Raw genomic sequence first — 70,643 nt, forward strand, 5'->3', positions numbered from 1 at the left:
TGAAATATAAGGGTAATAATTTTATATATATAAACTCCTCTCCTTTGGAGCAATTACATCAATATACAAGCCTTAAAATCCAAAGAACACCAAAATACTTGATAAGGTGTTATAAAAAACTTATATATCCTTGTGATGAATTTTTCCCGAAGTTCAACAGCTCATAACTTACGATCTAACCGTCTAAACAACTCCAAATTTTACATGGAGTACAAATATATCTTTAGCAACTACCACACCAAAATTCAACCGTAAATTCGTCTTGGATCTTGTGATATCTTGAAAACCCTAACTGTAGCTTCAAACCCTAGTTTTTTTACACCCGTGTACAACTTTTCATACCTCACAAAGTAATTATTCAAATACTATGAAACTTTGATCTAAAGCTTTTTAACCCAATTACACACACTTGTGGAAATTTTTAGCCAAAAATTCGTCCAAAAACTCAAGATATGGCTTCACCCATAACTAGCAACAAAACGATATACTTACTGCCTTCAAATTACAAGTGCTGTCTTCAACGCCTCATAACTCCTTTACTCAATCTTAGAATTCACTATACAGTAAGTAGAATGTATAGCCGAGAAAATGCTCCCTCCAAATTCAGTCGCCGATCTTCCGTTGCTCTCCGTATTCGTATGTGATGCCCAAAAGAAGTGACAGTAGGTACGAAATTGACAGCTTATCTTTGAACATTCATATCTTTTCCATAAAAACTCGAAATCACACAAAATCTTCACCCAAATTATACCCAAAACCCTAAACCTTCTGACCCTAGCCTCAAAAGCTCGAATGGCCTCGAAAGAGGAACCCTAATTCCTAATATGGCCTCGGGCAGCCTCCTCAAAGCCCATTGGGCATGGTATTCGACCAATAGGGATGAAGTTCTTCACCCCTTGCCTTCATCCAACCATGCCTTACTTTCATCCTTTCCAATAAGCCTCCTTCTAGTTATATTTTCATCTTTTAACTCCTCCCTTCCCTTAATCTTTATACTAACTATCTAAATCCTATATAATATAAACTCTATGATCAAACTAGATTAACTTCCAAATAATTTTTCTTATTTCAATTCATTTTAAATTAACATACTAACTATTCTAACTCACATTAAGACTTATAAACATATTACATGTTTTCACTAATTTTTACATACTGTAAGTAATTACAGTACGACATCCACCCCCTCCAAACCTGGACATCTTCTGGTATGTGCCACATACTACTCTTCTTCATCCTCTTGAGACTTCTTGGAATCACTCATAGAGTCTTTTTTTTCATGTTCTTAGTCTAAATATTGAAGTAAGAATTCTTCAAGATCTTCTATTTGAAACCGCCCATCTCTTCTTTTGAAAGCCTTCACCCTCTTCCCTGCTATTGGAATTCTAATGATAGCTCCATCTAACTCACGTAAGGTATATGTGGCATTATCATGGACTATAACCACCACATATGGTCCAAACTATTTTTTTGCAAATTTCTTTACAGTACTATGTTGATGCTCAAGGCTGCTATCATAAACTAGAATCCAATATCCAATCTCTATAGGTTTAGGCCTTAACCTATGAGATTTATCAAACCTCTCTTTATTTTTCAATCTTGCTTCCTTTAACCTCTCAGCTGCAATTTGTAGGTCCTCAGGTAATCTTCTTAACTATTGGATTCGAAGCTCTAATAACCTTTCTCTATTAATGTTATCTTCCCAAGACAAAAACATCCATGTAGGATAGGTTGCTTTAGCAGGCATTATAAGTTTTTGTCCTAGCATTAATTCCATAGGCATATAACCAGTGACAGTACTATGAGTAGTTCTATCAGCCTATAAAGCAAATAGAAGCAGTTTAGGCCATTGAATTGATTTACCCTTATATGCCTTAACCAATGCATAAATGATTGGAGGATGACCTCTTTCACTCTTTCCATTGGCTTCAGGATTATAAGAAGTAGTCAACTTCAATTGAACTCCATACTTTTTGAAAAAATCTCTTGCTTCTATGGCATCCAATTCTCCTCTATCAGCTCTCATCCTCCCAATATAGCCATATCTGCTGAAGATGTCTTCTAATATAAACCTTCATATTGCTTCCGTGGTCTTGGTTCTCAAAGCCCTTCCTTCAACATAGTTTGATAACTCTTCTCTTGCTAAAACCAAATATTTCATACCCCATAATCCTGAAGGCATAGCTACCAAATCAATTACCCATTGAAAATGTATAGAAGGTAGATAAGTAGGATGTAATCCATCTCTATACCTAACCTTAGATTGTAGTTGGCACTCTGTGCATGAATTCACAAAGTCTTCTACATCTTTGTATAAACCCTTCCACCAATACCTTTCTTTGATCTTAGTATATGTGGCCCAAACTCCTCTATGTCCTGCCCAAAGTGTATCATGATATTCTCTTAACATCTTAATTTTAGTTTCAAGATCTCCTATAACTCTCAATGGGATTTTGTCACCTCTTTTTGGCCTCTTCCATAGAAATCCATCCCTAAATATATAACCATAGGATTGGTGTCTAATATCTTTGAAGGTTTTGTCCATCCACCCTTCTTGTTTTTTCATTGTGCTTAAATAAATTCCAATATCCTTCAACTTGCCTTCATACGTACCTTCATAGAAATTTTGAACCTTGTCACCAAAATCCATTCCACCAGTAGCAAATGAACTTCCATAATTCTTCTCTTCTTCATCTTCACCTCTTTTATATGCCATCATCTCTTCTTCAAATGTATATCTAGCTCTGGACAACATATCTGCCACCAAGTTCTCTTTACTAGTAATATGTACCAAAACAGGGTTTAATGTCCTTATATAGGCTATCCATCTTAGCATGGCAATATCTGGAGTAGTATAGTTAATTATCATTTCAAGTAATGGCAAACAATCTGTTTCCAAAACCATATTTGCTCCAATCAAATAATTCCTCTCAGCCTTTAATGCTGTAAGCGCTCCTCAAAGCTCTTTTTTAACTTGTGGATAAGCCCTTTGTCTCTTTGTAAGAACCCTAGCTCCAAACCTTATAGCAAATCTTCTTCCCTCTACATCATTTTGTCCAATAGCCCATCCAATTGCTATAGGGCTTGTATCCACTGTTACAACTACTGGTCTTTCACATTGATAATCCACTTGTTTAAGCACAGGTGGTGAACTCAACATTTTTTTTAGATTTTCCATAGCTGTTTCTTGTTCTTCTTTCCATACAAATTTCTTACCCTTCCTTAATAACTTATATAGTGGCTCTGAGATATGGGTAAAGTGTGGCACCCAAATGTGATAGAATACACATGCTCCTAAAAACCTTCTGGCTTCTGTAACATTTTTACAAGCCTTAATTCTAGATATAGCATCAATCTTATCAGGATTTGGTTTCCTACCATACTTGCCACACATGTGCTCCACCACTAGAATCTCATCAACTCCAAAGCTTGATTTTTCCAAAGATAACGTGAGATTAACTCACTCCAATCTCTCCAATATCTGAGCTACATCTTCAATATGTTTCTTCATAAACTTTCTACAACCTTCAACCTCCATAGTTTCATCCTTGTCTTCTTCTTTATCTCCTGTTATAGGTATATCATCTAGAAATGGAATGGTTTTCTCAGGTACAAATTCTTTTAATATTTGGTTCATAGCATTTTGCATATGAGCCACTGAGTTGGTTGCACCTTGAGGTAGCGTACACATCCTCATTAAACCCAAAGGAGTCTTCATGGTAGTTAAATCTCTACTTTCTTTAGCCAATTGAAATTGGTCATATCCAGAATATAAGTCTCCAATAGAATAAATGGCATGACCTGTAAATTGTTCAGCCACTTCATCTACTATGAGACCTGATCCCATATTTCGAATAGTCACCCTGTTTGCAAGTTGCATATCCTGAATAAACCTTAATGCCCCTGACTTCTTGGGTACTGTGAACCATCTATTACAATAGGGAGCAATTGAAGGTTCCAAAATATCCATCTTCACCTTCTCTTTTAATAATTCTATCAATTTTGGAAGTAAAGCTCTAGGCACAGGTATAGGCTTTAAATCCCATGGAACATGTGGCACTGTAAAGATTACCATAGGTACTATAATACTAGGATCCACACATTCGATTTCATCAGGAGTTAAGGCAAATGCCTTACCATGTCTAATAAGCATTTCTTGAAACATATCTTCCTCCGTTGATGTTAAGAAGTCACCCCCTCCAATCTTCAACTTAGCTAATGATTCTTGTATAAATTGATGTCCAATTCGACGCCTCTCTCTTAGACTTGGCTCCATAACTGCTTGTTTAATATGCTCCATATTATCAACTAGTAATTGTGTAGCTACAGGCTTTACCTTTCTTGCCACAGTTTTATATTTAGTTTGTACTCTAGCCTCATGCTTCAATCCATAGTTTGTAGCAAGTCCACCATTTGCTACCATCCTTTCTAATCCTTCATAAGTCCTTCTTGAATATATTTCTACTATAGCATCTCCATCTATGTTTATAGCCAGATTCTCCAAAACCTTTACCAAATCATCTTCCAAACCTATTTCTTCTATTACTCCAACTATGGCTTCATCACTTGAAACTAAACCCACTCTTTTTAAGTTCTTCTCTTGTTTCTTTACCTTTTTTTTATTTATAGAATCTAAATCTTTAACCTTTTGAACACTCACAAATCCATTACTAGATAAGTTCAAAAATCCAAAACTCATACTATCTACACTGGGGTTTGTAGATGAATCATTTGCACCCATGTGCCCCCATCTTACAAAGGTGCTTTTTAGAAATCCACAAAGTTATTTCCTGGCTCCAAGGGCATCCCTCTTAATTGTTCTCTGTGTCTCTCATGGATAGGTTTCACAGTAATAAATTGATTAGCTTTTCTCCCATCCCAACTCCAAATTCTGGCATAATGTGAACCATCATTCAAGACTCTAGTCTCCATTCTAGCAGCTGTAATATAAGGTTGACCAAGTATTACCAGATATGTAGTAGACTTTTGCACAAAGAAATTTTGCTCCACTTCTACATCTCCAATTCTAGTCTTTATAGCTGGACAAGCTCCATGTAAATCACCTTGTTGATTGTTTGCAGCTCTGATTACCCAACCATGGTTGATATCAATTGGCCACTTATTCTTCTCATATATCTTCCTTGACATGATGTTGATTTCAGATCCATGATCAACCAGGGCCAAAATTGGATCTTTAAAGTCCCCCAATCTCACTTATGTTTCTGTAGTAGCTCTAGCCCAATAAGAAACTGAATAACTACTACTCTCTATTCCCTCATTTTCACATTTGGAGCAAATATTAACACTTGCTTTTTGTGCATCCTTCCTTATCCCTGTAAATCCCAAACGTGTACATTCCACTTGATGCTTTCTTTTACCTTCAACATGTTTAAATGAAACCTTGTTTTCCATATCAACCTTATTTCTAGTTTCATGCATTGCAAATTGTACAAATACCTGTCCTATCTCTTCTTCTTCATCCACAGTTACCCGAGTATCCAATGCATCTACCATAATAGCTTCTGCTGTCATTTGCCTCTTCCTCTTTATCACATTGATGATTAATTCATGAAAATCCTTCTTGGCTATGCCTAGAGCCTCTCTTAGAGTGAATTCAATTTTTGCATCCAAGATCTTCTCCTCTAAAATACTCTTTATATCTGTAGATGATTCAATCTCAGATTGAAGTTTATAAGCAGGAGTTTTACCTTTAGGTTTGCTTCTATCTTCTTTCTCCTTTTCTTTGCCCTTCTCCCACCACTCTTTTGGTAATGGTGCACTACCAGGATGAGTAGAAGAAGATACCTTCTCAGTTTTTTGCTCCTTAGAAGCTTCTTTATTTCTTGGAGACCTCCTCTTGTTTTCAGGCTCAATAACATCCTCTTCATGAATAGTTCTACCTCTTTTTTCCTCAACCATAGCATCATGCATATCATCATCATGCTTGTCTCCACACAAATATGCTTTAATGCTAATAGCATCAACTAGATCATTCCACCCAGTTTTCTTTCTGATAACTTCAGCTCCCCTCATCATGACTCCTTTAGTTGACAAAGAAACAGCCTTAACTCCCTTTTGTTCAACTGTAATAGAATAAGACTCAGCTCCTTCCCCTTTTATGGCACTATTCTTTGATGTTTGCTCCTCTACTAATTTTTTCATGCCACCCTTCCCAAAATTAGTCTTTAGAGGCTCATCTGACCCTGTGAGTCTTATCCTGCCCTCTTTGAAATACACAATACCATCCTTGATTGCAGCCTTATAGCTATCACACTCACCACGCTTATGGTTTGGATTGTCACACCACATACATCATTCTATAAATCCCTTTGAGCCTTCAATTGTCTTTGATGAGCTTGCCATCTGGGATTTCTTCAATTCAGTCATTTCCACCTTCAAGTCTTGTATGCCCTTAATTAGTTCTTCAAGAGTACCATCCTTAACAGTCTTGATTCCGTTTTGAGGTGGCATTAGATTTTGAAATGCAGGCATTGGCTCCAACCTTGGTAATAATCCACGAGTCTTAATCTTTTGTTGCCTAGCCAAAAGCCCCACTGTCTCTTTTACTAGCTTCCAATCATTAGTAAAACCACTCTCAGATGTCTTGTCTGCTAGATAAAAGAGTAGCTTATCCTCCAAATGTTCATCAGCTGCTTGTAAAAACAATCCAATCTTCCTTGTTTCCAAAAGTTGCCTCTCTTGTCGTGGTAACTGTCCAAACTTAGCCTCAAATTCCCTAATTAATTCATTGGGAGCCATTTGATTCCCTGGCCTTTGCTCAATCCAATCCAAAAAAGTTTGTTTTGTCATTCTTTCTGAATCCTCCTCAAAAAACTCATCTTTCAAGAGTTCTTCAAATTTCTTCCATGATATAGTCTCAGTATGCAACTCTTGCACCCTCTCTCTGATTTCTGGTACCACTGCCAAATCAAAGGTAGAAATCATCTTTACTTCTGAAACCTGATGCACTTCCATTTCACATGTATAAACCCTGAAGAACTTAGTGATGTTCCTCCCATCAAACCTCCCAACCTTATCCACCACTACTTGTAAAGCTTTGGTGGTATTCTTATCCTCCCCATGCACCTGTTGCCTTTCTTCTATAAATTGAGCAAATGCCCTGAATAAATCATGAGTACCTACTCCACTTGGTAATCCAAACCCTGGAACTTGATCCCCCATTCTAACTTATTGAGAATTTTAGTGCCTTAAGGCTCTCTCAGTGGAAGCACCAAATATGTCGGGGTAGAGAGAGTTTGCCTCAAGAAAGCGCTGGGCTTCTGGCTGTCACTAAATACTCAATCAAGTTTGAAATATAAGGGTAATAATTTTATATATATAAACTCCTCTCCTTTGGAGCAATTACATCAATATACAAGCCTTAAAATCCAAAGAACACCAAAATACTTGATAAGGTGTTATAAAAAACTTATATATCCTTGTGATGAATTTTTCCCGAAGTTCAACAGCTCATAACTTACGATCTAACCGTCTAAACAACTCCAAATTTTACATGGAGTACAAATATATCTTTAGCAACTACCACACCAAAATTCAACCGTAAATTCGTCTTGGATCTTGTGATATCTTGAAAACCCTAACTGTAGCTTCAAACCCTAGTTTTTTTACACCCGTGTACAACTTTTCATACCTCACAAAGTAATTATTCAAATACTATGAAACTTTGATCTAAAGCTTTTTAACCCAATTACACACACTTGTGGAAATTTTTAGCCAAAAATTCGTCCAAAAACTCAAGATATGGCTTCACCCATAACTAGCAACAAAACGATATACTTACTGCCTTCAAATTACAAGTGCTGTCTTCAACGCCTCATAACTCCTTTACTCAATCTTAGAATTCACTATACAGTAAGTAGAATGTATAGCCGAGAAAATGCTCCCTCCAAATTCAGTCGCCGATCTTCCGTTGCTCTCCGTATTCGTATGTGATGCCCAAAAGAAGTGACAGTAGGTACGAAATTGACAGCTTATCTTTGAACATTCATATCTTTTCCATAAAAACTCGAAATCACACAAAATCTTCACCCAAATTATACCCAAAACCCTAAACCTTCTGACCCTAGCCTCAAAAGCTCGAATGGCCTCGAAAGAGGAACCCTAATTCCTAATATGGCCTCGGGCAGCCTCCTCAAAGCCCATTGGGCATGGTATTCGACCAATAGGGATGAAGTTCTTCACCCCTTGCCTTCATCCAACCATGCCTTACTTTCATCCTTTCCAATAAGCCTCCTTCTAGTTATATTTTCATCTTTTAACTCCTCCCTTCCCTTAATCTTTATACTAACTATCTAAATCCTATATAATATAAACTCTATGATCAAACTAGATTAACTTCCAAATAATTTTTCTTATTTCAATTCATTTTAAATTAACATACTAACTATTCTAACTCACATTAAGACTTATAAACATATTACATGTTTTCACTAATTTTTACATATTGTAAGTAATTACAGTACGACAACGTCACTTCTATAGGTTCTGATTCATGGGTGATACTACCAAATAATAAAGGTCGTCCATCTATGACCTCAATGTGAACAGGTTTGGATTTTTGTACTAAAGGGATCTTATGATGCTTTGTAAATTCTTCGTCTAAGAAACAAGCAGATGCTCTTGAATCTAATAATGCTAAGGTTCTTAGTTTTTGAGGGCCAATAAGCAAAGGGATTGTAAAACAAAGGGCAGGTTTAGCGGAAAGAAAAGAACCTCGTTGTTGTTGTGATATTTCACTGTCCAGCCGCACGGTTCCTATTGTGGCTGGGCATCCTCGTTTTCCTGAATAAACGCGTCCTTAGTCTTGATATTACGTCGATTTTGCTTCTTAAGGTAGTTTCCAATTTTGTGGCCTTCTTCACCGCAATACAAGCATAGACCTTCCTCCATACGCCGCTTTTTTTCTTGTAGAGTAAGAAATTTGACACGTACCACATCAATTTGCATGTCTTCTACTTCTGAATGTGAATTCACGCTGCTTGCCGATATAGTTGGGGTGTGGCGAACCGTATGTTGTCTTGAACGTTGATCTTGGTGACGTTAGAATAGGGGGTTATCGCACTTCACAGCTTGGCTAATAGCTTCGTTGAGCGTTTATGGATCAGGAAGAGTTAACAGCAAATCTTTCACATCGTCCCTCAAATCCCAATAGAATTGACTCATCAACGCTTCTTTGTCCCAATTGATGTCGCATGCTAATTGCCTGAAGTCTGATGCATAGACTGATGTAGAACGCATCCCTTGTCGTAGTGGCCGGATCTTTGTTGTAGCCCATCGAACCTTGTCGTGTTCACCAAATACTTCCGCAAATGCCTCCAAAAAGGTTTCAAAGTTGTTTAGTATGGACGATCGTTTCTCAAACAAAGGAGCAAACCATAATAGAGCTTGTCCTATAAGTAAGGTTCCAACAAGCCCAATACGTGACTCCTCCGTTGGATAGCGTTCGGGCTGTAAAACTGTTATCAACCTGATTTGGTTGACGAATCCTCGAAACTTGGAACGTGTACCATCGAACTTGTTCGGAAGGCTAACTTGGGGTTCTTTATGTTGTAGAACCAGTGGTGCTTATCGAACCTAAGGTAAAGTTGCTTCTCCAAGTGTAGAAGTTTGAGGCTGGTGCAACCTAGATTGTGCCATCCCAGATGCTCCATCATTATGAAGCCTTGCCACGACTCCTTCAATCTCTGCAGTTCTTTGTGATAACGTAGCGAGGGCATTCATGATAGCATCTAACTTGGACTCTGAACTTTTTGTCATACTAATGTCTTGGCCCCCGACCATTCTAAGAAAAGGATAGAAATGACTCTACAAAAATACAATATTGGTTTAGAAGAGGGTACTCCGCAACCTCTAAAATGCCTTAAGAGCTTCAAGAAAAGGGGTAATCTACTCTCTCCAAGAAGAATAAGACTCCAATATTGTAACAAAAGAAGTATCAGTTTAGAGGAGTGTAATCCGCAACCTCTAAAGTGTTAGTACACTTCCAAGCAGAGGGGTAATCCACACTCTAACAAAGAAGAAACTAGCTTTGATATCTGAGGTGAGTGAAGTTTCGACAAACTGTCACGGACTTTGAATACAGACTTGATATCTACCACGAAGTTCAAGAAGAACTAGCAAGAACTAGATTAATCATATGAATACAAGAACAACACCAGAGACGTGAGCTAGAGCTCCAAGAGATGTGTTGTCGAGACTGAAGAACTCTTCAGCCTCGATTCTAATATATACTCCTATTTAGGAAGCTTCTCAAGCAACTTCTATCAACTAAGAAGCTTCTAGAAGGTTCCAGAGACTTGCTTCTAGAAGGTTCTAGAAAATTATCTCTAGAAGGTTCTAAAGACTATGTCCCTAACATCTTCTACTAACTAAGAAGCTTCTAGAAGATTCCAGAGACTTGCTTCTAGAAGGTTCTAGAAGCTTGTCTCTAGAAGGTTCTAGAAACTTGGCTCTAGAAGGTTCTAAGGACTATGTCCCTAACAAAATGTGGCAAATTATATTTGTCACATAATCCAATCTTTGTTCTCTTTGATGATGGTTGATAGGTTCTCTTAGCCATCAATAGTATTACATACCAAGGTAAGAAGACCACCTTATTATTTGGTCATTGTTGAGGTCTTTGTAACTTTCTTTAAATAAAATATTTGTAACACTATCATGAATTGTTCTTACTTCTAATAAAATTACCAAACAATAAGAGACTCTTTTAAGGTCGTGATACCAAACACATTGTATCTCGCCATCTATTGAAGAAAAGACATGTCATTTTTGAAGATCTTCATCTTGATTTTACCATATTGAAGGTTGTGACAATCATAATGTCTTATTTGGTAAGTTTGCAAATGAAAGCACTTGAATTGAATTTGCTCATTATTGGTTCTTCACTTCCTTTATATCACAAATACATAAAAGCTACAAAGAAGAATAGAAGGTAGAGTATTATCTTTCTTTGATCTTGATTCTTTTATATCAAAGATTTATTATTCTTCATCTTGATTTTGATCGATATTGTCTATGAAAAGCTTTAACTTTCTTTGTTTTATTTGTAAGATTCTTTGTTGGCTCCCATGTACATTTATTAATATCATATCCATGCCAATGAATAAGTTATTCCAACCTATTTTGGTATCGCCTTCAATCTAAGACTTATTCTACCTCAAACTCTTGATTATTATATATTTCTATAAAGAGAGGTAGCATTTGTCTTCTTCTCGAGATACTCACTATCTTATATGGCTCAAGAAAGGACACATGAAATATAGGATAGATCTTCATAGACTCTAGTAGTTATAATCAATAGGCAATAAGATTGACTTGTTCACTAATAGAAAAAAGTCCAAGCCTATAATAGTCCAACTTGTCACAATGACGAGTAGTCTTGATATTATAATAAAATAACCATATCTTGTCACCTACATTGAATTTTAGTTGTTCCTTGTGATAAGCATTTGCATTAACTTTTTTTGTTATTCTTGAGCTCTCTTTAACTATGCCTTTATTATTGCATGTAGCTCTCATAAATGATTTGTCAAATCTTCTGCCGCAGGATTATCAACTTTTAAAAAGTCAAAAGTATCAAGTTGTGGATGATTATCATAGTTGGCAAAGATAGATATTTTTTGAATAGAAAAAAGTACCAAATTATTTTATGCAAACTCTTTCAACGGTAAAAGAGTTATCCAATCATCTTCATGATAGTCCATGATATACCTCAAGTACTATTCCAAAACTTGATTCACCTTTTTTGTTTACCTATCAATTTGAGGATGAAAAGCCAAAGAAAGCTTTATTTCTATCTTTAAAATCATAAAAAGAGTTTTCTAAAATCTTGATATAAATTGAGTCCCCATATCCAATATAATATCTTTAGAAAATCCGTCATAGCAATAGATGTTATTAAAAAAAAACTTAACTGCTTCTTCACTTGTGATAGATTTTATACATGGTACAAAATATACCATCTTAGTGAAATGATCTATTAATACAAATATAGAATTATACAAACTAGAAAATAGAAGATCCATGATAAAATCCATTGAAACAGAAGACCATCATTGTTCTAAAATAAGTAATGGTTGAAGAAGTCCATAAGGTCGATGGCAAGGAGTTTTAGATCTTGAAAAAATATCACATAATTGTACAAAGACTTTGATTGCCTTTTACATTTGAAGCCACCAAAAATCTCTCAATATTAGCTCCAAAATCTTATTGTATTCAAAATATCTAGTATTAAGGTAGAAAGAATTTGCCTCAAGAAAACATTGGACTCTTGGCTATCACTAATTACTCAATGAAGTCTTGAGATAAGAAAGATCAAATTGATATATATATATATATATATATATATATATATATATATATCACTTTTAGGATTAATTATAATAATCATATAAGTCTTAAATTTCCAAAAACATACAAAATATGATTAAAATAAAAACTCTAAATCCTTATATATCCTTATAAGGTATTATTTCTAAACTTCAATAACTCATATCTTCCAATAAAATTGTTAAAACATACTCAAATTTTACATGAAGTACTAATATACTTCTAACAACTACCATAACAAATTTCAACTACATATTTATTGTAAATCTTAAGATATTGCCAAAATCCTAACAATAGCTTGAATCCCTAGTTTTTATACACCTATATGTAATTTTCTTCATATCTCACAAACTAATTAGTCAAATGCCACAAAATTTATATAAATATAGCTTTTTAATATATTAATATATCTTGTCTAAAAGGTTTAAGCTAAAAATTCATCTAAAAATTCAAGATATGGCTTCAATACTATAAACAAAATTACTCACTTAGTGCCTTTGATTTGGATGTACTAACTCCAACTCTCTATAATTTCTTTATCAAAACTCTAAATATAAAAATTATTTTATTAAAGATATAAGTTATAAAATTTTCATTCCAATTACGCCTTCCAATTTCCAAAAACTTTCGTAAAACTCCTTGTATCCTCAAAAGAACAATAGTATGTCTTAAAATGATACCTTAACTTCAAATGGCTAAAATTTCTTCACCCTAACTCCAAACTCACTAATTTTTGCATCCAAATTGTAGCCCAAAGTCTAAAACTTATAATTCTAGCTTTTAATTCTCAAATGATCCTTTTAAAGTCATCAAAATGCTTGTTATGGACAGAGACAACCTATTGAATGCCTATTGGACATGGCCTTTGACCGATAGGAATAAAGATCTTTACTTTTTGCCTTCATCTGACCATGCCTTAATTTCATCCCTCTCCATAAGCCTCCTAATAGTTTAGATTTTCATCCTTAGGCTTCTACCTTCTCTTAAAGCTCTATACTAAACATCTAAATCTTATATAATTTAAATAGTATAGTAAAAATAGATAAATTCAAAATAAAGTTTCTTATATCTACTCTCTTTAAATTAATTATTAACCATTCTAACATACATTAAGACTTATAAATATAAAATATGTTTTAATTAATTTTTATATATTATAAGCATTTACAATACAACATCGGCTGTTGGAAAGTTATAATAAGTTTGAAGAATATATAATCATGCCTTATCTTTTAAAATGTATAATCATCCCTCAAAATAAAATAGATTGTTTTTGAATTCAAACTTGAAAGTATCATGAGACTTAAAAGAATTATTCTTGATATCATAAACAAGAGGATCACAAGATATATTTGATTGAATTTACTTGACAAACATTGAATCAACAATCAATGTTGATTTTATTGCTCAAAAGTGAAAATATTTTGATTTCAAGAGAATTTTTCTTTGTTGATCTAAAGATGCATCTTCTTCTTTTGGTGCAAGATAAGAACGTCTAAAAAGGATATTTAACAAACTTTATTATTTTTTAGGTCCTTAAGTGATTTTGAAATCAAATATTGATAAAAATATGCTCCAATGACCTTAGCAACAATTCAAAACATGTACTCACATGAAATACTCAAGGTTCTTGTGATTTGTATATTTAATGACTAAACTCAAGGCATTATCATACTATAATTACTTATAGTATGTAAAAATTAGTTAGAACATATAATATTTTGATAAGTCTTGGTGTATGCTAGAATGGTTAATAGATTAATTTAAAGAGAGTGGATATAAAAAAATTTATTTTGAGTTTTATCTATTTTGATTATAGCATTTAAAAAAATTATAGGACCTCAATATTTAGTATGAAGCCTTGAGAAGAGATTAGAGCCTAAAGATGAAAATCTTAACTAATAGGAGGCTTATTAGGAGGGATGAAAGCAAGACATGGATAGATGAAGGCAAGAAATGGGGATCTTCATTCCTATTGGTCGAAGGCCATGTCTAATGGGCTTCAAAGAGGTTGTCCGAGGCCTTATTAGAAATTAGGATTTTTTTTTTGATGTCATTTGAACTTTGGAGGCTAGAATCAGTAAGTTTGGGTTTTTGGATATGGATTGGGTATAAATTTTGTATAATTTGAAATTTTTATGAAGGAGTTATTTGCACTCAAAATTAAGGTATCAATTTCATATCTACTATCACTCTTTAGAGAGAACATACATTAACAAAAAATAACGAAGGATTGGCAACTAGAGTTGGAGAGAACACTTTTTTGACTAGACTTTTTATGTACTATTTCATGAATTTGGATTTTGGATGAAGAATTTATAGAGAGTTAAAGCCAGCACATCCAATCAAAGGTAGTAAGTAAGTGATTTTATTCATAGTAATGGTTGGAGCCATATCTTGAGTTTTTGAACAAATTTTTGGCTCAAACTTTTTGGAGAACATAGATTATTGTGTTAAAAAGCTATACATATAAATTTTGTGGCATTTGAGTATTTAGTTTGTAAGATATGAAGAAAATTATTTGTAGGTGTGTAAAAATTAGGGTTTAAAGCTAATATTAGGATTATGATGATATCTTAAGATCTACGACAAATTTGGAGTTAAAATTTTTTTTAGTAGTTTTTAGAAATACATCAATACTCTATATAAAATTTTAGTATGTTTGAATGGTCCGATTAAAAGATATGAATTTCTAAAGTTCAGAAATAATATCCACAAGGATATTTAAGGATTTAGAGGTTTTATCATATTTTGGGTGTTTTTCAGAACTTAAGACTTATGTATTTGGTGTAATAGCACCTAAAAGTATATATATATATATATATATATATATATATATATATATATAATTACAAACTTGTTCTTTCTCATATCAAGACTTGATTGAGCAATTAGTAACTGCTAAAAGCCTAGTACTTTCTTCAGGCAAACTCTCTCTACCTCGATAGTGTCTTCTACATAATAACACCATTCTTGAAATAAATCCATTGTTACAAAAAAATCTTTATCATGAATCTCATAATTAATCTTGATTTCTAAAAATATTTTGAAATAAAAAGCTATTAGATGGAATTTGTCATCTGCTCCCATTTGTGATAATATTATACCTAAGGCAAAGTTTGATATATTTGTTTCCATAAAAAATGACTTGAAGAAGTCAACACAATATAAAATTAGTACAAAAATAAACTCTTTTTTTGAAGTATCAAACAATGCTTCAGCTTCTTTACTCTACTAAAGTTTGTCTTTATAAGTCAAACATGTAAGTAGAGGTACAACTTGAGAAAAAAATTTGATGAAGATCCAATAGTGATTGAAAAAGCCCAAAAAGTATTGCATATTCCTTATTGTTCTTGAAATCTTCCAATCCATGATAGTCTAGATCTTCTTTGGATCCATCATTAGTTCTTCATTGGAAATGATGTATCTTAAGAAGTTAACTTGAATAGTATGGAATATATACTTTTTTAACTTGGCATATAATCTTATATTTCTACATTTTTGTAATACACAACGAACATAAATTTAATGTTCTTTTACATTCTTAGAATAGATTAAGATGTCATCTAAATAATAGATGACAAAATCATCAAGAAACTCACAAAAGACATCATTCATTAGATGTTGAAAAACAATTGGTATATTTGTGAATTCAAAAGGCATGACATTATATTCAAAATTTCCATACGTGGATTGAAATACAATTTTTCATTCATCTCCTTCTTTAATGCGTACTAGATTATATCCTCTTTGTAGATCTATTTTTGTATAAATCTTTGTTTGATTCATCATTAAGAATTTAGATATAATAGACTTATGTATTTTTATTTGATTTTTGGAATTTTGGATTAAATTATCAAAAAAATTAAATTTATAAGAAATCCAATCTATTTAAAGATTATACTTTTTTAACCAAGAAAATTCTAAAATAATTAGATTAGATGGAGATTTTTTACATAAAATATTGTTATGCTATTATAATCTTTAATTGCTACATCTAAAGAAAGAATCTCATGCGCAATATGTCTAAAAGATAGCAAACAACCATCTATGACTTCTACATATACAAGTTTAGTTTTTTGATTAATAATATCTCTTGTTTTTTGACAAAATCTTTGTCTATAAAACAAGGTGATGCTCTTGAATCTAACAAAGTAAAAACTTTGTGATTTTTTGGTCCTAAATAAACTTTTATTGTAAAATAAGGTGGAGGATCTAAGAAGAGAATGTGACCTTTATTTGGAGTTACATAAGATTCCAGCTGCACAATGCCCATTGAAATTGGAGAATTTTTTTTTTCAACACATTGTCTTCTTTAGCAACTATATTTCTCATTTTATTTTTACGTTGTTTTTTTAGACAATGTTGAGTAGTGTGTTTGACTTTTCCACAATATAAGCATAAGCTCTTTTAATGTCATCAAGTCTTTTCTTACTCCATGAGGGATTTAAAATGTATTGTATCAATTTGCATTGATTTTCACCTTAATGAATGTGTGTTTGAAAACTTGGAAGCTACCATCATTATTTGATTTATTTTTTTCTAACCAAGTCTTTGTTATTAATATCTTTCAAATAATTAATTATCACATGTAATGGCTTGAGTAATAAATTGTTTTAAAGATTCTACCTTTGACATTGTCAATAACAAATCTTTGACATTATCTTTCAACCCATATTGAAATTGATTGATAAAGGCTTTCTCATTCTAGTCCACGTTCCAAGCAAGGTTTTGGAATTGAACAACATATATGATGGATGATTATAATTCTTACCACAAAGATAAGAACTTGATCTTTATTATTCTTTTTCAATCATTTTTTCCAAATATGGCCATAAACACTTCTAAGAATAAATTCAAATTGTAAAGGAGTCTCAAATCTTTTTTCATTAAAGGAGCAAACCAAGATAAAGCACTTTGTGATAGAAGTGTGCCTATGAATCCAACTTGAATAAATCCATTGAGATATTGGAAGAGATGCAATTTTAGATAGAACTTGACTTATTACAAAAATCCTCAAAATTTTGATCTTGTTCCATTAAACTTCTCAGGCATACTAATCCTTGTTTCCATCATACTTGTAGAAGCAAAACTCCCTAGATTTGGTTGTGAGGTCAATCTATTTACTTCTTTCAATTGCACAACTTCTTGCCGTAGACTCTAAACTTCTTCTAAAGGTATAGGAATAGTATCTTCATGATTTATGTTAAAAATACATAAAATTTCTATTCTTAAAATGTTGATAAGCTCATGAAGATTTGTAATAGTTGCAAATCTATTTTCACTTCCATTGAGAATAGCATCCATAATCTTTCTTTCCATAGACAACTCAAACAAATTCAAAAAGTTAAATTAGTAGAAGGTAATCCACAACCTCTACTATCAAATGAAATTTTCTATAAAGAGGAGTAATCTACTCTCTTTAAAAAAAAGATTATTATTAGAAAAAAAGATTGTTTGTTTAAAAGTGGGTAGTCCACAACCTTCAAAACACAACAATAGAAGTGGAATAATTCACTCACTTCTAAAACAAGACAAAAACAATAAGTTAACATTCTTGTCAAAATATCAAAGATACAAATCTCGAAGAAAGAAATACTCAATACACTCTTGTGATATTGAAAAGAACTAAAAAGTCACTCAAAGATGATATATTATTGAACTAGAATATCTGTTGCCAAAAATAAAGAGACTAGAAAGTCTTGAAATAAGACTAAGGACTAGAAAGGCATTGAAAAGAGTGAAAAAGGCTTCATTCTTGCCTCTATATATACTCTTAATTAGGAACTATATGGTAATCTCCTATAAAACCTCCAAAACATTTTAACTTTGCAAGATATGTATCTTAACTTACAAGGCAAGTTTTCTATATGTATGCCACATTGTTAACTTGTTCCACAAGCTAATAATACGTGGTTAACTTGTTGACCAAGTTTCTAGCCTATCAATCAACTAAAAATACATATTAAGTCAAAGCAGCCTCTATGAAGCTTTTAAGAAGCTTCTCTAGAAGATATTATTAAATTAACATATTTTTATCTACTTTTATCTACTTCTATCTAATCATATAGATATTTATTAGAGTACGTATGTATATCCATGACAATAATAAGCTTAAGGCTCCTACAATTTGTTGCATAATTTTGAAAAACTCACTTGGAATTCCATATGGGACAATCTATGTTGGAATCCTAAGTCCTCAAGATTGATTTGCATCAAAATTTGGTATTCAAGTTTGCATGATGCATGTCTCCCACCTTGATTGATAGAGGATCAACATCAACAACTTTTGTATTATGGTCGCATGTTAATAGATCATTTAGAAAAAATCCCTCTCAAGGTCTCTACCTAACTTTATCAACTCACCAATTTGTTCCTTAAGGGTAGCTAACTATTTTGATAGGATATGGTTGGATTACTTACTTCCAACTAAGTATGCTACAATACCATGCTTTTGAAGGTGTAGGATCTCTTGCTTGATTAATTCATAGTCAACATTTATTGTCCAAACCTTTCTATATAACAAGAAGCTTTTGCTGTTTTTTGCATATCCTATTGGTAACAATTCGCCTTCTTTAGGAATGGTGGAATGAATTGATGCATGCTTGTATATATATATATGTATATATATGTATTACAGCCATGACCAATTTGGCTTCAATTGTATTTGCGTTGCAAATGCCTCTAAATCTCTCTCAGTTGTCTTTTGATTATATAAAGTTGATGGGAGCATAAATAAGCTTTGTGCCTGCAACTTCAAAAAACCAAGATGGCCAAAATATTAAAGAAAATACAAAGGAGGTGTGGGAATTGAAACTTAGTATTATTTTGTGATTCACCCAAGGATATAAATGGCAACAGAAACATATGAGATTAGAATGGAGACCAAGAAGGGCCACACATAAATTGTGAATCCCTCTAGTAGTATAAGAAACTAAAGTAAATAAAGGTGTGTGAGATTTGAAGGCCCCGTCCACACAAGTCTCCATTGAGCCCCCCCCCAAGGTACGCTCTGGCCTCGCTCTTGTACGCAGCAAGAAATCCTCGTCCAGCTTCGAGCCAGACACACACTCACACACACACAGACAGAGAGACAGATAGAAAGAAAGAAAGAAAGAGAGAAGAAGAAGAAGAAGAAGAAGAAATGGGTCTCCTGGTCCCGTGGCAGCTTTAAAGGTCACCTCCCTGTGGACCGGAGCCGAGTCGGAGCAGCGATCGACGACCATTAAATGCGATGGCAAAGCCTTCTCCAGGTTGGATGTGTAAACTGTCTTCTATTCTTCGCTACATTGAATGGTGTCGCCACTGATGACACTAGTAGTCTATTGCTAGCTAGGCTGCTGCTGCAGCTGATGTGAACTCCCTTCACACTCTTCCTTGTCACCGCCAGGCGTCTCGTCTCGTCTCGTTTCCTCCCTCACCGTCGCCGCTTCAGCTTCATTTCCTCGGTTCGCAGATGCTGAGAGGCGCTGGTTGTGGTGTCGCTCCTGCGCACGCACTTCCATGATCGATTGAGCAGTAGACATGGTGGACTGAGTAGAAATGGGCTCTCTTGGTAGTGACGCCGACTTTGCTCTCAAGCCGCGGCAGTAGTACCGTAGTCCCAGTGGGAGTAGTGGTGGTAGTGATAGTCGCAGTGGAGTTGCTGTGTCTTAGGAGGTGTGGTGTTGTGTGAAGATTAGCTCTGGCTTTTGAATCCGTCCGGGGGTTTGCGCTGTGCGTGAAAGAAAGTCACGGCGGGAAGGGGAAGAGAGCGAGGAAGCAAGAGCAGTTGGAGGTTCATTGTGGTACTTGCGGCAGTGTGAGATGGTGTTTGTTTAGTGGAGGTGTGTGTGTGTGTGAGAGAGAGAGAGAGAGAGAGAGAGGGATGGGATCCACGGTGGGTGCACAGGTTTCGAATGTGCAGACGAGGGTGAAGCGGGGGAAGATTGTAGACATCTCTGACTGCGGCCATGGGGAGGACGAGGAGGGGTGTAGAGGTGGGGAATGATGGGCCGCGCTCTAGCATGGATCGTCCGTACGTGGTGGTCGACCAGTTCAAATGTGCGTAGAAGCTAGTGAAGACTTGGGTATTGTTGCGCGATTCATTCTTGGTGAGGGACGAGGAGGAGGAGGAGGAAGGCCTGTGAGACGTGTGCCTGTGGGAGGAGGAGGAAGAGGAGTATTGTGGGAGGAGGAGGAAGAGGAGTATTGTGGGAGGAGGAGGAAGAGGAGTATTGTGGGGGCGATTGCTTGATTTTGGTATCGTGGGTAGAAATCCTCCGTGTTGAAGGCGAGAGATATGAATGTAAGTTTCGGTGGCGACGATTCTGCGAGGGTGGAGAGAGCTTCTTGCAGGAAGTGGTTGTGGTGGGGTTTCGTTAGGGGCGTTTCATTTGGAAGGGAAGGGCGAGGGATGAATGCAGAAGGTGAGAGTGCCAAGAATGGGCTGCTGTAGAAGTGGTAGTAAGTAGTCGAGCTGCGGAGGAGAGAGGAGCGGAGCAATTGTGAAGGACGGGGGAATTTATGGCCAGTCACGAGGACCAGGATTTGTCGACCAAGGCGCTGCACAAGCGCTATGAGGGGCTCGTGACTGTGCGCAGCAAGGCTGTCAAGGGGAAAGGGGCGTGGTACTGGACGCACTTGCTGCCTCTGTTGGTGCAGCACCCGGACACGGGATTACCAAAGGCAGTCAAGCTGCGATGCTCCTTGTGCAATGCGATGTTTTCTGCGTCCAATCCCTCCCGCACCGCTTCAGAGCATCTCAAGCGGGGTACTTGCCCCAATTTCAACGGCATGGTGCCCAAGCCGCTCCAGACACAGCAGCTCGGACCTCCCAAACCTGCTGTAACAGCTGCGACCCCTTCTCCGCCTGCGGTGACGCCGCGAAAAAGGACTGCTGCAACGTCGCTGGGGTCGCAATCAATCTCGACTGGCGATGCTACGGGTATGGAGCTCGCGCGGACGGGTGCGCCGGGGACACCCTTGCTATTATCGGGAGGCAAAGAGGATCTGGACGCGTTGGCATTGCTCGAGGACAGCGTCAAGAAGCTCAAGAGTCCGGGAATGAGGATTGGGGATTTCCAGGGCAGCGCTGGGCCGGACAAAGCGCAGGCGGAGGCGGCTCTCAACCTCCTGGCAGAATGGTTGTATGAGTCCTGTGGGAGCATCTCCTTCTCGTGTGTCGAGCATCCCAAGTTCAAAGCATTCCTGAGCGAACTGGGACTTCCCCCGGTTAGCCGGCGCTATCTCGCAGGCGCAAAGCTGGATGCTAAATTCGAAGAGGTAAAGCAAGCGTCTGAACTGAAGCTTCGAGAAGCCTTGTTTTTTCAGCTCGCTTCCGATGGATGGAAGAAGAAAACCACTGGAATGGGTGAGACGCTCATAAACATTACGCTCAATTTGCCGAACGGCAACTCCCTGTTTCGTAGCGTAGTCAACGTAAACACGGGCGCTGTTTCTGTGAAGCTCGTTGAGGAGACTCTTGCCGAGGCCATTACGTCAATTTGTGGACCGTCGCCGGAGCGCTGCGTTGGCATTGTCGCTGATGCCGACAGGTACAGTTTGAGCGCGTTGGAAGGATTGGAGTACCGGTTTCCACGAATGGTGAACCTGTGCTGTCAGGCTCAGGGCTTCAGCAATTTATTGAAAGACTTCACCAAGCATCTCCTGCTGTTTAGGTCGGTAGGAGCCGAATGCAGTAAGATCTCGGCATTCTTCAATAACCAACCTCAAGCCCGCACGTATTTGCACAAGTATCAGCGCGAGGTATATAAGCCCTCGAATTCTGAACGTCTGTTTCTCATACACCTTGATGATCTGTTTTGAAATGATTAAACTGATGTTACTACTCTGGTTTGCTACAGGAGTATAACAGCGTAAAACTTCTCCGAACTCCACCCGATTCCCAGTTTGCGGAGCCACATTATTCCCACGTGTTGGTAATGCTCGATGACATTACCGCATCTGCGCGCGCATTGCAACACACTGTGCTTGACGAGTCGTTCAATCCCCAATTCTCTGATGATCAGCTGGGGCGCGAAGTGGCGGACCTGGTTGGCAGCGTGCGGTTTTGGTCAGACTTGGAAGCCGTGCAAGACTTGGTGAAGATAATCAAGGAGATTGTTAACGACATCGAAGTTGACAGGCCCCTGGTGAGCCAATGTTTACCTCTCTGGGACGAGCTTCGAGCGAAGGTGAAGGACTGGTGTGCTCGTCACGATAAGGACGAAAGTTCTGTCTATCAGCTCATTGAGTCCCGGTTTGGCAAGAATTATCACCCCGCTTGGGCCGCAGCGCTCATCCTCGACCCCCTCTACCTCCTTCGTGACTCGAGCGGCAAGTACCTTCCCCCTTTCCGATGCCTGACGACAGAGCAGGAGAAGGACGTGGACCGCTTGATCACCAGACTGGTTGCACGAGAGGAAGCCCACATTGCTTTGATGGAACTCATGAAATGGCGCGCCGAGGGGCTGGATCCTCTCTACGCGCAAGCTGTGCAGGTGAAAGTGCGGGACATGCTAACCGGACGCATGAAAGCTGTGAATCCACAGAGTCGGCGCCTCGTGTGGGAGACTTGCCTGAGTGAGTACAAATCCTTGGGTAAAGTTGCCGTGAGATTGCTATTCTTGCACGCCACCAGCTGTGGGCTCAAGTGCAACTGGTCGATGTGGCGATGGGCGTATAGAAATGGCAATTCCCGGCTGGCCATTGAGAAAGCCGAGAAGATGATATTTATTGCCTCCCATGCGAAGTTGGAGCGCAGGGACTACACCAACGAAGAAGAGAAGGATGCAGAGCTTTTTATGAATGGCGACGGTGGCGAGGAGATCACTGTCGACGAGGTTTTCCTGAATACAACTTTGTAACATTTGTTGCTGGCCTCCCATTTAACATGTAGAAATAGACGATCAGTAGAGTAGGCTGAGAGTAGCCGATTTTTCAATCAACAATCTTCATGCTGCTGTGCTTATGTGTACATTTTGGCTCATGTTTTGATCTTTCAGTCTTCTGAATTGGGAGGGGAGGTTAGTATAAGCGTAGTGGGTAGCAAGAAAGGCTCTTCAGAAAGGTTTTAAAAGGCTTAGAATGACGCTGGACCCCGTGTAAGTGGGTCGAACCACTGTTGATTTTGGAAGGCAGAGGATACCAGGTGTGGTGCATGGAAACTTTCATCAACCTTTCTCGTAGTTCCTTTAGTGTTTTATTTTATTTTATTTTATTTTTTTGGTCCTCTTTAGTGGGGGTGGGCGGGGGACTCTGGTCATACGGCTCAGTAGAGGAATATTATTACCTGGTATAGGGCTCAGTTCAGGGAGAAGATTGACCCACCCCTTAGAAGATTGGCAATTTTGGTTCCGTGGAACGACCAATGTCAGGTACAGTAACAACACTTTCCCATTGCTAGTGGGGTGGGGTGGTTGCAAGCTATCAGGTGCTTGTTGTGCATATTACAGACGATTCATCAATCATAGACACGCATTCTTGTCACTGATTTACCATGGATCAGTTGTCATTCTCCATAACGTCACTGTTTAGCATGATGATTTTCAACCCACTAGTCTACCATTTCTGACCAATCACTCCCTATACTGAACAGTGCAGAGAAACTCCTCATGTTCAACATGTTCCGTCCGCACCACTTATCAGTTGTCATCAGTTCTCTTGAATAATGTAACGTAAATCAGATTGTTTGAATATGACAACTTAAAACCTATTTTCTTCTTCTTTTTTTGATTATAGTTTTTAATTACAATTGGTATTGAGCACCGAAACGAGAATCAGTGCATGTACAAAATTTCAGAGCTCTTCAGCTCAGAATCTAGATCCAAAGTATCTTATCTGCTCAGGAGTTTATCTTTTGTAGCAGCAACATTGCAGCAACTCTGGGGTTCCCTGCGGAAATCCTGACGAATGCATTCAGACTCCCGAGTTGTTGATCAATAATCCGTTACTGGAGCAGTTGAGATGGTCGGTCAACTCAGGGGGCGCATTGATGCAAACATTCTGGACTGCGAGAATGAATTCAATGCTGAATTGTCCGCTTCTGCTTTGCAATGATCATGAAAGCACTAGCGACGTTCCAGCTGCCTATAATGCAAGTCTATTTCGTAAAGATGAGGCTATGTCAGAGTAGGTACTGTATAATTTTCTGGTTGACAAGATAGCTACGTCGTCACAATTAGGGACTTTACGTGCAGAGTACGACAGTCCTGGGATGATGCTTTTCGGTTTGAACTTCTAAACATCCATGGCATAACGGATTAAGTGAAATTTATGCGAATTAAACTTTACCAGACGGTGCAAGGCAAGCTGATTGCAATAAGAGACTGCTGCTAGTCGCGCAGATTCAAGGGGAGATTCTCAAGTGTGGGAGGTTTCATGGTTCGGTCAGATTCTGACTGATGACGTACTAGGGAAGCAGGGCAACAACTGGGTAGCAACTTATGGAGAAGGACAACCTGGGACTGAACTGATCTGGGGCAGATGAAACGACTGACGCAGTGATGACATTAAAAAGTCAAGTCAAATCTTCAAGTTCCTGAATCAGTTCCCCGCTTAAGGCAGACGCAGAGGCTTTAATAAGTGAGCCAGCAGGGAGTCGGGGTACGAAAGATTGCAAAGTGATTCATTTGCCTTGCAATTTGTGTGTACATCTGCAAGCTAAGGTCCTTCATCCAGCTAGTCTTGACTCCTGCCCATGGTTGCCCTGTCCTTGCATTTAGATTCCAGACTTCAAATTAAAGATTTGTTTTTCCTCTGGCCTTCTTCCAGAACAACCCCCCCACCCCTCCCACCCCCTCCCAGAGCAACGGTCAGACATTGGGGGTGCCCTTAACCCTTCTATCATTTGGTTCCTCTCTGCTGGTGCGTTGTTCTTGACTGAGGACGGTCAATTTCTAGACCAGGTCAGTCGCCCGAATGGCACTAAATTGCACATCATTATTCATGTCAGCCTAGTTTCAATTTGCGCTTTTTCCCTGGTATTATGTTTTGAACCCAATATATTGAATTACTCATGATATAATATTAACTAACCAACGCGGTTCACGCCCGAATCACTATTTCACCCACTCACGGATTAAACCCGGACAGAGGGGTATCTCTAACTCCTGCTTAAGAGGAGCAAGTGACATCATCGTGTCCAGTGCTTCCCCTCGTTCGCTGATCCACGCGCGTTTTTTTGTGGTTTGACTGAATAAAATGGGGTTGTGGACTTTGATTCTCGGTTACTTGTTCTGGTTAATAAGCTCACAGCGATCATTCACAATGTAATACCTTTACATTATTGAGTAAAAAAAGGTTTCAAATTACCAGGACTACCACATTAGCACATAGAGGGTTTACTATTCAATTTAAATAAATAAACTAAACTGAATCCAGAATCCAGAATCCAATGGAAGATATGTTGCCCTGACTTGTCTAGATTCCCAATCCTAGAACAAGCAAAACGGTACCCACATAAGTTAGTAAGTAGTGTGCAAGGTTGGAACCCTATTAATAATAGATGCGGCAATTCTTCAAAAAGGTCTCAGTATTTCTTTACGATTTCTTCGACATTGGAACTATCGCAAAATAATGTGGTTGGTTTTTGTGTTGGGGTGGATTTTTTTAGAGTGCTCTAGTAAAAACGTGGGTTAGTGGCATATTCTAAAGTTGAGAATATATAGACGTTTTAGGCCTGTCTATTTATCATTCACATGGAATCAAGGACATCTAAATGTTTTTTTAAAATTGATTCTGAAGTTTTGTGCATTTTTTTAGCTTCAAAAGTGTAAGATTGTTATCAAAAGTTTTTTTTTTTTAAAACGAGGTTTTTTAATTTCGTTTTCTTAAAGTTGTTCAATCATTATCATAAATACTTTGTGTTTCTCATGTTGACGTTTCTTAGAGCTAGTTATTGCATATTTTTGTAAAATTTCATTCTAATGTATTTCTTAAAATAACAAAAGAATATTTTTCTTCATCTAGAAAGTGATCAAATTTAGCAACTTTATGAACTATATAGTTATGCTTTTCAATAATTCATGGTCTTTCTAAATAATCAAAATTATTGACACGAAAATATAAAAAATGTGACATTCAATATTTTGACATTTATACATAATCATTGCTAGCCTGTATGCTTCACAACTATGTGATTATACACTTTTTCTACATCTTAAGACTCAATAAACATTAAATCATTGTTCATTTTATGTTTTTAAAAAAAATACCGACATTTCTTTTCAACCTTACTGAAAAAAACAGTAACATTTTTATGTATATATTGCACCTTAATGATAAAATGACCATTAAAAAACCAACTCAATATATATATTTTTTATCTCAAATTAATTGATGTTAATTGTTTTTTTTATCAACTTTGGATTTTGGAAAAATATATATTGTCATATTCACTTCCACAGGTGTTACTTTTGTATAACTTTTCTTTTAACAATGTAATATCATTAACTATTATATACAAAGATGTGCATAATATCAAACATTTATTAAGTCATGCAATACAAGGTTATATTATTTTAAAAACAACAAGGACTGATTGCTTCGAATTCCAACATTAAATGATTGCATTCTTGAAGTCTATTAAAATTGATAAATCCTTGTAGCATCTTAAAAGAATTACAAAGCAAACTATAATGTGGGTATATATATATATATATATATATATATATATTTGAATTTTTTAATAGATTTTTTTTTCTCTTTTTTCATATAGAAATTAATCATTTCCAATTGTTATTAATTCATTATTATTAAAACAAATAATGCAATAAAGAAGAGGTAAAAGCTATCACATTAAAAAAAAAACCAAAAAACCAAAAAACCAAAAAACCAAAAAAAACCAAAAAAACCAAAAAAAAACCAAAAAAACCCAAAAAACCATAGTTTGTCAAAAGTGACAATCAATTCAATTAATACATTGATTTCATGAAGTTTGATCCAATTCTTTACTTTCAGTTAGCAAATTTTTAGAATTAGATTTTTTTAACCCTCTCAATATTATTCTAAACTACAATGTAATTGAGCAGATTTCATACTTATTATACATCATATTAATTTTAATGATAAAATCTAAGCAACAATCTCACACATCTTTGCTCAAAAAAATGAAAAAAATGAAAAAATCAGTCCTCAAAGTCTAAATGCGACTTTAAAAAACTTCACAATTTTCAAATAAATGTATGTTAAAGGACTAAAATAAAAAATAAAACAAATAAAATCCCCAAGAGTAATAAAAAAAAAAAAAAAAAAAAAAAATAGAAAGAAACAATAACAAGAATAATAATGATAATAATATCCTACATTATTTGTCAAGTATGAGCACCAAAAACATTGATCTCATTTAAGACAGCACGTTGGGTGAAACCACATCAATCAAATAAACAAAGCAACCCTAAACCTAGACTTACTAAATCTTCAAAGAACGAAGTACACGTGGCATCCAAGCTGGCATGGTCTACGGCGTCGGCGGCGAATGAAGTCACGCTGCGATGCTGCAGCGCAGCCCAGCCCCAGCCCAGAACCAGGCAGCGTGAAATCCACAAGGTCAATCAACATGCCTCCTCCTCCGCCTCCTCCTCATGCACACAACTTTGCAACGTGCCCACCACAATCGCAACGGAGCCATGCATGCATGCAAGCGCACGCAAAGCATAGCAAAGGAACGCAAAGCAAGCTCGCGCTCATGCATCGTCATGCGCAGTTTGTATGTCAGCCCTTCCGCAGCTTATTTCTTGGTGCTCTCATTGTTACTCTGAGGTGCATCGTAATGCATGCGCTCGCATTTGTTGGCGTTGACGGACGATCCGTCCCACACCCAGAAAGCCCCAATTTCGAGTCACTGGTGGTGTCTCTCCACCCAACAAGAAAGAAATTACTTTGTTGCTCCTTTGTTTGATAATTCAGAGGTGACATTCATTCACGGGGAGTTTTTCTGGTGAACCCCATTTGTGGAGGTGATTGACAGTACTCGCCTGCTCGGGTGGTAAATGATTCCTCCTCGACCTTGAAGGCAGGGGGGGGTAACACGATGCTGAATCCCCATGTCAGCAGAGATGAATCAGTTTTACCCGCAGCTGATGGAGCCAGGTCGCAGCAGAAGCCATTGTCGGCGCATGCGTATGATGGATGGTGCTGGGTTCCGTTTGCCTGGTTCGCACAATAATTGGTGCTGGCTTTCCCCAGATGAATGAATTGCTGCTGGAGGTGTCAGAGGGACCTCCAGCTGGTAAGATTCGTGATTAAGACAGTGTGAACAGGTTTCTTATACCATGGGAATCGTGATCGGAGTCGGCTTGAAGCGGCTGTGGATGTTTCATATGGATTAGCGCAAGCATCCTGCTGTCAGACGTGCCTTTGAATCAAATGGAGATTCACTTGCCCCTCTCTAGACTTCGTCTCGCAGTAGGGTTTCGAGTCCACTTTTCATGAATTTATATAATTGATCGCGAGCTACGCCGGTAATAGGTGGCGAGCTGCCTGGAGCGGCAAAGAATGTGTACAGTGCATGAGTAGGGCGTACGAGAGGCTTTAGGCGAATAGCTTTGCGTTGATTCATTCTGCCGCCTGGGTGGTTATAAGAACGCCACTAAGAGACAGTTTCCACACTTCGTGGCAAGCGATGTCGCTGAAAGACTGTTCCTGACACAGCTTCTTGTTCCAAATCACTCTATCCCAATTATGCATTTTTGAGGTAGATTAGCAGAAATAGGTAAAGGGCTTCAATATACCTGCCACATACATTTATACTTAGAAAACAAAAAAATAATAATGTTTTGAAATCTTATTGCTATGTCGTACTTGCGGTGAAAGATTGTGCCAAGGATCATCATAAAATTGATTGTTCTAGCAGTGGTGCGGGATCACAAGGGAGGGCCTTGTTTTTTAACTTAACAACCACTCATCGTGAGTCAAGATGGTCGCTTATGGACATTGTTGGTAAGTTAGAAATAAGGCACTTCCCTGAAGTGGGTAGGCTCATCAGGTTAGGGAGACTATTTTGCTGTCAATTTCCCGTTACCAAATGCAGGGAAAAGCGCAATTAGATGGAACTCTTCATCAACAACCGAAAAGAAAACAAACCACCACGTCTACCGAGCATGCCTGCTAGCTGACGCCACTGATGGAATACCTAGTAAACCAACACCTCAGTAGAACGGAAGCTAGGGACAGTGGAAAACGAATGACGTAGTACTGAAATCCAATTGTCTTTTCGAAACCAAAGTTTCTGTAAGACTATTTGTTTTTTGTTTTTTGTTTTCTTCCTAATAACTCGATCAGAAGTTCATCTTAAAAGAGCAGGGAAGCATAAGAAAACCTGTACAGCAACTGTGTGGTGCCCATAGACCCATTGTAGATAGGCAATGTAGTACCATCTGCTCACAGCAGGTCAGACTACCGGTACTCCCAGCAGAACGTTATCAAGAACAAATTCTCTCAACATAGGACTACTACAGAGTGACTCCGCAGAGGGCATTCAATATGCAGTTCCAAACATTGCCCAATCACGTTATCTGTACCTGCATACATGTTCATGATCTTACACATTTCATTTCGTATTCTGAATGCTCTGCTGGGAGACTTCAACCTGTTATGTCGGCGACTACAGCGCATAAAGAATGCAAAATGAAAAAAGTATGATATCACGGCAGGATGCCAAATGGATTCACAGATCCACATACCATGGTGGATAAATGGAGACATGATAACCAAGGTAAGTATCCCTAATTTCGGTGAACATTAAAATATTCTTTACAACGATGAGTGGTTTCTGTACTCCTTTAACGGACGATGGAGGGAGTGAGGCTATTAAAAAGCACTCTCCAGCAACGAAAGAAAGCCACAAAACTTGACTTAAAGCATCTTAATTGGAGTGGAAAAGTTCATCTGCACGTTGTCTACCTTCAACCAACTTACAAGGAAGAATGGACGTATCCCAGTTTACGTTCTTGACTAAAGCAACAAACGTACTGAAAAAGAGAAAAATCAGATCATGACACATTATTAAACTTTTGCAGCATTTGCTTCATCTTTGCTTGGTTATCAAATGCAAATCCCGAAAATTCGGCAATCCCACTATAGCATTCGACGCCCCAAGTCCATTCACTTTACCTGTGACTGAGCTGATGCTGTGTAAAGCGTTTTCAAGTTCCGTGCGAAATTGTGGGCCTCCCATAATCACTCCAAGATCCAGGATTTTTAGAGCTTCTATGGGCCGGTTAGCATTGTGATGGCAAGACGCCAAGGACAAGCAGGAGAGAGAGAAGGCATCACGCCACACCAGAGACACACTCTGCCAAGGTGCTCCATGTAACTCCTCCCACGCCAATTCATATGCAGCTTCTGCGGCCCTCTCGTCGGCGCCACCCCAGGCCTTCTCTGCCAGCCCCGCAAACATCACGCCTCCTTCATTGTGCACCTGCAACAAGTAATCAACACACGCTGTGTAAGCACCTCCATGTCGTCCATCCCAAAACATCCTCTAAACAGCATCCTTGCACAGTTCTAGTCACGCTGACTAATTATGGTGTTTCAAGCGAGTGCACGCGCGCTTCAAAACTGTGAACATTCCACTGATGTTAGACTTGCTAATTTGTACGATCAAACAATACACCGGATCTATAAAGTGGGTTTATGCGTTAAGGAATTATCTACCATTTAAACCATGAGTGCTCCACAAGTATTGCAGAACCGCAACTCCAATATAAGAATACAGTTGAAAGATCCGAAAATTTTGCATAATTTTTATCCTAAATGCAAATTATTCCCCCACATAAGCACGACCTTGCTCACAACATCGACGAAGTTGAAACAAACAACCAGAAACTGCATCGGTATAATTACTCGAAAACTAAACATCACAAAATCACGCAAAACCACAAACCACCAGCCATAACCGGGAGGCTCCCAGGCAATGACTATTAGCTCATCGCCAACGCACCTGGTTCAGAAACTCGATCATCTGCGACCTCGCAATTGATGGCATGGACAATAACTTGACGAAGCTCGCCCCACGTCCCAGTCAACAATCACCGATTCTATCCCCTAAATGCAGCTTTTACGAATGCAGTATCCCCGTCGCAGGCATTCATGCCAAACCGCACAAAGAAGGGGCACCGACATAGCATGAGCAAATCAACGAAGTACCCAAAGCTAGTGCCTCTCCCTACAATTGGCTCAACACAATCCCGATCGACTGACTGACTACTGCTGCTGCTGCTACTACTTCAAGAGAACAAAGTCGCCCCAGTGGTACCTGCGATTTGCCCAAGTGGAGGGGAAAAGCTGAAGTGAGACAAAGTGTGACGCCAGTGAATGGTGGATTCCGCCATCTCAGAGATATAAATCTGGAAAATAGAAACGCGTGGTCTCCCCGCTCCATCAGAAGTTGAAATCGCTCCCAGATCGCATTAATATCTTCGCTGCCTAGAAAGGATATCAAGTGGGCTATCAACTGCAAGTTGCGTGCAGACGCGATCTCTTTTTCCAGCATCCGAAGTGGACAACCCCCCCCACCCTGCATATTTGCATCCGAGAACCGTCATCCTGGCGGAGTAGAGCAGGAGCAGGAATTTCACCCTCCCTCGCTCTACTGCCCATGCATGCGATCTCGCTTTCTCTCTCTCGCTCGCTCGCAGATGAGCAGCGCGGCCAAGCTGCGACGCTGGCGCGGGGACAGGGTTGGGATGGGGTCGCAGCGGCGCTGGAAGGGAGTGGAATCCTCCCCGAAGTCGCGACGTCGCGACTTCCTTGCCATGCCTTTCCTTTCCTCTCCTTCGGCGTCCGTTGTTTCCAGAAGATCTTATGCAATAGTGAAGATTATGTTCACGATTCTTTTGTATTTGTGTGTGGTTGAAGATCCTGTTTTAATTATTTTTTATTTTTTATTCTTGGCAAAGAATAATACCAATAGATATTGTTTGCATAACATTGCAACATTAACATAGTAAAAAAAGTTTTTGGAAAAAATAAGAAGAGATGTTAATTAATTATTAAACATTGTAAATATAATATTTAATATAAATAGTAATATAAATTTTTAATTAAAATCAATAAACTAGTTTTAAAAAAACATATAGAAATAAAAAAATATTTACTTTTAGAATAAGTTTTAATTTAATAAATGCATAAGAGTAATGATAAAGACTTCTTGATTTAATACAGGCGTGATATATTGAAAATTGTTAAATTGACCCGAGTTTTTCCAAAATTTATCCATCTATCCTAATCATTGTCGAAAAATTCTCCAATGCTAGATCTGCATTGCTCAAAAACCAATAAAAAAAAAGGTTGGATCCTTAAAATGATTGGATCAAATTAACAATTTATTATATATGCACACAGACACACACACACACACACACACATATATATATATATATATATATTTTTTCTTTTAAAAAATTTAAGAAGTGTTTATTTTTAAAAATTCAAAGAAGAAAAGATATTTTAAAATTGATTTTGAATCTAAATTTTTTATTAAAAAAATTGATGTCATATTTGTATAACCATAAAACATATTGGCTCCTAAAAAAGATTTATTTAAAATATAATCAAATATGGTAACTTATTTTTTATATGTTAACTAATTTATAGGTACTTGAAAGTTAGCATAAATAAGTTACCATATTTGATTATATGTTAGAACTATATATATTTAGATATATATATATATATACATACCATAAATAAGTTACCCTATTTAAAAGTTGAATTTATAGGCACTTGAAAGTTGTAGAATATTGTTAGGGACATAATCCTTAGAACCTTCTAGAGACAAGTTTCTAGAACCTTCTAGAAGCTTCTTAGTTGGTAGAAGATGTTAGGGACATAGTCCTTAGAACCTTCTAGAAGCAAGTCTCTGGAACCTTCTAGAAGCTTCTTAGTTGATAGAAGTTGCTTGAAAAGCTTCCTAAATAGGAGTATATATTAGAATCGAGGCTGAAGAGTTCTTCAGTCTCGACAACACATCTCTTGGAGCTTTAGCTCACCTCTCTAGTGTTGTTCTCATCTAATTAATCTAATTCTTGCCAGTTCTTCTTGAACTTCTTGTTAGATCTCGAGCCTGTATTTCTGTGTCCGTGACAGTTTGTCGAGACTTCACTCACCTCAGATATCAGAGTTAGTTTCTTCTTTGTTAGAGTGTGGATTATCCCTCTGCTTGGAAGTGTACTAACACTTTAGAGGTTGCGGATTACCCTCCTCTAAACTGATACTTCTTTTGTTACAATATTGGAGTCTTATTCTTCTTGGAGAGAGTGGATTACCCCTTTTCTTGAAGCTCTTAAGGCATTTTAGAGGTTGCGGAGTACCCTCCTCTAAACCAATATTGTCTTCTTGTAGATTCATTTCTGTCCTTCTCTTAGAATGGCCGGGGGCCAAGACATTAGTATGACGAAAAGTTCGGAGTCCAAGTTGGATGCTATCATAAATGCCCTCGCTACGTTATCACAAAGAACTGCAGAGATTGAAGGAGTCGTGGCAAGGCTTCATAATGATGGAGCATCTGGGATGGCACAATCTAGGTTGCACCAGCCTCAAACTTCTGCACTTGGAGAAGCAACTTTTCCTCAGGTTCGATAAGCACCGCTGGTTCTACAACATAAAGAGCCCCGAGTTAGTCTTCCGGACAAGTTCGATGGTACACGTTCCAAGTTTCGAGGATTCGTCAACCAAATCAGGTTGATAACAGTTTTACAGCCCGAACGCTATCCAAAGGAGGAGTCATGTGTTGGACTTGTTGGAACCTTACTTACAGAACAAGCTCTATCATGGTTTGCTCCTTTGTTTGAGAAACGATCATCCATACTAAACAACTTTGAAACCTTTTTGGAGGCGTTTGCGGAAGCATTTGGTGAACACAACAAGGTTCGATGGGCTACAATAAAGATCCGGTCACTACGACAAGGGATGCACTCTACATCAGTCTATGCATCGAACTTCAGGCAATTAGCATGCCATATCAATTGGGACGAAGAAGCATTGATGAGTCAATTCTATTGGGGTTTAAGGAACGATGTGAAGGATTTGCTGTTAACTCTTCTTGATCAGTAAACGCTCAACGAAGCTATTAGCCAAGCTGTGAAGTACGATAACCGCCTATTTCAACGCCGCCAAGACCAACGTTCAAGACAACATACGGTTTGTCACGCCCCAACTATATCGACAAGCAACATGAATTCACATTTATATGTAGAAGACATGCAAATTGATGCGATACGTGTCAAATCTCTTACTCTAGAAGAAAAAAAGCGACGTATGGAGGAAGGTCTATGTTTGTATTGCGGTGAAGAAGGCCACAAAGTTGGAAACTGCCCCAAGAAGCAAAATCGACGTATTGTCAAGACTAGGGGCACGTTTATTCAGGAAAACGAGGATGCCCAGCTACAATAGGAACCGTGCGGCTGGACAGTGAAATATCGCAACAACAACCAGGTTCCTTTCTTTCTGCTCAATCTGCCCTTTGTTTTACAATCCCTTTGCTTATTGGCCCTCAAAAACTGAGAACCTTAGCATTATTAGATTCAGGAGCATCTGCTTATTTCTTAGACGAACAATTTGCGAAGCATCATAAGATCCCTTTAGTACAAAAATCCAAACCTATTCACGTTGAGGTCATAGATGGGCGACTTTTATTGTCTGGTAGTGTCACCGATGAATCAAAACATGTAGAAGTGACGTTTAAGGGCCATAGTAGTCATATTATTTTCAATATTATTAGAACACCATCAAATCCTGTTATTCTTGGTCTTTCTTGGTTGAAAAAGCATAACCCATTCATAGATTGGAAGTTGTGGAAGATGACCTTTTCCACAAAACCACCCAAGAGCAAGCCTAGTAGAAAACCCCGAATAGAGAAATCCTTATTTATTAGAGCAAGAGCATTTATAAGATCGTTCAAGAAAGGCACACCGTTTGTTATTTATGCGGCTCCAACTACCGGGAAGAAGATCTCGACAGCAAGTATACCGGAGCAATATAAGGATTTTAAAGACGTGTTTCAAAAGAAAAATGCCGACATGCTACCAGAATACAGACCATATGATTGCGCCATAGACTTACAAGAAGGAGCACAACCACCTTTTGGCCCAATCTACAATCTATCGCAGACGGAGTTGGCAGAGTTGCGAAAGTACATCGATGAGAATCTATCTAAGAACTTCATCTATCATTCAAAATCATCAACTAGAGCACCCATCTTATTTGTGAAGAAGAAAGATGGCTCATTGCGGATGTGCGTGGACTATCGAGGCCTCAACAAGGTAACAAAGAAGAATCGTTACCCGTTATCCTTGATTTCTGGTCTCTTAGAACAACTTGGACGTGCAAGGATCTTTACAAAAATTGATCTAAGGGTAGCTTACAACCTCGTACGAATCAAGGAAGGAGATGAGTGGAAGATAGCATTCCGTACAAGGTATGGCCATTTTGAGTATAATGTCATGCCCTTTGGTCTTACCAATGCTCTAGCGGTCTTTCAACATATGATGAATGACATTTTTCGAGAGTACCTTGATGATTTTGTTATCATCTATTTGGATGATATTCTGATATTCTCCAAAAATGAGGAAGAGCATGAAAAGCACGTTCGTTTGGTCTTGAAAAAACTACGCGAGCGAGGACTATATGCTAAGTTGAAGAAGTGTTTATTTCACCAAATAGAGATGGAGTTTTTGGGGTTCGTTGCGACTACGGAAGGCTTGAAGATGGACACCAAGAAGGTGGAAGCAATCGTGTCCTGGGAGGTTCTGAAGATGGTGAGAGACATACAATGTTTTCTTGGCTTTGCCAACTTCTATTGGATCTTCATCAAGAATTACTCTCAAGTTGCTGCTTCTCTCACTCGATTGACATGCAAGGATAAGCTGAAATGGGGACCTCTAGCGGAGAAGGCGTTTCAAGAACTGAAGACCGCATTTACTATGGCTCCAATCTTGGTACATCCAGACTTTACAAAGGCCTTTTATTTAGAAACTGATGCTTCGGATTTTGCTTTGAGAGCTGTACTTTCACAAATGGGAGAAGACAAGAAGCTCCATCCAGTTGCATTCTATTCTCGAAAGTTCTCTATTATTGAAATCAATTATAAGATCCACGATAAGGAACTTCTTGCTATAGTGGATTCTTTCCAAGAATGGCGCCATTTTCTTGAAAGAGCTGCACACCCAGTAACCGTATACACAGATCACAAGAATTTGGAGTATTTCATGTCGGCTCGAGTTCTAAATCGACGTCAAGCTCGGTGGAGTATGTTGCTATCTAGGTTCGATTTTGTTATCACTTATCGACCTAGAAAGGAGCAAGGAGTATCTGATGCCTTATCGAGGAGATCATATCTTGTACCAAAGGCTGAAGAAGCAGCGTTTGATCAACAATGTATGACGTTGTTAAAGCTAGAGCAATTTCGGCTTTGTGCTACTATTGTACCAATTGATGCTGACTTCTTGAATCAGGTACGTGCCGCGACCATTAAAGATTCAGTAGCCATTGATATCAAGCAACGTGCCAATGACGACAAATTCAAAGTGGAGGGAGATCTTTTATACTTTGAGGAGTAGTTGTATATCCCAAAAGAATCAGCATGACTCCGAGTTCTTCAATCTCGCCACGATTTTCCAACTGCGGCACATTTTGGATTCAATAAGACCTTGGAGCTTATTTCTTGAGATTTTTGGTGGCCCCAAATGTGGAAGGATGTGAAAGATTTTGTCCTCTCCTACAACATCTGTTCAAGATCCAAGAATCCTCGGCATCGCCCTTATGGACTCCTACAGCCATTGCCGATTCCACATCGACCATGGTCTTTAATTTCCATGGACTTCATCAGGGACCTTCTATCATCGAACTCATTTGATAGCATCTTTGTCGTGGCAGATTGGCTTACAAAGATGCCACACTTTGTTCCTTGCAAGAAGACATCATCCAGTGAAGTCACAGCAAGGCTCTTTCTCGATAATGTGTATCGATATCATGGACTACCAGATGATATCGTATTAGATCAAGGAACCCTGTTCGTATCAAAGTTTTGGAGATCTCTCTTTGAGATACTGAAGGTGGATATCAAGCTTTCTTTGGCTTTTCATCCTCAAATTGACAGCCAAATGGAACGGATGAACCAAGTCTTGGAACAATACTTACGATGCAGCATCAACTATCAGCAAGACGATTGGACCACATATCTGCTGCTAGCCGAGTTTGCATATAACAAAACCCTCCATGCGTCGACTCAATACACACCATTCTTTTCCAACTATGGGTATCATTCGAAGCTTGATTTATTGAGTCCATCAACAAATAACAATCCAGTAGCTGAAGGATTTGCGAAACAACTATCAAAGCTTCAAAATACATTGAAGCTTCAATTACAATCCGCTCAAGAATCCTATAAGGCGTCTGCAAATAGATTTCGGAATCAAGCACCTACTTTCAAAATTGGAGATAAAACATGGCTTCTTCGACGAAATATCAAGACCAAGCGATCATGTGATAAGTTGGACTATTGAAGATTGGGACCATTTATCATCCAGAAGCAAATCAATCCAGCGGCGTATCGTCTGGAATTACCGGCTTCTATGAAGGTACATCTAGTCTTTCATGTTTCTCTATTAGAGCCTTATCGAGAGTTATCTTTTCCTGAAAGAGTACAATGTCTGCTACCTAGTATTGAGATCGAGAACCACGAGGAATACGAGGTTGAAAAGATACTGGATTCACGGCAAAGGTGGGGTAAGTTGGAGTATCTTGTTTATTGGTGCGGCTACGACATTAATGAGCGAACGTGGGAGCCAGCTGAAAATCTCGCCAATGCGCCATAAAAGGTAAAGGAGTTTCATCAACAACATCTTTATAAACCTAAGCCGATTCGACGATAGCTTCCTTCTGAAGCTTGCTCACCCAAGAATATAAGAAAGGGGGAGAGCACCACCAAAATTCGTAGTTGATGTAGTTATTTTCTCCAAGATAAAATAGAATTTTTTCAGCAGCCATAGTTTGGTCTTCTGATATGGATAGCCAAGAGATAGATACTATGCCAGTCAGATTATCTCAACCGACTAGCTCATGAAGGCGACCCCGAGATGAAGAACTGCCTACACCACGATGACGATAGAGGATACCGAGTAACCGATCACTGGTGATTGTATTTGAGTCTGAGCCTGCTTACGATGGTCAGCCAAAAGGCATGTTTCCAGGAAAATTTCACAATGAGGACACGGAAATTCATGCTTGGTCAGAAGTTGAAGGAGTGGGCCACTACTGTTGGCTTCAAGGGCCGATGAACCACTTGCCTCATGAACAACAGTTGGAGTTCATAGTAGATGTTATGCGACAGATCTTCATTTTCTTGCGTTGGTACTGATTAACAACAACATTGCTTCTTAGAGACCTCGAAGCTAAAGGAGGGGGTGATGTTAGGGACATAATCCTCAGAACCTTTTAGAGACAAGTTTCTAGAACCTTCTAGAAGCAAGTCTCTGGAACCTTCTAGAAGCTTCTTAGTTGATAGAAGATGTTAGAGACATACTCCTTAGAACCTTCTACAGATAAGTTTCTAGAACCTTCTAGAAGCAAGTCTCTGGAACCTTCTAGAAGCTTCTTAGTTAGTAGAAGTTGCTTGAGAAGCTTCCTAAATAGGAGTATATATTGGAATCGAGGATGAAGAGTTCTTCAGTCTCGACAACACATCTCTTCGAGCTTTAGCTCACCTCTCTGGTATTGTTCTCATCTGATTAATTTAGTTCTTGCCAGTTCTTCTTGAACTTCTTGTTAGATCTGGAGCCTGTATTTCTGTATTCGTGACAAATATATTATGTTGTTGTTGTTGTTTTTTTTATTATCAAAATATATATATATATATATATATATATATATATATACATACATACATATATACATACATACATACAAAAAAAAAATTAGATAACATTTTTATCATGCTATCTAGTTAAAACCTCAATAATCACCCAATATTTGTATTTCTTTTTTTCCTCATGAAAGTATATATTTTACAATATAAGATGTAAAATATTTATTTTAAAAAAATATACAGAATAACATATATATTTTTAATATTTGTATTCAAGTTATTGTATTAGAATATTCACATGCACAAAAAATACATTCTAACATATACATAATGAATTTCTGCAAATATATAATTTTTAAATTTTATATTACTTCCCTTTAGCTTTTTAGAATCAGGAATACGAATCAAAATTTATATTTTTAAAAGAAATTTTTTATTTTTATATTATTTTTATTTTTTAATAAATATAAATATTAGATATTTTATTTGAGAAAAATATTTATTTTAAATAGAAAATATACTAAAATATTATCTATAAGTATATTAAAACATATTAGTTGTAATATAGATTATTTAATAAAATTGAAGATATTATTTTCTTAAAACCTAGCCATAATTTCTTTAAGTGAAATGATTTCAAATATAACGTACACGTATATATATGTATATATATATACATATATGAAAATACTAGAGTAATTTGTTTATAAAGTCACAGATTTCTAATCGAAGTACATGTGACAAGCCGTTTCTGGTCACCGTCGACAATTCCATTTCAGAATGTGCTCCCAACAACGACACATTCTGCAACAGAATCAGCCTCCCCTTGCCCGACGCACGAACGCACGAACGCACCTTTAAACTTTCTTCATGAGACGAGCTTATTTCCTCACTCAATTTTCGGCTCGGTGTTCTGACTGCAATGCGATGAGGACGCGCGAGTAGATCTGTTGTCATGCTCCCAGCCCAAGCTATCGATCTGTTTCTACGCCTTTAATCGTCTTTTTACAGTTTGCTTTGGGATGAGCACTTGCAATTTCAGGAACAAGTGGACCTTGTCTTGAAGGGGAGCTTCTTTCGGGTAGCTTGGTGTTGTCAAATTGGTGTTGCGAATCGAGGAGATGGAGAGCCAGGTACCAAAGAGGCAGCCATTGAAGAAATGGAATCCGAAGTGGAAAGATAAGGTACTTGAATCAGTCATTTTGTTTGCTGTCCCGGGTTGTCATGGTTTCGACGGATGGTTGATGGGTTAAGAGTGAGGGGTTTAGGTTTTAGGTGAGAGAGCCGTGTGGGATGTTTAATGTTGGAAAGGTGCAGTGTGTCTGATTCTCGAGCTGGCTGCCTCCTGCTTACATTCTAAAGTGCAATGCATTGCATGTTTTCGGGTGAATGTGTGTCTAAAGTGGTCGCGCTTAAGTCCATTATTCAAGCATTTAATAATTAGGATAATGTGATCTTTGCTCTTGAGTTTGACAGTTGAAGGAGTTGTGCCTTCAAAGAGTGCGGGATGGTCGCACCCAGATGCTATGGAGAATTCGGAACAGTCCTCTTCCTGTGTCTGGAGAGAGTGCTCATGATAACAAGGTAGTTTGTCGCAATTAAGGGCTTGATGATTTTCCAGATCTACCCCCCCCCCCCCCGCTCCGATTCTCTTGCTTACTATTGAATCCAATCGAGCAAGTGGGTCTAGTTCATTTAGAGAAAAACACCAAGATTTCTGTTAGTCTTGAAGAATTTCTGAATATGCATCTCAATATAAGGTGTCAAAATTCTTTTCCAAATTTTGCATCCGTCTTCATCTTGCCTATGTTACCGGTATGGAGAATTACATCACCGACTGCCAGCTGTATGTTGTTGGTGTTGTCCTTTAGTATATGGAGTCCACATTCAGAAATATTGTAACCGATGAACTCAAGAGAGTGCGTCAAACCTCTACAAATTCAGCCAAGAACGACACACGCAGAGCCTCGGAAAAGGAAGACTCCGACATGTTGTGGGAGTACGAGGCTCCAGCGGAACTAGCTAATGAGGATTATGTCGAGCTCATGCTCGCTATGGAACGAGCTTTGTATGATGACATGCAGGCTGAGTTGCGGGCCCAAGGTACCACTATTGATTATGCTCTTGTTCTCCATGTCCTGCTTTAGATACCTTTACTATTCCACAAAAATGTATATTGCAGTCTTTAAAAGTCTTTAAAGCAAGAAAATGAAACATCAGAGGTCTTCTTAGGCGCTTGTGGTCTCTGTTAAGGGTGAATATCATCAGCGAAGGTGAATTTGACGAATTTAATGATTTTATAAAGAGAAGACGGTTTATAAAATCAAAATGAGATTCTGTTTCTTAACATTGCGGAGATTCTGTTTCACCTCATTACATAGTGGGATTGATGCATGTACAGAGGAAGCACTTTTGGAGGAGTTTGAAGCTGCTGCCTCGCAGGAGGATGATGCGATTGCTGATCTAATACAAAATTTTCAAGATCTCTCCGCGGTACCATCATCTTTAGCAGCTTATTGACCTAGTTTAGGGATGTGCTTGTGGCTCGCATTGTATTCACAGAAGTCGATCAACTTCCTCTTGACATGGTCAGTATCTTCTAAACAACACTCACTCTAAATCGAATTCTGCTTAATCACACGGAAGCTCAGGGCTAGCACTTTTACTTTTTGCACTGAAAACTCAGTGTTTCTTGGACCTTAGATATCATGCCTTTTTATTTGATGCGATGCTCAATTAGATGGATCCAATAATAGCCAAATATCCTCATCATATTGCCCTAACCAAAAGGTGATTCATTACGTTCAGGACGGCGTGCTATGTCCTCTGTGTAAGAAAACGCAGCTGAAGCAAATTAAAACTGTCATAGTTTGTTCCTGCGGAGATTTTCGACTTGATACCAAGGATGATCAGGTAATCAAATTCTATGTTCAGATGCTCCGGGTACCTTCCATATATATAGTTGCTTCTTAGGCCATCACCTTTCTGGGGTTCGCATTTCTTGTGAAATGTGATCCAACCTATGAAAGGTAAGATCATTTTTTTTCAGAACTTTTGTATTTAGTCGTGTGTCAGATTCCAGTAACCTCATGTTTGAGCATATGGATTTGAGATATTGTGCAGATCGGGCTCAAGTTCCTACAAACTCGGTTAGCAGATGTACATCAACAGCACGCAGACTCGGGGTGCCTGCTTCAGCCAACTTTCTCCATAGAGGACCAGTTTGGTATTCCTGCCCTGTATATGAGATGTTCTAAATGCGAAAGTTTTCAGTGCGTTCTATGAGTAGAGAGAAATTAATTCCAGGCAGTGAATCACCAGTTCAATTCCCCCTTGTGAAGCGTTTTCAAGACTTCAATATCTGGAGCTCACCATGGCCAGGCTTTGTAAAATATGCTGGTGTAGTCTCCCAGACCAGAATTGATTTGAAAAGATTGTTTAGAAGAATACTCAGATCTGGTGAGTTAGCTAGGCTGGAAATTAGTGAACCTGTCACGGTTCTCGTTGTTATACCCTGGATGATTGTTTCGGAAGCGCTCGTCAAAAAATAATTGGTGCCTGCAGAGAAAGCGCTCTGGTGTCACCTGTGTGGCATTCAAATCACGCTTGAGTACAACATTCTCATGTTTCTTTTCTGTTTTTGTTTCACAATGAACTATCATTATTACTTCCCCAGAAGTGTGCTTTTTCAGTGCCTATAACTCTACTTCATTCTTAGCGGCATGACCATTTGCCTAAACGATAGCTCCAATACGCCTTTACATGCCATGAAACTATTTATTGCAGCATTTGCCTCAGGTTTTAGCAGACCTACATGCTTGCCACATTTTGGAATTAGTTCAGAATGTTGCCACTCAGATGCATAATTTTCACAAGGAATTCGCTGAGCAATATTAGCACATGGTTAAACACTCAAGTTTTTTTCTATTAAAAAGCTAAAAAAAGAAGGCGTTGCACACGTGGGTTAATACTTCACACGGTCAATCAAGAATTTTCGGTAGAACCTTAGTTTCGAGCTTCCAAAAAGAATGGGTCCACGCTAGGAAATTCAACCCTTCGAGGATGGAAGAGTGGAGGGAGCAGCTTTAAGATGTCGTCCATGCGTTTATCTTCGTTTGTGCCCACAGGGTTCATACTTGGGTGCTTCAGACTCAGCTGCTATGCATGTTTACAAGGGGGACTAGTCAGTGCGATCTGATGTCTTTTTGGCAAGATACCCGTTACATCCAAGGCTGTATAGTTCTCCCCCGTCTCTAGGCTCTTGTAACATTTCAAGTCGAATTTAAGATATCTTCAACTGTGGGTAGCTTTGCTTTCTATTTGAGCGGACTAAGAAGACGAAACAAGGTAGCAGCAAGCTCAGGAAGTTGAGCGTATTGGCAACCTATTGGTACCGATGGCGACGGCTTTTGTGACACCGCTCTCAACTTCTCATGCTGTGTAAGTGAAACCGGTCATTGAATGTTTGAGTCTTGCAACATTGCCGATTACCGGATGGAGGTGATTGTATTGCACGTAGCTGGGTGTCACATTGTACGGCAGGAGTGCATAGGGTTTGTGGGTTTTGATTCAATTGTGATGCGGTTTCTTCGGTGATTATGTTGGAAATTTGGCTATCGTTTTTAAAGAGAATTTGGGTTATTTCTCCTGGGGATGCCTTATCGTCGCTCGAGATTCGTACTAGGATTGTAGGAGGGATGTCCTTGACGCTTTTACTCTGAAAAGGACCTAGTTGTAAGCAATTCAAACTTGGAGGAGTTCAAATATATTCCTGGGCATTTCATGATTAGAGAAAGACATTGTTTTTCATTTACAAAGTGTGAATGTTCGACGCCTGTAGAGGTACAGAGAGCCGTGAGAATCCTCTAATCTTTACACTTCTTTGTGTGGCGTTGCAGGATTGATTTTGGTTTCCGTGAGCTTAAGCAAGTGACTTGCATAAGAAGCTGTAAATACGAAAGAAACGAATCTGCAGGGACGCTATGGCGAAGCAGGTTTCATCAATGTAAAGCATGCTTTAATCTCCTTCGTAGACCTAGAAACGTGGGTTCCACTCACCTTCTAGCTCAAAATTCAAGTGTGCCAAACGGAAATTCCTTCATTTTGAGGGTGCGATCTGAGGGCGATACTCATAACGGAACACCTAATTCCCGGCTGAGCTCCTCTAGTAGCCAACAAGCCGGCACTACTGAGGTCTGTTTCTCATTGCATTTAAATTGGTCTTCAAATTGGAATAAGTCGTCTTCAATTCCTTGTTTTCTAGTTCATAGCGTTGGTCGCGATTTGTCAGTCATACAGTTAACTTGTTTCTTAATCCGGATAATCAAAGTGAGACCAGTGTCCTTAAGTTTAGAATTGAATGATTGAGATTTTTGTGTTTGTATTATCTTTAACATCTCAGGAACAGGTGTTATTCTATTGTGAGACAGTTGGATTTAATGCAACTGAAGGAAATTGAAGGAAGATCAAAACTGCTAGGGAAACTAAGTGAGGCGAATCAATACATCAGCCATTTACAATATGAGGTCGGTACTTGCTCTTATTTGATTTTCCTATTAGATCTGGGTCTTTTCCTGCACGTTCGAAATCTTGATGCCTGCATCTTCTCTTAATCTCTTCGGTATCCGCATTTTCTTTACGTTATACAATTTATTTATTTATTTATTTTTCGTATCACATTCCTAGATAGCTAGACGCCAGTCTTATTTCAGATCATTTTTCAACATTCCATGTTTGATCTATGTGAGAATGCTTAAAACATATCTACCTCATTTATAAGTTTAACTTACCTGACTTTTCATTGAGAGTATTCTCATGACATCCCTCTGCTGGAGTTCATTATTCGTTACTGAGTCTAGATGACACTAAAATGAATTAGTACCAACTGCTTTGGGCATGTGAACCTTTTCTCAGCTGCAACTCAAGGAAGATTCTTTGACGGATACTGGGAAGGAGCTTTCTGCAATGGAGATGGAACTTCAGGTTCTGATTCCTACACATTCTCTGTATTTGCGTTTTTTGTTGGACATCCATCAGTTCGATTACTATTCATGGATAGAATATAGGATGTAAATATCTTAATTTCTTACCATACCTTGATCATAGTGGATTGCAGGTTCTCATTGATATGGCTCAAGAAATAAGCGGACAGATCATCAAACCAGGATCCCGAAAAATCAATGGACTCGACTTACATTCCTATCTTGTGGCTAGACTTGAAGGTGAGCACCCTGCTCTCAACTATGCTCCTGTATTAAGTGTACCAATTTCAGAATCTTAGGCACGGCTTCAGAATTTTCATTGTTTAAGTTCAAAAGTTCAGGGTCATTAGTGCATATTACAAGCAGCCAGTGTTTATGTTTGTGTAAAAGTTAAACGAATCATCTATCATCAAGTTTGAACTATATTCCCATTCTTAGAAAGTTTCAATTGGATCTACTGTCTAGGTCCATGTAAACCTAGAATCCAAGAGGTGTGAAGAAACTACTCACGTGTTTATCCTGGTTGTACGAGTTCTGCTCATGTACTTGTGGCCTGTCGGTCTCAGAGTCTTGAAGCATAGTAGCCCTATGCTCGAGTGGTATGATTTTGACCCACTCTTTCGTAGTTGTTTCTGCAAGTTTTGAAGTCTTCCTTCTTTTTGTCTCTAGAGATGCAGAAAGTTCTACATGAGCGAATCAAGGACGCCAAACAAGTACAAACCCGGAGCATTGACCTTGTGTATTGTGGAAAGGCTGAGGTAGGGTCCTCTGAGCGATGAGTCATTTTAGTTCCATTATATCAAATGTTCAATCTGTAGCCTCTATTGTGTAATGTATAATCTAGTACTTCTGTTCAATGTAGAATGTCTCACCTTCATGAGTAAAGAACTTTTAGATCCCTATTTGGGATACTGCTCTTCATGCACCCCTCGTGAATGGCTCTTATAGATAGGCTTCTGCAATAATATTGTTCATACTTGAGGTTCATTGTAGATCTTTTCGCTCCAACATGATCGATTTTCCAATATGTACTGACATTGACAATCTGATGGGGACAGGATGTGCAAGTAATGGGCTCATTTGATGGATGGACACGAGGAAAAAGATTGTCACCGGCGGGCTCAGGGACTTCTAATAAATTCACCACCACCATTGACCTTCGACCAGGCCGGTAAGCATGCACACAGCTCTAATTTGGATCCAATCGGCATCTAATTCGCACACTTGGCTTCAGCTTTTGTGGTGATCAGGCATAATCTTCTAGTCTTTCTCTTTATAATTTTAATGTACTTCAGCTGCCTTTCTAGTTTAACTAGTGTCCTGAAGGGGTCTTTCGTAAATTGGGGCATTGTATTTTCACTTGTAGGAAGACTTCCTGAAGTTGAAACCGTTGGATTACTTCGGAGTAATTAAACTCTTATCGAGTGTAGCATCAAGCTGATATTATTCGTGTTTTGCATTGTCAAGGTATGAGATCAAGTTCTTGGTGGACGGAGAATATCAAATGTCACCCGATCTTCCTACAGTAGGTGAAGGCTTAGTTATGAACAATCTACTAGTTGTGGAGCGGTTCTAAATGTGTGCACTTTCCAGCTCTTCATCAGTGGACATGATTCAATTTTCATCTTTGATTCTGAGTGTGTTGCTGATGTTCCTCGCTGGAACGATGTCTCTTAAAAGGGCAGCAGAGATGGGTTCAAGCAGTTACTTGTTCTGTAACAATTTAAAATCTGCAAATACAGGTAGAGAAATCTTCCACATCACTTCTGCCAGTCAACCCATGCAGGTGTCAAGCGGAACAAATGTTGCCTTGCACTACTTCCAGGGTGTTAAGATCAAATTTGCAATGTGGCTCTGCCTGACCTTCTCCATACTTTGCTTTCAACACATGGGGCGAGTAAAACTTATATTCCGGTTCTGATCTCCTGAAGTCGAAGAGACCTGCTTTGTGACTGTGGTTGAGTTGTTTTGCACATTGTATTGTATCAATTGTATCGACAGTGTCAGCATCGAACATTCACTTAACCAAATAATCTTTCATGAAAACATAGTTTTTCACTGCTTATCACTCACTAATAGGACCCACCCGTTAAGGAGGTAAAATACTCAACTACTTCAACCTAAATATGTGAACCCCATCAGGCTCACAGAGCAACTTGACTTACCTTCAACTTGAACTGAAGGCATGCAAATCTACTCTTGAGCAGACCACACATGAGGTACAATTTGAGTAATCCATGTGTGTTTTTATTGGAGCAGTGTGGGAATCTACACATACGAATTTTACCGAAGATGATGAAATCTCAATGGCTCATTGAACTTAGGGATTTTATCCTATCTTCTTTTTTGTGTCCTAGTGCCATTTCAAATCACACGGGATTAATCATTCTTCCGTTTCTTTGTTTTTTTTGTTTTTTTTTTTCTGAGTTTAAAATTAGGATGTTACATATTTCATGGGCAACATTCTCTGTGGCAAATACCCATAAAGAATATGGAAGAGCTTCCTCCCAGCTCCGCCCTAGATCTGGCTTCTAGATCCCCCTTCCTTACTGTCATCCTGTACATCCCACAAACTGGATACCCCCCCCCCCCCTAAAACTGAGATCCACGTGTATTCCGAGGTCGTAGATGCCAAGGATGACGTGGACAACACGTTGTGCTGAGTTGGCAAGCACCGCAACTGAAGTCTACAGTTCTCTGTGATGTGCAATTGCCTGCCCTCTCGCACCTGAAGTATTTTATTTGTCAAGTTGGACAGTAATTTGGCACGTTCTGGTTTTTATTCTGTTTTTAAGTTCTATTCCTCACTTTTGTGGTACCCACAAATTTACAATGTCACAGTCTTGTTGCATTGTTTGTCTTTTCTTTACTCATTTAGTGAGAAGCTTTATAGTGTGTCAATGAGAAACCCTAGTTGGGTGAAAACAAGGTCCATGCTTCCAATATTAATGAAGTCCATTAATGGATCTATCTGAAGTACAACTGAAGTGTTGTATGAGAAGCCGACTTGAATTGTAAGCTAAAAAAGGACTTTTCATGAAAACTATTCTTTTGCAGGCTGCTACAAAAATATGGACATTTGGGAGGACACACACATCCTTCAAATGCCAGTATCAAACAGACATGGTACACATTTGTTATATTCCGTGCCTTTCCACAGTTGTGAACAAGGGATTTAACACAGTAAAATAACATTTGGAATAAAGATAACCTTCAAACTCAGACAATTAAAATATTTTTAGAAAAACGACAGAATGTAGAGACACTTGGTCCTCAAAGACGGTCAATTATCGAATTTCTGTCAAACCTCGAGTTCCGCATTCTGATTCGCTGAACTTGTCCAACAAATCTCTGGCTTTTTTTATACCACACATTCACATCTGAAAGGCCAAATTACAATGGAAAAAAACAAAACAATTAATGGAAGAAGAATGAAGTCACGCCGACGTAGCACAAGTTTGAACGAAAAGAAAAATATCTGTTCCATTTTGACCTTAATATAGAAACTGGGTCTACGTGGCAGCCTTACTATCTTTGATACAAACCTAATGAGGACAAAAAATAATTAACTATTATTTTGACTTGAAGGTTCGACGATATGATCAGGTGGTGTAAGTGGGGCCTGTATTATTATTTTGAGTTTCATGGAAAGTCAATACTTGGCTGCCAAATGTCGGACACACGACAAGTGCTGAGTCAGCAAGCCATTAAAGAACGAAACACATATTTGTAAGGCTTTGAGGGAAAATTCAGCCTTTGCAACCCAACCAACTTGGTTTCCTTGACCCAATGCTAAAATAGATGTCGATAACTACATACTTGCCTTTCAATGTCACTACACACACACACACACACATATATATATATATATATATAATGAATATTAAATGTGTCAAAGAATAAGCAATGGAGAGAATGGTTTATTTAGCAAGTTGCAAGGCCCAATTGGGTTGCATTAGGTCCACAATTGTAGGTCCATTAAGCAACGAAGGACAGGCACTTTACACGCTAGCAAAGCAATGCAGGCAACTACATTACGTGGTGCTCTTTAACACATACCCTTCAGTGAAACTTCTCATAGTGCTGCCCGTTCTCGAACATTCATCCTCTCGCATTCATCTCACTACTTTCATCTGGTTTCATTCATCCGTTGTTATGGTGGTGGATGAGTGTTTGAGGATGAATGCGGACATATTTTGCAATAAACATAAGCTTGAGTTAATCTGATATCTTTTTTGACAATTGAATCATGCGTTCATTTTCTTAAACAATGTATGCATAACAAGAATTCTAATATATTTTAAATAACTTTAAATATTCTTCGATGCTCAAATTACCATTTTGTGGCAATGCAAGTTTTTAAAATTTTATATTAGCATCAAATTTTTAAAATATATTATTTTAATGATTTGTTTCAACATCTTTTAAAACATTTTGAGCGATATGATCAACTTCAATCTCAGGACAAGAGCTTCAGTAAAATTTTCCAGAAACATATGTGTTCTTTAAAAGAATTGAACAGCCATTTCCAAGTACACACATAAACACGTGTAGCGAGTATTTTAGTTTAGCACCCACACATAGTATAAATTATTAACATCAGAAAAAACATAATACAGAAAAATTCATGGATATGTAATTCAATTGAACAAAGATACTTATAAAAAATTATTTGTAATAGTATTTTTCAAAATTATATGCAAAAGTTAAATACTACATAATATAGAATTTTATATTTACTTAATTTTTTTTTATCATTTACATGTTCACACATACATTTTATTCAAGTGAGTAATCTATGTATATATCCATAGTTACTACTAATATAATTTAGATATAATTTATTTTGACTTAAATCATTTATCTTCCAACTACTAACATTGAAGAGATTTTACAAATTTATTACTTTGAAAAATAAGCCTAGTCTTTAAGCCTCTCATCTGAAACACATATTTTTCTTACTAGTTTGGTAAATTTTTTCTCAAACATGTAATTTTTCTCGTCTTAGATTACAATAAAAATATATACATATATACATACATACACACACATATATAGCAAGAAAATTATATAGAAGTTCTCTAAGAACCAAAATATTTATATGCCAAATCCAAATTATATATGTATGTATGTATATATATATATATATATATATATTCCCATGTATTAAAAAATGCCTCTAGAAGCTTATTCATTGTTATTCTTGAAAAGCATCATGGCAAAGTGCAGTTCTTTTATAAAGAACATTAAGAATGAGATCCTAATTTTGTAGTTTAAGAGAATATTTGGCAAGGGGACCTCATCTTCCTTGAGAATATGAGGACCCCAATTTTCATGCAAAGAATAAAGGGAAAGGGCATCTCATTGGCACATGTTTAATATTTTAAAAGAGTGTTTGAGAGCATGATGTATCAATTTGCCTCTTGAACTCCCCCCAAAGGTATAGGGCCTTGATGCCAAAGGACCCTCTTTGCATGCCACCCAAAAGCCCAACATCAAACCCTAATTCCTTGTCCTCCCATCCCCTATTTTTTGTTTTGTTTTGTTTTTTTTTTGTTTTTTTTTGTTTTTTTTGTTTTTTTGTCAAGCTACGGATCTGAATGCTGAAATGGAACATTCACAGGTCCAGCTCTTTCTTCAAGGGAGTGCATGGTTTATTTTTTTGAGGTTGTGAGCCGCCCTTCATGCACATTCCTCCCTCTTTGATTGCTTTTCCATATATACCACATTTATCATATACAAAGTTATTAAAAGTTAAAAAGTTTTGCATTTCGAAAAATAAACATGTCCTTTAAACCTTTAAAAGGGAAGAACACCTCTTGTATTCTTTGAATTGATCCTTATCATAATCAGGTCAGCTCTTATCAGGTAAGGCATTTAAAGAAGGAAAGTTATGAATGAGTCCCATTGGATTCTCATTCTTCAGCATAAAATTCCTCCCAATTCTTTTTCCTTTTTTGGGGGGGTTCAATGTTGAGTTGTTGTTATTGCACAGTGAAATTGTAGTGTGGGTTTTTCATTACTATTATTATTAATTCACTATTTAGCACAAGTGTTCAATGAAAACTTGTTGCCAAGCAGTTGGTCTAGTTTAAAATGGCTTGATTTCAAATTATAAGCTATGCAAGTGAATGACACATAACATCAGTAATATACCGTGTTACAATTCTCTTATTTTGAAGCCTTCACCTGAAATTATTTAAGGAATTGTTCATATTTCTACAAGATAGAATAAGTTTACTAATGAATTGACAAGTGATGTGTATAAATTACACTATATGTTTTGATGCATACATATAGAGTGTTTTCCTTATTATTGCCAATTTACTGGTTCTATGCATGGATTAATATTACTGAGTTACTCAAAAAACCAAAGATATAAGAAAATATGTAGCACAGTAAGTTCTATTTTGTCTGCGTTACTATGAAGCAAGGAAATCTATATTGATGTAAGTAAATTGGAACAAAACATATGTAGTCAAGAAAATACTAACTGACATAATTGAACACTTTATTAATATTCCTAGTAAGTAGCAACTTATAGCTACTTGAAAAATATTGGACTAAATTAACTTCCAAGGATGCAAGTAAACATGATTTTACTTACTTTGATGTGTACAATTTAGACATTACATTCTTTGAAGTATAGTAACCCTAATTTTTGGTGAACAAGGGTTGTTCTACATAGAGCTCAAACAATTATGTTGCTAATATAATTTTTGATTAACTTCTTATTGTCAACTTCCTTTTTTGTTCTCCTTTATTTTTCCTTTAAAAATACACTTTAAAATGTGGAATTAAATTGTGACCAAGATAAACAATTTGAAATGCCTGCTATGGTTTTGAACTGAAATAAACTGTAGGCTATGGAAGCATAAGAAAAGAGATGCTTGGGTTAGATGTTTTGCATTGAAATTTCAAGTATGTGTGATTATGATTGATACAAAAGACACAACAGAATGTGTCTTTTGTATCAACTTTATCCCATAAAATAAATTATAGTTATTTTTTTTCATTGCCGTTCTATATATATTTGTACTTGTATTCATATCCTATCAAGTACAAAGAGTTTATTTATTAATACTGAAATCATGCAATCATATCACACAAAAAAAATTAGAGTATATTTTTATTTCATATATATATATATATATATATATATATTAATAAAATTGTGATAATCGTGTGGCTATTGAATCATGATAAACTTGAAATTTTATAATATACTCATGTTGTTCTATATATATATATATATATATATAGCCAGAGAGAGAGCATGTATTTTTCTTTGTTTAAATTGTATGTTATATTGTATATTTTTTGTTTAAATTTATGGTAAATAATTGAGTAATGCAACTCATAAAATTAAGATAGAAAATTATATGAATTATTCTAAAAATGAAATGAGAGAATAGGATGTCAACATAAGAAGGAAAAAGAAAAAAGAGAGTAACTAATTGTATATTTATTTTTTCTGTTAAATGGGTCAGTACTTGTAAATAATATGAACATTTGTAGTAACAAGCATGAAAGGAAAGTCCATCTCCATTTTGTTCAAGTCCAACAAAGTAGAATACTCATGTGATGCATCTATTAAAACTATTGTTACTTAGAACTTTCTCCCCATTTTCAACAAAAAAATACTTTAAAGTGAATATTTTTCATCAACTGGAGGCAACATGAAAATGTAAGTAAACCACTGATTCTACTAAATAGTTGTGGGAAAAAGTCCCCACATAGTCATTCAAAACACTTTTTAAATAAAGACACATACTAGACAAAAGTTTCTTCAAAGAAAACCCACAGAGGCTCCCAAAAAGACGCCTGGTCTAAGTGACTTTTCTGCAATAAAAATAAAAGGGAAATGATAAAGCAACCCAAATTTTTACCAAATTGACCCACAATGCTTTATTCCCAACCATTCCCCCATTCCCAACCATTGCCTTATTCCCAAAGTTCCCAACCCCCTGCCCTTGTCTTTAGCAACTATTGAGAATGGGGAATGGCTGGGAACAAGGATGCAGGCTCCAAAGGTGCAATGATGCTTAAGATAGAGTGGGTCACTTTAGTAAAAATATGAGTTTCCTCTATCATTCTCCTACTATATATATGTGTATATATATATATATATATATATGTATTACCTTTTCTTTTTATTTTGCATGTTTTAGAAAAGATTTTGTAAGTGTGAGCATAAGCATATACTCATATTATAGTTCAAGAACTTCACCACATTCTCACACTCACATGTCAGAATTTAACACTTAGACAAAACACACACACATACACACACACACACACACACACATATATATATATATATATATATATGTATACACATTACTTTTTTAAGTTTTTTTTTCCCACACCGCCCAATATTATTCAGTGCACATATCACTGAAGAAGGGCAGACAGACTATGTCAAGGCATTGCTGTCTGCAACAGACAGACAAGGGCTATCCTCCACCACCCAGTTTAGGGATGTCGCAACACATCATCCTGGCCCTTGGTTGGATGTTGTGCCCAATGACACATGATAATATTGGTTCCCCTTTGGGAACGTTGCACTTGGCCCTGCATCCTAAATTTGGACCCTCTGAGTGAGATTTATCCATCTTCACTGTGTAGAATATTCCAGACAGCTTATAAAAATACACTGGGAGTAGGAGGCCAGGAGAAAGGCAACTTTTACTGCAAGTTAAGCTAACTCAGCAAATACAAAGCATTATACACCAGCTAGCTGCCTTCTCTCTTTTACTTTGTGTGTGTGTGTGTGTGCAAGTGCACATGCACTTTGTATTGCATGAGTGGAGGTTTGCTTCATGTGAAGGCAGCTATTTATGGCTGTTTGTTTTTTATTTTGATTTTGATTTTTTTTTGTTGTGGGATCCATTACCAATGCGGTGAGAATAGGGGATTTTTTTCTTCTAGTGAACAGGGTCTCTGATCATTCTGATGTCCAGCAGCAGTGAGGAGGAGGAGGCCGTGGTTGCCATGTCATTGAATGGTGGAATGAATGACTTTTGCATTCATGAATTGTAGCTGATGCATGGGGCTCTCAGAGTTTGACATTCTAAAAAGTTCTAAAAAGTTTTTGGAAGGAAGACAAAAAAGCATGGGAGTTCTTTAATGTGGAGGATTATGCTTCGATTGAAACGTGGCAGTTTTTATTTTTTATTATTATTATTATTATTTAAATTTTGTTTATATGTGAGGTGGGATATTAGTTGAGGGTCTGTGAAGTTGGTGATGGAAACCATGAACTTTCCCATCTATCAAAGTGCAAGTAGCAATCCACAAGTGTTTTTTTTTTTTTTTTTTTTTTTTTGCTCATGTGTTCATTATTGAATGTGAAGGAATCTGGGAACTCAATGGGTATGAATGTTTTATTTTTTAATTTTAAAAAAATAATTGTGTACGGTGTTCTTGTTGTTATTTTATTTTTTGCTTCGTTGTTTTGTCAATGCATGTTGAGTTTCAATAGTCATGTATTTTGAATTTTAAATCAAGTCTACTTTAGTATTTATTTTCTAAACTGCTTGTTTAGAACATTTTAATATCATGTCTTTAGTTTCCAATCAAATCAGTTACTTCAGTAATGGGAAAGATTTGTGGAGAGCAATCCATTCTAATAGCAGTTGTTTTGATTGTGCCAAAGAGGTGATTTTACATAATAAAACATGTCATTTTAGTGTCTGTATTTTAAAGTGATACATGATTTTTATTTTATATTTATTATCAATAAAATTTGACTACATATGTAAAAATACATAAAAGTTCTTTCATATTCATACAGAAAAACATAGCTTGGGTGGATACCTACACATCACATGTTTGATGATGCAAAGTGCATATCAACTCATCATCAAAACATCAAAGATTTAAGAAAATTAATGAGTTGAATACAGCTTAAGTTTTGAGCTCTATCAGATAGAAAAATATATTTACTTTAATTAGATGTATATGTTTCAATTCATTCCAAGTATACATAATTCATTTCTTTTTCTACAATCAGAATATTTTCTTTCTAAACCTAAAGCTACATGATAGTCCACTTAATAAATTTTCACATGTACCATCAACCAATGTTGATAGTTGTGAGTTGTCACCCAAAAGCTTAGCACCACACTTTTATGTAATCTGTGAAGTAAAGTCCAGTAAGAATTACACATGTGATAATAACTAACTACACCCATTTTTATTAAATTTGTTTTATATTTTTCAATATCATGATAGTACCCCTTGTGTGAAGAAAACACTAGTTAATCAACCCAAGCCAGCAGCAAAGTTCATGAGCTCCACCCCATCACACATCACAGTCATTCAACCACAGTGAAAGAGTGTTTCTTTTGTTTTTTTTCCATCCTCCACACATGAAATAAATAAAAAAACAAAACAGAAGCAAATACTGTGAAAAAACACAGACATCTGATCCATTACGCCACGAAACTCTGACACATGGAGCTCCTGTGAGCTGTGGTGGCACCAATGAACTTGTTCAAACCCTCCCTCGGTTGCTGCAATTTAATTTTTCCACACAATTGGCAATGACTTATCTGGGCTTCTGGAAGTATAACTAGGACTTATCCAAATGAACCATTTACTAATGACCACATCAGCAACTCAGACTCCTTTTTGCGCCAGCATATAAAGGCCAGCGGGTTGCCATTCTCATAAGATCTCCCGGCGACTTCTGGACGACGCCGGTTCGAGGACGCGTGCGACCCATCGCGACACCACCGCCGTGTCGAGCGCGAAGGCGCTGGCTGCTGTGGCTGGCACGAGGACGGGCGGAGCTAGTTTTCCGTCGCGACGAGGAGTAGTAGTCGTGGTGGGGAGAGGAGCAGCAGCGAAACGACGAAGGACTCGACTCCTCCGTCATGATATGAGAGAGAGCCTAGGGCCCTAGCATTTCAATCTAGACCACCACTTTATTCGAGTTCTTTTCAGTGTGTGTCTGTTTTCATGAAATCGTTGCAGCTGCTGCTGCTAGTTCAGTTTCGAGAGCGTTTCTAATTGTGACGTAGGCTGTGAAGGGCGTCGTCGTTGCTAGTAATAGCACTTGGGTCCATGCTCACTTTGCTTTTTGGAACCGAGTGTGGCTCGATCGTTGCGTGTACCCGCGACAAGGGGACGCTCTCATCCCGCCGCATGCAACGCTGTCAGCTTGTGTGTGTGAGAGAGCGAGAGAGAGAGAGTGGGTGATCAAATTGCGGCTGCGCGCAGGGAATTCGTGCAGCTCGTCCGTTTCCTCGCTGTGGTGGGGGAGCGGGGTACAGTGGTGGAGAATTTTGTGATTCCTTGCAGCGTGGTTTCCTGCCTCTGATTTTCCGTCATTTGCGGGTGGGATTGATGGTGCCCAGGAGTTGGGGAGGGGCTGGATCTTGTGAGCCTTGTAGTTGGCGGTGTGGGGGGTTGTAGAGCGGTGAGTTTTGGGGGTTGAGCGAATGCGAAGAGACTCGTTGGGTGTTTGGACCCGCTTGCGTGGTCTCGAGGGTGATGGTGAGATCGGTGAGGGAATTGGTTGCGACGTTGGGAGGGTGAGTCTGTGAGCAGGGAATTGAGGGAGTAGTGAAAACCAGAGTTGCAGTTTGTTAGAATTGGCGGATACAAGATGGTGATGGTGGGAATCCATGATGAAGCTCGCCATGAGCCCGGTAGTGGGTGTGCATGTCTTTCGAAGGTGAAAATCCAGCCGCGGATGTCGTCTTCGGAGTCTCTCGAAGGGGCTAGAGCGAGTGTGAAGAAAGGTGCTGCTGCCTGTGGGCAGCGGTTTTGGTATAATGTGATGCATCGGCTGCGTGGAGGGGGTCACAGCAAGGATGGGCTTGGCACCTACAGTGGGGTTCTCATTCCTACCTGCGAGAATATGTGGGGTAAGTGACAGTCTGCGAATCCCCCCCGCGTGCATGCATGTCCGTGAAGTTGTATTCACTGCAACTGCGGCAAGTGTTGGGGCACTGTTGATGATCTCGAGCTGCCTGGATTGACGTAGTAGTTCGGAATGTTTGCAGGTGTGCTCATCTTTCTACGATTTTTCTACATCGTGGGAAGCGCCGGAGTGTGGCAAACTTTTCTCATTGTTTTCATCTCCTTCCTGTGCGCGATGCTGACCACCATGTCCCTTAGTGCGATTGCAACGAATGGGAAAATTGAGCAAGGAGGCACCTAGTGAGTCTACTGCTTTCTCAAACTGTTTCATCAATGTCGCGTGCTTGTTCTTGTGAGAGGTCATATTGTATATTGGGTCAGGGTGGTTTTCATTTCCGTGCACTCTGGAGAAATTTCTAGAAGATGGGGGTCCTAATTACAACGAGAAATCGAGTTACCGAAGATTTTCTCTGTTCTCACTGTCGAATATGTGACAGTTATCTCATATCAAGAGCGTTGGGACCAAAGCTTGGCGGAGCTGTGGGGTTACTGTATTACATTGGGGTAGCTCTGCTTGCTGTTTTGGAGGTGAGTTTCTCTTTCACTCATTAACGAAATGAAGTCCAGTCCTCGGAAAACTGGATCTGTTGTGCGCAAAAAGGAAATCTGCAGACATATACTTATTACATGCAGAGGTTTATGGGTCTTCTGCAGCTTCGTCCAAATTGTGCTTCGCGATTGCTACTAGAGTCTACGAGGGAGAGAGAGAGAGAGGAGATTGACGCTATTCCAAAGAGCTTTAGATGCGCAGTAATACGACTATTCTACAACGCAAGTGCTTGCGCGTAACAGTTGCATTTTAGACTTTCGTGGCATTAAATCCACAGTATCGAAAATTATGGCGTGATCCTACACTGTATCACACCTTCGGAGCGGCAGTCTGTTTTCATGTAGCAAGAGTCTGAAACTTGGTGACGAATTTAACGAGGGCAGCTTTTTGAGTTGCTCCAGTTCACCACTTGCTTTTCCACAGCGTTTGAATGCCAGGCCGTTTCTGATGGTCGTTCATTACATCTTACCATTTGGGACTCGTGCATGTTTTCCTGCATGGTGGTGTAACGGCAGGGCCTCGGTTCAGTAGAGATGATCGTATTCACCTTTCCAAGCCTAGACTTCGTGTCGGCGAATCGAATCATTGGCGCATGTATCTTGCTCGTGCTGGGTATACTGGTGAGTTAATGCGCGTGCTATTTTGCTAATCGCTCGAATATGATACAGTAACAGTTCTTTTTTCTGGTGGTGGTTGACTATGGCGTACTGCATTGCTCTCAGCACTCGTATTGCATGTTCACCTGACGGATAGGCTTCACTAAAGATGAACATCACTGTGTTTAATCCAGGTGTTCTTTGGAATTAAATTCGTCTCCAAATTGGGGCTTATCTTCTTCGCCATCGTCCTTTACACCATGCTTTCCTTCTACTTGGGTTTGGGAATGGCGCCCCGAGGATCTCATGCACCACCATCTCTTACCGGGCTGTCGTGGACTACGTTCAAGGGCAATTGGAACCCCGGATATCCACCAGGAAAATCGTTTTCTACTGCCGTGTCCCTCTTTTTTCCCTGCTTTACTGGAATCTTGAGGTAACTGAATGATCCCCTAGCAATTTGTTTTCTATCAACAGGACGTATTATTGGCTTTGTGTTCACCTGTAGTACTAAGGCAGGTCTCGTTGGCAGGCCGATCTTTGAAGTTGCTGTGTTTTCTCTTTGAAATTGCGTCTTAAACTTGCCGATAAGTTTTGAATGTTAAAAGTCTCCTTGTTTTGGCAGTGGAGCAGATCGAGCAACTAATCTTCGACGACCAGAGAAGTCGATTCCGCAGGGAACTTTGGGAGCTGTTGTGATCAGCTTCGTCATGTACATGTCCTACATGGGTTTGTGGGCTGCTGTGGCACAAAGAGATTATCTTCTTGGGGTTACCGGCGGAGATCATGCAATGCTTTATGTCGTGAGAGAAGTGGCTTACCCCGTGGCCATCCTCACCGAGCTTGGAATCATCATTGCCTCCATTGCGCAAGCAATGCAATGCATCATCATCTCACCTCGGTTACTTCAGGTAATTTCACAAGGGCACTTAGAATCGCCTTCGTAGGAAAACCAACGAGAGTTTATTGATAATCTGAGGGTTACATAACTAAAGTGTGTTTTTCGAACTGTTCATGTGATTTGAGACCTGCAATTCATCACTTCTTCGTGCACTGCAGGCCATTGCTGCTGATGGAGTGGTGCCATTCTTGGGGCCATTCGCAGTTGTTTCAAAGAATGGAGAGCCGAGAAGGGCTTTGATTGCTACCACCGCACTCTGCATCGTTTTTGCTATGATAGGAAGCTTGAACGCTGTGGCGCCGCTTGTCTCGATCTGTTTCCTGACTTGCTATTCAGCCCTTAACCTTTCCTGCCTGATACTTTCCGCTGTAAATGCACCCAGGTACAAGCCGTTCTCTAAGCGTCACTCTGTTTGGTCGAGTCTTAATGTCTTCATGTCTTCAGAAAAATGTACAGACACCCACCTAGTACTTATTGTGTAACTAAACTGGGATTGAAATACACCGGGCTACTAAAAATATGAAAACGGTACTTAAACTCTAACGTTGCTTGGTACAAGTTTATTGTGATATGAACTATTTTTTTCACCTACTGACTGGATGTGATATTCTCTTGTTTGCAGTTGGAGGCCGAAATGGAAGTATTATCACTGGTCAGCTGCTCTTGTAGGATTTCTAGCTTGTGCAGCCATGAACTTTGTGATTGTGTGGTATTGGGCTTTGGTGGCGATGGCCTTCCTAGTCTTTATATACATCTACATCGACTTTCGCCAGGTAATCCTTTCCTCCTGTTTCTTATCTGTACTTCTTTTACGAGAACACTGCTTTTCGTGCTAGTATTGGTAGCTATCGACTATTGTCCTGTTATTACGAAACAAGATTTGAAGTTAATTAATTAATTAAAACCCTCAACCATTTCTCAGGAGTTGCTGGATTCAAAAAATTATCTGCTACTTCGAAATTTGGGGTGCCCGTGAAAAGAACACAAAATGTAGATTTCGAATTACAATTGAGACTTGAAACAGGATGGGTGACACATGTAATGCTGCAGGTTGAAGTGAACTGGGGGACTGGTTTAGGTGGATTGTTTCTTCAAATAGCCGTGCGTGGGATTCTTGCTGTTGGAGAGGAGGCTAGATATACCGTGAATTGGCGACCTCAGCTATTATGTCTTTCAAAACCCAGATCCTCATGGACCGATAAGGGACATGCAGACCATGAGTTCCTGTTCTTCACTTCCCAGTTAAAGAAGGTACGTTGCCAGTCTATGTCATACATAAAGACTCCTCCTGATGATAGCCTGCCGAGAGGTTTAGCGCACGTTCAGTCTGAGCACGTGTTTTCTAATGATACACATCAAAGTAAAATTTTCACCATTACCAGCCATGTCCATGGCCGAAAAGATTAATGAATAGCACGGTGGTATTCCCTTTGGAAAACAACATAACAGGGGCAAGGGCTGTGCGTGGTAACGGTCATTCTTACGGGCAAGCTTGACGAAATGACAGCTCAAGCAGCGGGTGAAAAGATTGAGCTCGAAAACAGAATGGCCGAAGCAAAAGTAATTGGCTTTGGAAGAGTATTGATTGCACCCTCATACCGCGAAGGCAAGACTTATGCTATTCAGTCATCAGGTTTGGGAAGCTTGGAGCCCAATACTGTGGTACTTGGGTGGCCTACCAAGTGGCGAGTCCCTGGTCATGAAGATAATGCTGAGGTATACCTTTCTGCTCTTAAATTACTCTCTCACTCTATTACCGTGCATTATGTAGTTTTTATTTTTATTTTTACTTTCACTTTTATGTGAAGCATGTGCTATTGAGGCGTCCTGCAAAGCCAACGCATTTTATTCTCTCTAATTCTGAAATACATATTGTGGTCTTGCCTACGTGCAGGTTTTGCTGGAGACCCTAACAGAATGCCGGGCAGTAGATAAGGCTGTTCTCTTATGCATGCACTTGGACCGATTTCCTGGTAAAGAAGAGTTTCAAGAGGGAGTCATTGACGTTTGGTGGATTGTCCATGATGGAGGATTGCTCCTGCTTCTGGCTCATCTCCTGCAACAGCACAAGATTTGGCGGAAGTGTAAACTTCGTGTGCACACTGTGGCTGAAAAGCTGGATAACTCGGAAGTGGTAAAGAAGAACTTGGAAAGATTGTTGGAATTGGTAAGAGCCCAATATTTCCACCTAAAATTTCATGTTGAACAACTCTGAGTATAGGAATGGGCTCAATATATGCTTTCCAGATATTGACAGATTTGCCACTCATTTTTTTTGCATGTTCTGATGCTCTTGTGGTACCACCGCAAAACTTCATCTCGAATCTATTTTGGTGCGTGTTGGTATTCTGTTTGAGAATTTAGTTTCGAAACACATAATAAACGTTCCAGACTTTCCTGGTCTTGGCAGGTAAGAATAAAGGCTGAGGTTCAGGTATTGGAGCTTGATGAGTCATGTTTGGCGCCGTACACATTTGACTACACCATTCGGGTGGAAGAAGCCCGGGCTTTCGCAGAGGAAGTTGCTAATTACCGGTGAGACGCAACTTCTGTTTTGATACACTTTTTCTGCTCATTAGATAAAACTTTCACATCCATTTAGATCGTATTGGGTATTTTTTGAGTTGATAATTCAAGCGAATGGCTCTGTCATAAGCACCCTGTACTCGTACACTCAAATGGCTTCATTGGCTGTATCTTCTATAAGTGACCTTAATTTCCACTCCTGTTGTTCCTATCATCCTGTTCCATATTCGACAGATATAATGATTAAGTGTATAAGGTCCTGCTGACCTGCAAACCTTGTGCCTTAATCCCAGGAAAGCTAGTGAACATAGAGCGAGTACCAGTCCTCATGGGTCAGGGCGACGTACTGAGATTCCCAAATTAGGAGAAAAACACAAGGAAAAAGGACCAGTACCAAGCTTTCAGCTCAGTGACCTTGAGGGGACTAGCTATGCTAGACGAAGAGAGGCGCGGCGAAATGCATCAAGTAAACCGAAAACCTTTGACTCATTGACTTATTAGTGGCTGTTAGGAATCCTATGTACAAGTGTGTCACTTTCTAGAAAGTATGAATTTATAGTTTGCTCTGTTGTTAGAGACTTTCAAAGCTTGGTGAATATTGCCTTTTGTGCTGGTGTAAATGTGTAAAACACACTTTCAGGTCCAAATGGTGGGAAGGGATCCCCGACCCATACTTCCAACGAAATTAAAGTGAGTTCACCCGATTCAAAACAACCCCAACATCCATCATCTGCAGCGATGCCGCCTTTGGACCTCCCATCCCCTACATTCTCGAAGATAACTGAGAAGCCGATAAGTGGTGAAATCGAAGCAAACTCTGTAGCTTCGACCGATTCCACTACTCAAGGGCCGAGCATCTTGTCTAAATCTAAATCTAGATCGGGTTCACGTCGCAAGCCTAAGAAAACCACGCAATGGGCCGATGGTGGTGGTGAAACGACGAACCAGGACCGTCAAAGTCCTTTGGAAATTGTGATTGATGATGGCGGCCTTATACCTGATATGGTCGATAGCGATGAGGTAATTAATTCTACAGCTCATGGAGTTTTTGCAGATTTCTTAATTTGATGTCAAGCATCGAAACATGTTGGTATAAGATTCAGACACAAGGAGGTTAAGACAAATTTCAAGGTTTTCTAGAGGTTTCTAGATTTCCGGAAGAATTGGTCGAACCATTCCCGGATCATAATCTTCTTGGGAGACAATTCAACTTGTAGTCTTCAACTTAGATCTATATATTATATTTCAACTAATCAGCTTCAACTGTACCCAACTAAGTAGGTTTATGTTTTGTGGTCTGTACAGGACGATGGATCAGATAATGAGAACTCAATACAAGGATCCAGTCAATTTTATCCAGGTTCTCCTGCAGGAAACCCAGCTGCAATTGAGGACATGCCGGAGCCCATGAGAAGGACATGGGAAACATTCAGCCAAAGCTATTCCCCGAAGAAGCTGAATGACATTATCATAGAACAGTCTCGTGATGCACAATTGGTTCTTATTAATCTGCCGGACCATTACAAGGGCATGGAGCCCCATCGATATATGGAGTACTGTGAGGAGCTCTGTGAGGGCCTCAACAGAGTTCTTCTGGTGCATGGCACAGGGAAGGAGCTGTGGGGTGGCCAAGCTCATCTTGGGCTCTAAACTCAATTAGAGTTGTGAGATGTATCAAAACCAATTCTTCCATATTTTGTTTCTTCTTAAACTTTTCCCATAAAAGTGTTAAAGACCTGAGATGGATTGTCTACCATTTTCTATCAATACAATAGATATTCCTCGTTAATTTTAGAAAGTAAATAAAAAAAATTAAATTAACCTCAATGGAGAGGCTCTTTCTTCCGGTCAAAAATTCCAATGGGTAATAGAAAGAAATGCATGATGCCCAAGATCAACTACTATCTATACAAGCAATTTTGACATCGCTTGCAACTGATTGTAGCAAATTCGAAGTAGTTTATGGATACTGGATTGTGAGCACATGTGGCAGGCAGACGAGTAACGCTACAATCACTACACATGGAAAATTGGAACATTTCATGATGTGGTGTTCAGAGTCACTGAAGTGTCGTACAGTCACAGATTCGCAGTTGGGTAAAATGAGTTCAGTAGAGAACATTGAGTAACAATACGTTTTTGGGATATAGAGAATGTGAATAATGTATGGTACTGGGGGACCCCAGTGCTGATCCTCAAGTGAAATTCAGCCACTTAAAACTACGGTCGTCTATCTTACATCCTACAAAGCAAACAATCACCTCAGGCAAGTCTATCCAACATAAATATTAGTTCATTAAGGAATAATCTTCTACATCAAACATGCTCTGACAGCACGATCGTATGAAAAGATATCAAAGGAGTCAGGTAGCCTTCAAAAACAAATCCAAAACTACAATACATCATATTGGGCTATTCCATTAAGCCAGACAATGTGCACAATAGATTCCCAGAAAAGTAGGGATCAGAATGGATACCAATGACCTGTTCTTGGAGTGCAGCAGAAGAAAATTGTAACCAAGTCTCGATGGGATCGAATAGCCTCGCTATTCAAACCAATTCAGTTTCATCTACCTTCTAAATGAAATGATGCCTAGGACGCTATCTCTCTAAAGCAACTTAGCTCCCTCAGTGGATATCAATACATTGTAAACTTGGATTTAGTGTTCTCAAATATTTGCTCCGCAGCTTCAGCCACACTACCATCTGCTCGCTTCACTTCAAAGTAGACTTTTTGATACTGGGCTGTACCTCGAATTGCATCAGCTATGAAGTCATCGAAGCCAATGGCTAGTGCTGCCTCTGCTTGTGCTCCATATACCAATCTCTGTGCAAAAAGTCATTCAAACACTGCAAGCCCCGAACTTGATATACTTCAAAATAAGACCATTACAAAGGAATGCCACATGGTGTTAAACTCAGGTGAACAAAGGATTAGTATTTTAGCCATAGCACAACTACTATACCTTCATTTTGGACAGGTGAATTGCGCCAAAACACATGGGGCAGGGTTCGCAAGATGCATAAATCTCGCAATCAGAAAGATCATATCTTTCCAGCTTCTTACACGCCTGCATAGAAAATTAGAAAAAACGTCTTGTTATCTAGTTCACGCAAACCGGGCGGACAGCTTTAACAGGATGAGACCGTTGCAGTTAGGGGTTCAGATGCCATTTGACACAGGTGAACAATGAATGAAACTGCCCAAACAGAACTTTAAAGAATACTCTAATAAATTGGACAATAGCGAAAAATTGGTGGTGTAATGATTAACCAACACATGATGGAGACTGCTCAAATAAAGTTGCGATGAAACATACCTCGCGAACTGCCGTTACTTCCGCATGAGCGGTAGGATCCATGTTCTTAAGAACCATGTTGTGACATCTCACTATTATCTGGTCGTCTTTAACTACTACTGCTCCAAAGGGGCCTCCATCTCCACAGCGAACGCCCTCGTAAGCCTCTTCCACCGCCTTAGACAAAAACCCATAGTCTCGTTCATTTACAGCTGTAAAAATTTAATTAATATAAGATTAAAACACAACCAACCACGTAAGCAGCGAACTAGTAACTAGTTAATTATTGATGTGCAACACCGCCAATCCAATTCTTTTAATGTGTATGCGTCCAGTAGTAACAGAAATTGCTTACAGCAAAATGCATTTCAAAAATTTCTCTTGCTAAAGTACACGCCCAATACACACTAAATGATTGTCACAGCAAGAAAACGGCCACCTGAATTTCTCACAAGGAATGTATCAGAATCGAAGAGCGATCGAAGAAATTATACCTTCCTGATGAGCTGGAATGTGGGGAGGAACCACGACATGCGTATCTCTCGTATTTTCAACTGCGAGGATTGAATATCGTCGTCATTAGAACAAACTTTCCAACAAACAAGACAAACGAATCAAGACCGGAATTGGGCCAAATCCTTATGCTCAGAATGCGCAAACAAATATGTTAAAAGACAAACCCACCTGGTTCTCCCATGGTAAACCTACGATCTACTCTGCTTCGTAAGCGAGTCAGACAAATAAAACCTAAATTCCAGATATCCCCCAACAGCTGCCTAATGAAGAATTAACTCAGTGTTTCAAATCTGGCTCCACACCTGTTTCAGCAAAGCTGCTCATCAACCAAAGATTCCATTACACCTCTGTAAGCAGTTGCATCTGACATTACGGAAGCAAAAGACCGAATTCTGAGTTGAAACTTGCGCCAAAATTCAGAACACAATGAAAATGTCAGTCGGGAATGTGGGGCAACACCTGCAACTAACATAACCTCATCACACATCAAAATAAGAAACACGCAGCTGCATTGCACAACTGATCACGAGATGCTCACAAGGACTGTATCACACACAGACGCAAACATATGCCGTAGATGCGAACCTGGCGTTCAAATCCAAACAAATAAGATAGAATAAAATAAAAGACACCTCGGGCCCACCAACAGAAGCGACTCGAAAAAGTAACTGTCTAATTGCCTGAATCACGCGATGAAAAACAAAATAAAAGTGAAATCTACCATCGGGCCAACGCGCAACACAAATCCAACCACCGAAATAAGAACCTGGCAACAAACAGGCAGGAAGGTGAATCCTTGGACACACATGAACCCAGACGGCACGAATCTGACGCAACCCAAAAACTCCCTATCGCGAGAGAAGCCAATCTATCTGGAAACGGGCCAACACAAACCTCACGAAACCCGAATCCCGAGGTATCCACAAATCCTACGAGCGTGACACGCTCCAGCGAATAGTAATGGATGTGAATCCCGCAACACTGGGTGAAGAATTTGGTGATTTGAACGAATGAGAAGTGCAATGACGTTTGAGTTTCTCACCAACTTCTCTGCAAGGCGTGTGGGTTCTTCCCTCTTTCGAGAGGCTCGTCTCTTCGTTGCCGATCAGGTTGCAGGATTTTAGGGTTGCAGGATTTTAGGGTTGCAGGATTTTAGGGTTGCAGGATTCTTCCCCTCCAGCATTTTGATTCCAACAGATCACCCTCCCCTTCCGAATGTCGTACTTAGTAATGATCTACATATTCTTACCATGGCTTGTGTGTGTGAGATCAACATTTGTTCTATTTGCTTGGTGCACACAATCTTTATTTTGTCACAAGCCAAGATTTGGGAAAGGCACCCATATTGTATTTTTCATATTTTGTTTCAAAACAATTTGAGAAACTTGATTCACATGTTTCTCAAATTTGAGAAATTTGAGAAACTTGATGTGCATGTTGCAAATCTTGTATTGACAACTTCAAATTTTAACTAGCATAGAATGTTTTGTTTTAGGAATAACATGTTAAAGCAAGTTATTTATATAATTTATAATAATATATTTTAGATGGATGCATTGACCTATAAATAAATATGTAGATGTTTGGATTAATAAATATAAATACATATAAATAAATAAAACATTGTTTACATTAGCAACATAGAATGGCAAGTTATACAAATTCAACTTTATCACATACAAGAGATTTGAGGAGTAAATACAAGAAGAATTTGCAAGAATTAAAAAAAAAAAAAAAAAACAAAAAAAAAAGAAGAAGAAGAAGAGATAGATTATACCAACATCAATGGATGTTTCTAATGAACATGTCTTGTTATACAATTATCTACCTTACTTTTGATTTTTACAAATCAAAAACAATTTGAGGCATAAACATGATTTTAATATAAATCTTTAATTACAAATTTCTTGTGTTAGAAGTATTGCCATTATACTTTGGCCAAAGGAATCATTGTAAACAACAATGGATTTTTTCTTGAATCTTTGTTTAAATAACAGATATTAGAATTGCATAACAAAAATTAAGTTATGCAAGCAAATTTGAATTTAGTAGAATATCATGATTTCTTTGTTTTTATACTCAATGAATATTTTAATCCACTTATATTAACGTACAATACAAAATATTAACAATTTAGACCAATATAAATGATTTTGAATGGTATCTATTACAATTGATGTAACAAATTAGATATGAATTAATTGAAAGATTTAAAAATAATATTAAATACTTTAAATAATCAAGATAGATTCACTAACATAAAATACATAAAAGATGCTAATTATACTTTTGTAAATTATTTGTCTATAGGAACAAATAAAAACATCTCAGATAATAATAAATAATAAATAAAAAAAAATCTTCAACAACAAACATTAAAATAGTTTTCTAATCATGGATTAGATCTTTACAACTTTTAGATATGCCATTTGGCTAATGTAAATTATCTAATAATTTTTTTACTTTTATGAAGTCATATTTGAAGCAACCTAAAACTTAAACAATTGGACTACAAGTTGCTTAGTCTTTAGAAAGCTTTTACAATGTCTTTTTGGTAGATATTACATATAGAGGCAAGATTAAGGCCATTCTTGGTTTTGCCAATGCTTCTTTTGTAATCTAATCTTGCTTCTAGACTCTTTAATTTTTTTGTACTTGAAAATAATATTTTTTATTAATTTTATTTTATATTAATTTTTCTTTTATTTACTTTCTTTCATCTTAATCACACAGGAATATATTGTCTTTTTAAATTTTTATCTACATATAAGTCTCTAGTGAATTAAGTAAACTAATATATTTAATATTAAATTAAAAAAAATTATTTAAATACTAATTTTTTTCAAAGATTAAATTTTATCATTTTTAAATTAATATCATTTATGAAATACCATTTATATTTTACAAATGTAATAAAATAAAATAATTTTTTAAAAATCAATATTTTTTATGTATCAACTTTTTATACCTCATGTCATGGACATATATATTTACTCTCATAATTATCTATATAATTTGAATAAGTAGAAGTAAGTAAAAATAAATTAATTTATTAATATCTTGTAAAATAGCTTCTTAGAAGCTTCATAGATGCAATTTCATTTATACGTGTCTATAGATGATTGATAGGAAGAAAACTTAGCCAACAAATTAGCCATGTATCATATATGTTGGTAGCTTGTGATATAAGTTAACGATGTGGTGCATATATAAGAAACTTGCCTTGTAAGTTAAGACACATGTCTTGCAAATTGGACACGTGTCGGAGGTCCTAAAAAACGTCACCATATAGCTCCTAGTTAGATAGCATATATGGAGGCAAGATTGAAGCCTTCTTCACTCTTATCAATTCCTTTTCCTACTTATAGTCTAGTTTCAAAGAATTCTAATTTTCTTGTCTTTCGGCAATAGCCATTGTAGTTTCTTTTTTTAATATATATACTTTCTTATTTCTATTTTGTCAGCTTTTTTTTGAGAAAAGTCTCACTTGTTAATATTCCTTCATTAAGTTCTTGTCCTTAATACCATTTCAATCAATATCTTAAGTAATTATTTACAAAGATACAAATATGACAAAATTTTCTTTATTAGTTTTTTTATTTTAAGTATTTTTTTTAGATACAATTACATCAATCAAAAAATCAAAAAATATGTTTTTATAGAAATTTGATGGTAATAGATCTAAGTTTTAATTCATCAATAAAATATAGTTTTTATTCATCTTCAATTCTTTGTATTTAAAATTATTATTTCAAATTTTAATACAAGTTTGTTAAAGATGTAAAATTTGTATAGTTTTTACCTTTTTCTTATTAGATTTTAATATCTTTGTTATTTTTTAAAGATTTTAAAAAATACATATATATTATAAGATATTAGTAATACAAAACATAAAATTTATGCATATAAAGTCATAGATAAACAATTATTATCTTTTAAAGTTATTATTCATGAAATTCTAATAGTAGAAATAATTGTAAAAGATTATATTAGTTTTTTAACAAGCATACAATTTAGTATGTATTAAAGATTAATTTTAAGTTTACATAAATTTTAAGATTTATTAAAATCTGGTATGCATTAATTTTAAGATTTATTAAAATCTGGTATGCATTAATTTTAAGATTACATAAATTTTTTATGCTTGTTTGGTATTATGACCTTAGAAGAAACTCTTGATATTTGATCATTTTATTAGAAATAGGAACATTTCTTGATGATGTTTCAAATTTTTTATTTGAAGGGAGTTATAAAGACCTCAACAACAATTAAATAACAAGGTAGTTTTTTTGCTGTAGTACAAGATACTATTGATGATGGAGAGGACTTATCAATCATCTACAAAGAAAACAAAGATTAGAACATGTAACAAATATAATTTGCTATATTTTAAATTAATTCAACATATGATGACTGTTCTTTGTGGAACTCATCCCTTAAAGGAAAAGGAGGGAGATAATGTAATATATATATTCTTAATATATATAATTATTAAAATATATATAGATACTATTGATATGTAATTGTAGTTGATTGGTAGGTTAGAAACTTGGTCAACAAGTTAGCCACATGTCACATGTATTAATAGTTTGTGAAATAAGCTAATTATGTGGCATACATATGAAAAACTTTCCTTGCAAGTTAAGACATGTGTTTTGCAAAGTCAATATGTGAAATAAGATTAGACTATTTTTAGGATCTAAAATCCTTCCAATTTATAGTAATATAAATCTTGCCACAAATTAGGACAACGTAGAGTAAACCAAAATTGAATAAAACTAAAAAAAATGAAACATGAAAGACAAAAAGAGAAAAAAAAAATAAAACAAAATAAAACATAAAAATACAAAATAAAACTTTATTAAGAGAAAAGGACTGAAGTCATACCTGACCAGGTACCTAAATGGCCCTAGCTAGTCATATTTATACTTTGTTTAACTATCCTAGAACTTTTTAAAATAATTTTAATGATAGGTTCTACATAAGTAATTGTCCTAAATTCTTCTTAGAATGTTCTACAATAAATCCTACATAAACCACCAACCTAGCTCTAATTCTAGAAACTTCTCAAACATGGCTCCAATTACCTATCTCTATGTATTAACAATATGAATATTATCTATACTTTTTTATAGTTAATCTCTATCTACTAATGTGGAATGTCCTTGCTTTGCTTTTGATAGTATCTCCAAATTTATTTTTTACAATAG

At 37.8% G+C, this 70,643-nt stretch overlaps 6 protein-coding genes across 35 annotated transcripts; 4 read left to right on the forward strand and 2 right to left on the reverse strand.

Moving 5' to 3' along the window:
- The first annotated feature begins 20,161 nt into the window (after positions 1–20,161).
- On the forward strand, positions 20,162–23,830 carry LOC112273222 (uncharacterized). Its single transcript, XM_024501741.3, has 2 exons — positions 20,162–22,095; positions 22,194–23,830. Exons 1-2 carry the CDS (start codon positions 20,854–20,856, stop codon positions 23,193–23,195), a joined length of 2,244 nt encoding a protein of 747 aa, XP_024357509.1. The 5' UTR covers positions 20,162–20,853; the 3' UTR covers positions 23,196–23,830.
- A 3,757-nt stretch (positions 23,831–27,587) lies between these two features.
- LOC112279929 (lysine-specific demethylase JMJ30) lies at positions 27,588–32,100 on the reverse strand. Of its 3 annotated transcripts, XM_024514729.3 has the most exons (3): positions 31,586–32,100; positions 30,442–30,748; positions 27,588–29,060 (listed from the first exon to the last, which is right to left on the reverse strand). In XM_024514729.3, exons 1-3 carry the CDS (start codon positions 31,850–31,852, stop codon positions 29,029–29,031), a joined length of 606 nt encoding a protein of 201 aa, XP_024370497.1. In that variant the 5' UTR covers positions 31,853–32,100; the 3' UTR covers positions 27,588–29,028. The 3 variants fall into 3 exon arrangements, with proteins under 3 accessions (XP_024370497.1, XP_024370477.1, XP_073392314.1); XM_024514709.3 differs by lacking the exon at positions 27,588–29,060 and having other exon boundaries at positions 30,038–30,748; positions 31,586–32,090; XM_073536213.2 differs by lacking the exon at positions 27,588–29,060 and having other exon boundaries at positions 30,038–30,748; positions 31,271–32,065.
- A 7,919-nt stretch (positions 32,101–40,019) lies between these two features.
- On the forward strand, positions 40,020–42,736 carry LOC112289786 (uncharacterized). The gene is made up of 6 exons (XM_024535373.2): positions 40,020–40,317; positions 40,610–40,717; positions 41,005–41,236; positions 41,535–41,626; positions 41,942–42,046; positions 42,257–42,736. Exons 1-6 carry the CDS (start codon positions 40,255–40,257, stop codon positions 42,416–42,418), a joined length of 762 nt encoding a protein of 253 aa, XP_024391141.1. The 5' UTR covers positions 40,020–40,254; the 3' UTR covers positions 42,419–42,736.
- A 520-nt stretch (positions 42,737–43,256) lies between these two features.
- On the forward strand, positions 43,257–46,891 carry LOC112289780 (protein PTST, chloroplastic). The gene is made up of 8 exons (XM_024535359.3): positions 43,257–43,573; positions 44,032–44,326; positions 44,563–44,658; positions 45,047–45,115; positions 45,249–45,354; positions 45,784–45,872; positions 46,173–46,285; positions 46,582–46,891. The coding sequence occupies exons 1-8, from the start codon at positions 43,530–43,532 to the stop codon at positions 46,688–46,690; spliced, it is 921 nt and encodes a 306-aa protein (XP_024391127.1). The 5' UTR covers positions 43,257–43,529; the 3' UTR covers positions 46,691–46,891.
- An 8,845-nt stretch (positions 46,892–55,736) lies between these two features.
- Positions 55,737–63,445, forward strand: LOC112287490 (uncharacterized). The gene is made up of 15 exons (XM_024530562.3): positions 55,737–56,990; positions 57,129–57,285; positions 57,483–57,573; positions 58,111–58,215; positions 58,386–58,627; positions 58,817–59,102; positions 59,251–59,474; positions 59,715–59,865; positions 60,143–60,343; positions 60,542–60,808; positions 60,987–61,259; positions 61,503–61,627; positions 61,912–62,084; positions 62,259–62,638; positions 62,924–63,445. The coding sequence occupies exons 1-15, from the start codon at positions 56,729–56,731 to the stop codon at positions 63,266–63,268; spliced, it is 3,282 nt and encodes a 1,093-aa protein (XP_024386330.1). The 5' UTR covers positions 55,737–56,728; the 3' UTR covers positions 63,269–63,445.
- A 543-nt stretch (positions 63,446–63,988) lies between these two features.
- On the reverse strand, positions 63,989–66,494 carry LOC112287556 (guanosine deaminase). 28 transcript variants are annotated; one of them, XM_073536235.2, is made up of 7 exons: positions 66,328–66,462; positions 66,155–66,199; positions 65,602–65,735; positions 65,412–65,471; positions 64,939–65,129; positions 64,585–64,689; positions 63,989–64,445 (listed from the first exon to the last, which is right to left on the reverse strand). In XM_073536235.2, the coding sequence occupies exons 3-7, from the start codon at positions 65,612–65,614 to the stop codon at positions 64,257–64,259; spliced, it is 558 nt and encodes a 185-aa protein (XP_073392336.1). In that variant the 5' UTR covers positions 65,615–65,735; positions 66,155–66,199; positions 66,328–66,462; the 3' UTR covers positions 63,989–64,256. The 28 variants fall into 28 exon arrangements, with proteins under 28 accessions (XP_073392336.1, XP_090109042.1, XP_024386529.1 ...); XM_090252916.1 differs by having other exon boundaries at positions 65,602–65,749; XM_024530761.3 differs by lacking the exon at positions 65,602–65,735 and adding an exon at positions 65,736–65,836.
- Between the last annotated feature and the right edge of the window lie 4,149 nt (positions 66,495–70,643).

The sequence above is a fragment of the Physcomitrium patens genome, chromosome 1 (genome assembly GCF_059467195.1).
Source record: "Physcomitrium patens ecotype Gransden chromosome 1, ASM5946719v1, whole genome shotgun sequence".
Classification (NCBI taxonomy): Eukaryota; Viridiplantae; Streptophyta; class Bryopsida; order Funariales; family Funariaceae; genus Physcomitrium; species Physcomitrium patens.

What these genes read in the sequence shown, in the direction of transcription:
- LOC112287490 (XM_024530562.3), top strand. Translation starts at nt 56,729, where the DNA reads ATGGTGATGGTGGGAATCCATGATGAAGCTCGCCATGAGCCCGGTAGT. An exon ending in TGCTTTACTGGAATCTTGAG is followed by an intron (nt 58,628 to 58,816) that starts GTAACTGAATGA and finishes TTGTTTTGGCAG; the next exon opens with TGGAGCAGATCGAGCAACTA. An exon ending in TCTACATCGACTTTCGCCAG is followed by an intron (nt 59,866 to 60,142) that starts GTAATCCTTTCC and finishes GTAATGCTGCAG; the next exon opens with GTTGAAGTGAACTGGGGGAC.
- LOC112289786 (XM_024535373.2), top strand. Translation starts at nt 40,255, where the DNA reads ATGGAGAGCCAGGTACCAAAGAGGCAGCCATTGAAGAAATGGAATCCG. An exon ending in ATCCGAAGTGGAAAGATAAG is followed by an intron (nt 40,318 to 40,609) that starts GTACTTGAATCA and finishes TGAGTTTGACAG; the next exon opens with TTGAAGGAGTTGTGCCTTCA. An exon ending in AGAGTGCTCATGATAACAAG is followed by an intron (nt 40,718 to 41,004) that starts GTAGTTTGTCGC and finishes GTTGTCCTTTAG; the next exon opens with TATATGGAGTCCACATTCAG.
- LOC112273222 (XM_024501741.3), top strand. Translation starts at nt 20,854, where the DNA reads ATGGCCAGTCACGAGGACCAGGATTTGTCGACCAAGGCGCTGCACAAG. An exon ending in TGCACAAGTATCAGCGCGAG is followed by an intron (nt 22,096 to 22,193) that starts GTATATAAGCCC and finishes GGTTTGCTACAG; the next exon opens with GAGTATAACAGCGTAAAACT.
- LOC112287556 (XM_024531027.3), bottom strand. Translation starts at nt 65,757, where the DNA reads ATGAGCAGCTTTGCTGAAACAG. An exon ending in GAGCAGCTTTGCTGAAACAG is followed by an intron (nt 65,472 to 65,735) that starts GTGTGGAGCCAG and finishes CAATCCTCGCAG; the next exon opens with TTGAAAATACGAGAGATACG. An exon ending in TTCACCTGTCCAAAATGAAG is followed by an intron (nt 64,446 to 64,584) that starts GTATAGTAGTTG and finishes CTTTTTGCACAG; the next exon opens with AGATTGGTATATGGAGCACA.
- LOC112289780 (XM_024535359.3), top strand. Translation starts at nt 43,530, where the DNA reads ATGGCGACGGCTTTTGTGACACCGCTCTCAACTTCTCATGCTGT. An exon ending in TCAGCCATTTACAATATGAG is followed by an intron (nt 44,659 to 45,046) that starts GTCGGTACTTGC and finishes ACCTTTTCTCAG; the next exon opens with CTGCAACTCAAGGAAGATTC. An exon ending in TCTTGTGGCTAGACTTGAAG is followed by an intron (nt 45,355 to 45,783) that starts GTGAGCACCCTG and finishes TTTTGTCTCTAG; the next exon opens with AGATGCAGAAAGTTCTACAT.
- LOC112279929 (XM_024514709.3), bottom strand. Translation starts at nt 31,852, where the DNA reads ATGCAGGGTGGGGGGGGTTGTCCACTTCGGATGCTGGAAAAAGAGATC. An exon ending in TCCACTTGGGCAAATCGCAG is followed by an intron (nt 30,749 to 31,585) that starts GTACCACTGGGG and finishes TACTTGTTGCAG; the next exon opens with GTGCACAATGAAGGAGGCGT.